The sequence below is a fragment of the Cajanus cajan genome, chromosome 3, assembly GCF_000230855.2.
Source record: "Cajanus cajan strain Asha chromosome 3, NIPB_CcT2T_4, whole genome shotgun sequence".
Taxonomy (NCBI): Eukaryota; Viridiplantae; Streptophyta; class Magnoliopsida; order Fabales; family Fabaceae; genus Cajanus; species Cajanus cajan.
Genome location: NC_138519.1, coordinates 2,116,887 through 2,170,688, shown reverse-complemented (window position 1 = coordinate 2,170,688; position 53,802 = coordinate 2,116,887). Strand labels below are relative to the sequence as shown.

The window sequence follows — 53,802 nt, the reverse complement described above, 5'->3', positions numbered from 1 at the left end:
TTCATTATCTTCACATCTCAATTCACAATTACATCAATCCATCACAATTCACACAAATCTTACAATTAACACTATGTCAAGGCCACACCACAACTGACATAAGTGATACGGGTTAATTGCCTCACTCATCCCACACCATGCCAGGGTCACACCCTCCCTGTAGCATCACTTACCCAGGGGTCATGCCATCCTTAGTCATTGATGTGAGGAACCACAATCACATCACAATCCACACAAATCTTGCAATTAACCCTATGTTAGGGCTGCCATATTCGACATAAGTAATACGTGTTAATTGTCTCACTCATCCCACACCATGCCAGGGTCACGCCCTCCCTGTAGCATCACTTACCCAGAGGTCGTGCCATCCCTGGTCATTAATGTGAGGAACCATAATCATAATCATATTCACATTCATCACATCTCATCTTATAGCTCAATAACATATCACATACACACAACGGATAAGTTCAACAAAGTAAGGGTTTACACACCCCTCAAGCAATTCACATCTAGATCATCAATTCTTATCAAGTAATATAACAATAACATTCATAAATTAATATAATACTCAACCGAATCACCAATTTAATACAATATTAAATCAAATAATAAAACTCTCAATTTTCCAAAACCTAACTCACAGACACTTTTCTATAATTTCGTTCTCTCTCCCAAATCATCATTTTCACAAATTAAATATATATTTCTAATTCTCAACATATACAGAATCTAATGGGATCATCAATTCCTCAAACAGAAATAATTATAAAATTACTCATAATATTAAGGGACTCTTCCTCTACCCAACTCCATCATGTAACTCTACATACAAATAATCTTCTTTTCCCCGTACCTGGATAAACAGTAGATGAAACTACAACAGAAATCACATTGTGTCTCTCAGTCTTCAGAAAGTGTAGAAGGAAAAGAAGAGAGTAAAGAAGAAAAGAAGAGAGCAAAGAAGAAAAGAAGAGAGAAGTGAAAAGTGTGCTTTTGGGAGTGTTAGAGTGCTCTATTTATAGGATCAGATGTCTCTGGAATGGCTCATTCCAAATCCAAAACGGCTCGTTCTGGACCCTTAAATCACGAGTAAAAATCACATCCAGAATGACCCGTTCTCAAACCAGAACGACCTGTTCTGGAGTGCATTTAATACTTACAACGGTAATATTTTGGAATGGCCCGTTTTCAACTCTAGAACGGCCCGTTCTCAATTAGGTGAAAAGGTTATTTTTGAAAACCGGAACGTCCTGTTCTCAACTAAGAATCATAGGCAAATTTAATAGTTTGGAACGGCCCGTTCCTGACTACCAAAAGTAGGTCTATTTAGTAATTTGGAACGGCCCGTTCCGAGCTACTAAACTACCTTAATTGGACTCTTGACCCAGTAAAAATTGGGCTGTTATAGTGTTGATTTGAATTTATAGATGAGTCTTTTTAATTTAAAGATGTACATATATTCTCACATGAGAATGTTGACATATATTCTTTTTAATTTTTTATAAATTCATACGAAAATAATTGAATGACTTATTTTTTAAAAATTTGTCCTTAAAATTATTTTTTTTATTAGTTCAAAGACTCCAGCTCAAAAACTTACTTAAAAAAGTCAGTTTAATGTCATTCAAATCAAAAACACTCTACTATTAATTAAAAATAAATAAAAATCACAACTATTTTATCAAACCAAACATTTATCAATTAAAATGTATGGTCACCAAAATTTTAATTTCTAATAATTTCAATTGATAATAATAAATGTTAGAAAAGAGTGTTTAAAAATTTCTTCTTTACATTTTTCAAAAAAATTTATTTTGTACAACACTTATACGTTTTACATTCTTTGCTCGTATCAAATCAAGAAATAAAAAATAAAAATTTTAGTAGTGTATCTTTGTTTGCTCTTTTTTTTTTCTTTTCATAATACTTAAAAGACAAAATTTTATAAGATTATATTTTTTCATTATGCGTGAGTATATATTAATATACGTGAATATGCATAAGTTATACCTAAGATAATTTTTTTTTTCTTTATATTTTAAACTCTAAATTTTAATAAGAATAGAGTAACTTTTTTAATCATGCAAACCTTGCCATGTAAATTAAAAAATAGACTCGTAATATATTTAAAAATATAATTATTGACTTATTTAAAATTAAATTTATTTAATATTATTAATATAAAATAAGTTTTTTAAATACGTTAATAGAATAAGTCAGACTTTTAAAAATGTCAGATTAAATTTATAAAAAAAATTATATAATAGATACTAAATCAAATTTAAACTTTAATTTTATAAAATAAATTAAATCTATATATTTAAAATCTCACCTCACATGTCTCATTCTCAGATGCCTCATTCTCATCTATGGTCTCAATTCTCTCGCATTCCAACTCTAACAAGGAAATGAAATATTGGAAGAGAGAATTTAAGAATCCGTTGTTCGAATGATGTTAACAATGATATTTCAACAAATATGAGTGTTTATATGTGATTGTCTGACTAGTTAAGCAATTATTTAAAAGGTTCTTCTTGAGAACATTGGAAAACAAGATTTGATTTCATTAGAAATCACTAATTAAGATAAGTACTTTCTTCACTAGTACTCGAAAGCTACTTCTTGTTAATATTTTCCTTAACTAAAAAGGCAAAATAAAATGATAAAAATTGTTAGGGTTTGACAGAAATTATCGGTACTATCTCATATACAATTTTTTGGCAATGCAAATTTAATAATTTCGACCAAACATCAAAAGTCATTTAGGCCTTAAATGCGATAACAATTGCTCTCTTTCCACTGCATGAGTCGACATTGTTTTTGTTGGTTTCTCTACTTCAAATTTTGTTTCGAGTGAACCACACCTATTCGAAATGTATTAAAAAAATTTGACTAGATATTTAGTTTGAAATTGGATTATAAACAAAATGAGTTATATATTTGAGTTAAAAATTAAGTTTAATAAATAAATAAGTTAAATTTAAATTATATAATTCAATTTATTTAATTTATTAATCAACGACATATAAATATAATTTATTTAATCTTAACTTATTAAAATTTAAATGGATCTTTAAATTATAGTTATAAATTAGTAATATATATTTCATACATAGTAACATTTTAGATGGATTAATTTAGGTATTTAGTTTGGAGTAGTATTTTCAGTAGTATATAGTACATATATCATAGATGGTATTTTTGTAATAGGTTGAAGTAATTCTTGTATTATCTTTAATTTCAATTATTTAACTTATAATTTTTTTAATAATATATATATATATATATATATATATATAAAGACATCTTAAAGTTTATGATTATAAATTAAACTTTTTATTATTTTGTGTAAGGTAAACTAATTTTTATTTATGAAAAATTTTGGTTATAATTATATATATATTTTTTTTAGGATTATACAATATAGTTTTGTTAGTGTAAAGTTAACGGAATAAATTTTGTCTTATCTTTCAAAAAAAAAAACTTAAACAATCATTTTAATTATAATCTATTAATAAATGAAAATTTTGAAATATATAAAATTTATAAAAAATTCTCTCTTTCCTATTATTCGAGTTAACAAATTGAACTAAAAGAGTCTAATTTAAATTAGAATTTTTTTTTGTCATATTCAACTTTAGTTGAAACAAACTAGGAAAATTATACGCTTAACTATAGAAAAATATGGGCTCCGGTACCCTTCCAAATAAAATAATAAAAATATATAGAATTATCAAAAGAAATTGAAATAAAATTTAAAGAATTAGAATAATGAAATATATCAATTTTAATAATATAAAATACTAATAAAATTGCAAATTATATTTAGAATACAATATATAAAAAAATTCAAAAGGAGATATATAATATAAGAGAAACATTATGATAAACAGAAAACAAAAATAGATGAAGATGATAAAATAAAAGAAATTCTTTCCCAATTTGAAAAAGATTTTGAAGATGATAAAATAATAAGTGTGTAACAAAAAGAATTGAAAGAATTAATAAAAAAAACTATTAAAAATTTGTAATAAAATAATAAATTTTACATGAAGCTACAAAATTATTAATGCATGTAACTTAGAGAACGGATAAAAGGTGAACATGTACATTGAAGAAATAAAATGAAATATGAAAAAAAAATAATATTTATTAAAACAATTAAAAATAATTGAAGAAGAAAATAATTAGATGCAAGAAAATAGAACAAATGGAAACATATAGAAAATGAAAAAATAGAAATTGAATTTTTTTAAATTAATCAAGCTTATGGATAATAGATATAGAATAAATGTAAAAAAAAAAATTTACAGAATTTTAGATTATTATGTAAATAATTGATGTAAAAATTCTACCGTACTTTTATATATTTAGAGAGCTTTAGAACTTTTCTTGTTTTTTTAAAAATATTTGAACATTTAATTTATAATTGTTTGATTTTTATCATGTTTATATTTTTTATTTTAATATATATTTTCTTTAAATTCTTAATATATATGTATATACACGAAATGTTTGGATTTATAGAATATATATATATATATATATATATATATATATATTAAGAACCATGATAAATTCATATTTTTTTTATACTTATATATAAATTATAGTGAGCAAATTAAATAAAAAAATTACAAATTTTTTCTTAACAAATAGAATTTTGTTGTATTTTTTTAAAAGTTATTTTAATTTCTATAAAATGATTTGAAATGCTTGCATCAATATTTGACAAGAAAATAATATATTAATTATTCAGATTATTTATTAATTAAAAACACATGACTTAATATAAAAAAATTAAAAAGAAAAAAAATCATATTTTGTCATTTTTATTAATATAAAAAATTGATTATATCAAAACATGATGACAAAATTACACCATAACAACTCCAAGAAACTAAGGTTTTGGATGAAGTAAATGTAAATCCAAAGCTTGAAACGAAGTTGGGCAAGGGATGGTTTATTGCAACAAACAATCCGTATAATAGATTGTGTGTAGTGTAGAGTTAGCTCCAAAGTGTTTTATCATTTGTCCACACTCTCCCACCTCACATGTCACATCCTTAATTTCCACCCCATCCTTTACAATTTGACTTAAAACGAATTAAAATGAAAGGATATGGTTGTATATAAGATAATTGACAGAAGAATTAAATGGAGTTTGGAGGTATTGAATGCAGCATGTAATATCTCCACCCACCCACACCTTGACATGTTATAATCATCTCGTAACACACAGGGTCTTCCATTGTTAACTTTAAAATATTGCATGCATGGATGTTGTTCATTGGAAAACTAAAATACACAGGTTATGGAGATAAATTTTTCGGACATGCTTACCACTGTCCTAATATATTATCTGTGCAATATTAAAAGCTCACTTTTTTAATTGAGGTTGCAGAACATAACTCAAACGAGAGAGAGAGAAAAAAAAAAAAAGAGAGAGTAATAAAACACCTACAAATAGAAAATAAAAACCATTAAAAAGATTTTATGTGCAATAAGTTTCTAAAGATTGTCTCTTGATTTTCAAAAATAATTAAAAATTAAAAAAGAATATTAAAATGTAAAAACTACAAAAATATCCGTATGTTTAAAGCAAGGGCATGACCAAATTCATTGATTTGTACTGCGACAGACTCCATTTGTCCATGTACATAAGTAGAAAACTCTCCAACTTTAATAGTCTTTTTGTATGCATATATCATAATTTAATATATAAACCGTTCTTCAAAATGAAACTTTCTTTCTTTTATAATACATGTATATACAATAGAAAAGTAGTACATTTTGAGTAGGAACAAATGTTTAAAGAATTGTATATAAGTGTTGGAGAAAACAGAAAATGATAGCGAGGGCGTGTAGGATTAAAAAGAATTGAAAAAAACGAAAGTTATGTATTCTATTTTCGGTCTGAATTTTGATGATGTGATTATATATGGTGTTACCAAGTGTGTAGGTGGTTTCTCAACTATTGGTAATACACCCAAATTATACTGAATGTCAATATTATGGAAATTATCCGCCACTGCGTTTTGTTAGTACCATGATTTGGTAATGATTTGACATTGGATAATGGATACTATTTTTATTTTTTGTTCTAGTTTTGTTTGTTTGATCCACAGTGGAATCTCTTGGTAAGAGAATACCACACCGTTTTATTTTTTTTTCTCAAAGAAATTGGTTGTGTTACAGTTTTGAATTCATGGACCCATCGGGCTGTCGTCATTAGTAGACAGCTTGCATTTGGTGTTCATTCATTCATTCAGCTTAGAGAATCGTAGCACGGGTTTGAACTACTACTAGCTAGGTAGGACGTAACAACTTACAACGTGTGCTCATGAAGTGTTTATCTAGTATTGTGCAAACTAATTGAAGTGGTGAATTGTATTTTGGCGTTACTTCAGCTGCACTACACATTTGAGAAGATTACATGGTAGTGCATGTGGCGCCACCTCGTTCTTAAACCTCTGGCGTTTACTAGTGCTTTGTAATTTGTATATCCTCAGTTGGATTACCTAGTTTCTTGCCATGCATTCCTCTAGATCTGTGCTAGAGTTGAATAAAACGCATTATTAATATTTTCAACAGGTTGTGGTTACTTGAAATGTAAGATAGGTGTGGGTTGACAATCTCTTTTGGCTTATTGAAATTAAGTACTTGTCAAGCAATCACTAGAATCAAATGCTTGGATCATGCACTAAGAAAGTGCCAAACTCTATTTATTAGTATACGTAGGATATGGAAATCCAATCTATATCAGTATCCTCTGTACCCAGTTGTTCATTCTGGTTTTGTAAATAATGAGAATGAGAATACCACACTCCATACTTTCGGCGTCTATCAAAGTAATAATCAATCAGCTTCAAAGGTAATTCGGATGATCTATTTTTCTTTCCTTATTTCAAGGCTGCACGAGTATTTTCTCTTTGAGCTATGTTCAGTTATTCCTTAATCTGAAACCGCATATATCAAACTTCAAGGTATGTGCGGTTTCTGAACTTTGTCTCTCAGTACTTTCATGTTCTGTAAGAACACGCATGAAAATTTTCAATATTCTCAGTCCTGAAGACAAGGGAATGACAAAACAGAATGCTAACATAAAGTTAAAAAGATGGAGAAGTGTTTACTATTTTATCTTTATACCGGGTGCTCTTGCTCTTCTCCTCTCTGTTGCTGCCATGTCCAAGTTCATCTCCCTCAAATCATTTCTTGGTACTGAATCTTTATACTCCAATCTGAATCCTGAGGTCCCAAATGGCAATCAACAAGAAGTGATGATGATGACTGTGCAAATTGTGATTCAGAAAATTGAAGAGCAACTTGACAAACTGAGGGAAACAAAAGAGGATCCATCATCATCATCCCCATCTGTATTCCAACAAAGTGCATTTCTTGCTGATATATTAGGACTTCTTGAGTCAGCGGTAGCATCTCATGATTCTCAGCAAAATGCTAGTTTCACCACCATTCATCCTCTAGTGAGGAAAAAGAAACAATCTGATGAACCTGCTGATTACTTTCTGCGAGAAGAGATTCGCAAGTACGTCAGGATCAAGCCTAACAGATTAGGAAAACAAAACTTCATGGGGGCAAATGCAAGCTTCACCAGCATAGGACACGCTTGCTTTTCAATGAAGGAAGAGCTAGAAGAATACATGGACTACGATGTTGGTGACATCTGCAATGATGACTGGAAGATAGCTCAAAAGCTCATGGTTCATGGCTGTGATCCTCTACCAAGGAGAAGGTGCTTCTCAAGAGCCCCTAAGTTGTACAACCAACCATTTCCCATCAATGAATCCTTGTGGAAACTCCCTGATGATAGGAATGTCAGATGGAGCCAATACCAGTGCAAGAGCTTTGCTTGTCTCGCCGGCAACGCCACCCGTAAGGGGTTCTTCAAGTGTGCATACTGCTTCAACCTCACCAACCATGAGATGCCAAGATGGGTAAGCCTAGAGGCTGATTCAAACCAGACTTCTGATTTCCTTATATCTGAGGTTCTTGGAGTTAAGCCAGAAGAGATCAGAATAGGATTGGACTTCAGTGTTGGAACTGGAACTTTTGCTGCTAGGATGAGGGAATTCAATGTGACAATAGTTTCAGCCACTATCAATTTTGGGGCACCCTTTAGTGAAATGATAGCTCTTAGAGGACTTGTTCCTCTATACTTGACTATAAACCAAAGGCTTCCATTTTTTGACAACACCCTGGATTTGATTCACACAACAAGGTTTCTGGATGGGTGGATTGACTTTGTGCTCCTTGAGTTTATATTGTATGATTGGGATAGAGTTTTGAGGCCAGGGGGGTTGCTTTGGATTGACAGCTTTTTCTGCTTGAAGGAAGATTTGTATGATTACTTGCAGGCCTTCAAAATGCTGAGATATAAGCAGCACAAATGGGTGGTTGTTCCAAAGCTTGATAAGGATGATCAGGAAATGTTCTTTTCTGCTGTTTTAGAGAAGCCTCCTAGGCCATTCAGGTGATCTTCCATTGTAGTTTTGTCTTCTTGCCTGTGTAATTCCCATCATTCTTTAGGTTAATCTTTGAGACACTTTAGTTTTGAATATTGCACATTTGTCTTGTGTATTGCGACCATAAGTTTTAAAAAATGACTGTTTTATATAAGAGTTAATCACCTATACATTATTGATGTAAATTTTTTTTTATATTAGTAATTAATAATATTTTTTAATAGTGTCATATCAGTTACTTTTAATGAAATAAAAATAAAATAAAATAATTTAAAAGATGATTAGTTATTAGTGTAAAAAATTTTACACTGATAATATATAGATGATTAACTCTTAATATAATATAAGTCAACAAGGAGCTTCCTAATGTAATATACTTCAAATCTTTTTTTCCTCCCATACTCCATGGTATATTGTTTATGATGATCTCCAATATTTTAAAGTAAATTCTAAGTGTATAATCTTCATTCTCGCATTAAAAGCAATTCATTCATGTACTTTGCTACCATACTTCCATAATACAAGATTTTCATTGACGTCTCTGGTTAGTGCCATAATCCATACAAATCTTCAGGTCTTTCAAACTATGTCTGTGTGATATTCACATCAGATACGAATTTATATTGGACAATTCCCATATATTTTGATTACTTTAGTTAAACTTTATAGTTTTTATATTTATATTAAAAATATCATAATACTCAAATTAAAGTTGTAATAAATTATTATATATATTTTTATAACAAATTATTATTATTACTACTATTGTTATTATATATAATGATTCATATTTGCTTTTCAAATATCAATTCTCTTTTAATTTAAAATTTACATTTTATGTTGTTTTTATATTATAATTATATTGTATTTTACAGTTTTTAAAATTTATATATTAATCCCATGCCATATTTCATAATAAACATATATTTTTAACTGATCATAGGCATTTTATATATCATATACTTCAAACAAAACTTTATGAGTTGATGTAATAGACATATCGTGTTCACATATAATAAAGATCAAAGACCAAAAACAACAAAGGAGTAAAATTTCAAGGACCATGATTAATTAACATTTAGTTTAGCGACTAAAATAAAAATTTAGAAAAGATTAGGCACTATCAACGAATTTAGCCCATGAATGAGCCCAAATCCTCTATGCCATGTAACGGATCTAACCTGCTTGTCTACCAATATTTGTTATCTATGCATCCAACTCATCATATGTTCCAATAAAGCAAAATTACAAGTAATAATAACACAGTAAAAGTTTAACAACCATGACCGATCAACATTTAAATCAAGAACTAAAAGATTTTAAGATTAAAAGTAAAAATTTAGAAGAAAAAAAATTAAAAACTAAAATATATTTAATTATTTTCTTTTTCTAAACTAAACAAGTCCTAAAAATCTATGAAAATAATTTCTTTTATATTTTCCTTTTTTAATGCATGCTTATATTTGATATTTGATTTGATCTTGGATGGTGTTGTCGCAAGTTTAATATCCTTTCTCACTCGATTCAAATTATTAATCCTTAGTTTAGCAAAGATATGATTCTTCATATCTTTCATGTTTATTACTAGCAGTACAAATATTAATTTTTTAATAATTATATAAATATATATTTGAAAAAATAATTATTAAACTAAATTAATGTACACATGTATGATTCTTTTTTTTCCTTTTTGTGACATTATATATATATATATATATATATATTTAAAATTTAAAATTTTAATAATATTAAATAAATTATATTTTACCATATAAATTAAAAAAATAACTCTCAATATATTTAAAAATAAATTTATTAAATTTTAAAATTAAATTTATTAGTTTAATTAATATTATTAATATAAAATAATTTTTTAAATAAGTTAATAAATTAGATAAAGTTTCAAAAAAGATCAGATCATGTTTATAAAAAAAATCTATAATAAATTATGAAATAAATTTAAACTTTAATTTTGTAAAACAGATCCAATTTATATATTTAAAATCTCACCTAACTTGATTTATTATATTTTTACTTGTGATTATACTGCACAATGTTGAGATTAAGGAGTCAATAATAAACATAGAATACATATGTTTATTTTTCATGTTTATTAGTAGTGGTCAAATAGTAATTTTTAAATAATTATATAAATATATATTTGAAAAAATAATTATTAAACTAAATTAATAGACACCTGTATGATCAATCAATAAACTAAATTAACATTTGCCGTTCAAAAAAAAAAATCAATAAATAATAGAATATATTTAACATTTGTGTTTTGCATAAAGGTGGAGCCGTCCATGAGCCAAAGTGAGTCATGTGTCCGAATGAGTAGGTGCCACTTGTCCCACAACTTTTAATATTGTCGGTCACCACTCACTACTTTTCTAAAAAGCATCCACCGCCATCACTCACTCACTATTTCTCTGACATACGGTGTCTTCTTTTCTTTGATATGACCACCCACAAAGAGACTAATAAATTTCTATACAACTTCCACAATTTTAATTATTCTATTCATTGTTTTATTTATTATTTTTAGTTTTTAAAATATTTTTATCTTAATAATTAAAAACAGAAAAATGATATATGCCTATATAAGATATTTTCTAATCATAAATTATTATATATAATAAATTTATTTACTTTAATAATATCAATTATGATATGTTATTAATTAATAGTGTAAAAGCTTATAATATTTTCAATAAGAGTTATGTAACAAATGCTACCTATAATTTTGAACTGTAAAATTAAAAAAAAAATTATTTATAAATAACTCATGAATTGGTTAATATATATATATATATATATATATATATATATATATATATAATGAATATGATGTATTGAAAAGATAAAGATATTAGTTGTGAATTAATCACTTCACTTTTTAAAAGTAATTCTAATATATTAAATACAAATATTTATTTTATGTAAAAATGTTTTTATGAGTTTTTCTTCAATTATAAGATTTATAAAAAAAATTATTATTTTTTATTTAATTCAATTTTTATTTATTTATAAATTAAATATTAATGTTTTAAAATAAATTATTAATAAATAATTTTTTTTATGATAATAGAAATTAATTATCATTAATTTCAGATATAATTTATAATTTTTAAGATTAATCATATATATTCATTTTAAATAAAATTTATATATTTAAATATAATATTTATTTATATATATAATTATTATAAATTTTAATTATATATAATAAATATGTTTGTGTATTTCACATATTAAAATATTAGTTTATATTAAAGTGATAAATTAGTGAATTGCTTAAAATCAAGATAATATGTATAGGTTCATTTAATAAAATAAAATAAGTTTTTTATACCACAAGTATTAGAGATACTTTTGTACATTATATTTATTGCCTATTATAAATTAATTATTTTTAGTAATATATTTATTAACTTTACTATTTATTTAATTAATATTTAAATATTTTTTGTTACAATTAATATTGCAGTATATACTTATAAACTAAGATATTTACGAAGAGAAAATAATTTTACTTTCGAAATTAATATATCTATTTTTTATTAAACTTATACATTACTTTAAATAACAAGTTAAATGAGATAGAAAAGTAATTTATCATTATTTAAATTAAATATATATATATATATATAACAAAAAATTTAACATAATAATTCATGCGGTTTAATAAGGTAGTTTTTATTTTAATTAAATTTTTACTTAAATAATCAGTATTAGCTTATAATAATACAAAGTTTGATCTTAGCAAAGTCTAAAAGTATTAAAAATAGTACTACCTACTCCACATATTTTTATCCCTTAATTAATATATACTACTGCAACATAAAAATAAATAAATTATGATTTGGACAGGAAGTAAACTTTATAGTGTGTATCACCTTTTGGCTTTTGAACAGAAAACGGAGTCACATCCAACGGCGTGAGAAAACCTCAACAGCATCAAATCAAATCTCAAACGGCGTCATCTCCGCTTCACTCTCTCTCGTACTCGTGCCAGATTCAAATGTCTCCCGAGCCTGAGCTTCGGAGCCCGAACCTCGTATTGCACAACACTATATAAGGGGACACACCGAGCGCTTTGCACGCTACTCCTTACCCTCATCACGAGCCGAAAAGCTCGAATCCCTGCAACAGCGCTTCCGCATTCGGAGATTTAGGGTTTTCAAAGACAATGGCGGACGAAGCGGAGCACGCGCCGGCCCCGTCGAGTGGCGAATCTCTGCTCGATAAGATCGCCGAGAAGCTCCACGGCCACGATTCTTCCTCCGATTCCGATTCAGATTCCGGCAAAAAGGACACGTCATCATCGATTAAGGACAAGGTATTCCGCCTCTTCGGGAGAGAGAAACCCGTTCACTCCATCCTCGGCGGCGGAAAACGTAAGAATTTATCTCTCTCTTTGTGGACACTGTTTAGTTTACTTGTGGTTTCGTTAGATCTGTGATAGTTCTCTATATATATGATTCACTGATTGGTGTTAAGTGGATTTTAAATGATGCCGCGTTTTGTTAAATTGAAAATGCTGGAAATCTCTGTTTTATTTATTTGTTAGGAAATAGAGTTAAGGTTTTTGAAGGGTTCGATGTCAATGCTGGAAAAGTAGGTTTTGAATGCTAGTTTGTTTTTCGGAAATAGAATTCGAGTTCCCTTGAGTTTGACATTGGATTTCAAATCATTCAGTGTCCAATATTTTGTATTGGATAAAAAGATCAATTTGTGTAGTTCTCTAGTAGGATTTTTCTATGCGATTATTTATCGGTTGAATCTTATTTATGTTTGGCACTCCCATCAATCAGCCAATAGACTTATCATGTAGATCGAAGGTATATATGAAATGAGAAATTGTGGAAAGACATGATTCTTGTTTTGAGCACCTGAAGACTTCTATATTGTATTTTACTTAAACATTCTCTTGTTTATTGGTTCTTAATGTACTTCTTGAGATGTAATGTAAGGCTTAATCTTTAATTGCAGCTGCTGATGTGCTATTGTGGAGGAACAAGAAGATATCTGGTGGTGTACTTGGTGGAGCCACTGCTGTGTGGATCTTTTTTGAGTTGCTTGAGTACCACCTGCTTACTCTAGTCTGTCACATTTTGATTCTATTGCTTGCGGTTTTGTTTTTGTGGGCCAATGCTCATACCTTTATTCACAAGTAAGACTCTGGCTCTTCTTAATCTATTGAACCAAGGCATAGGCCATGTTTTTATCTAACCAATATGCATGTCATATCAAATTATGTTGCAGGGCACCGCCACACATCCCACTTGTTCAGGTTCCTGAAGAACCATTTCGCCAAGTTACATCTGCATTGATAATTGAACTCAACCGCGGATTAGCTGCCTTGCGTGCAATTGGTTCCGGAAGAGATTTGAAGACATTCCTCATTGTATATATCCTGCAAACTTCTAATTTAATTCATGCACACTATATGTTCCTTTTTTACTTGTAATCTTCATGAAATGTGTAGGCTAAATGCCGTCACTTAAACATCCCAAGATGTTGACTTAGGATTGACATAGGTTGGACTATGAATTGCGGTACCCATGATTCCTAATTTAGTGTTGGTTTAGCTTTCAGTAAGAAATGCTATACTTGAACTTCCCAAGATGTTGACTTGGGATTAACATAGGTTGGACTATAGTAAGAACTGAATTATTGTTGTCGTGTCATTATATTTTGCTGAGCTTTCTGATTTTGATGTTATGATAGGTCATTGTTGGAACGTGGATTCTATCAATTGTGGGGAGCTGGTGCAATTTCTTGACCTTGTTCTACATTGGTAAGAATAATTTATTCTCGTTTTATATGTAATTTTTTAGAAGCTACGAATATGAACTATGAAATTATACTGATTTGCATAATCTATGTTTGCAGCTTTTGTATTGTTGCACACGGTTCCTGTGTTGTATGACAAGTATGAGGACAAGATAGACCCTCTAGCAGAGAAGGCGCTCATTGAGTTTAAAAAGCAGTATGCTGTGTTTGATGCAAAGGTGTTGAGTAAGATACCAAAAGGCCCCTTGAAAGGCAAGAAGATAGCTTAGTGTCGAAGTATTTGTACTCTCAAAACCAGAAAGGGGGCTCCACTAGAGTCTTTTTTATTTGCTAGAGCCTCTTTTTTTCAAACCATATACCGAGCCATGTTTTGGAATTTCTTTTAGGCGGCAGGTATGGTACTAATGGGTTTTTACTTCAAGATGTAGCTTTTAATTTTGCTACAAGCATGTCGATTTTGCTGATCACAATGTTTGTTGGACTTGTACCCGTTCGATCATTATTGTAAGCAAAAAAATATTTATGGTGATTGTCAACGTTTTATTTATTTCCTAAAAATATCTGGCGTTATTATTTTGCGTTGCGGTGTGATTGATGTTATTCTAAAAAACTTAATTTCGTATTATAAATTATTTTTTAATTATTTATGGAATATAACTTCTACATATTTTTATTATATTTATATTTATAGTCTTTTGAATTTAAACGTTAAATGAATTATATAAATTTTATACAGGTGGATCTAATATTATAATTTTTTAAATAAGTCGAAAATTAATTCAAAATTATTTTACAAAATTTAAAATTGAAAATAATTATTTTAAAATAATTAAATTGATTTAAATATAAAATATAAATAATTAAAATTAATTAAAAATAAGATAAAGGATTAAAAATATAATTTAAACTTGAATTCAATGGATTGATATGTTGAGGGGGAATTAAAAGAAATATTAAATCATTAATCTAACGACGTTTTGAGATAAATTACCATTATAAATTTCTTTCTTATATTCCGAAAGAAAATAAATTGGCAAGGCATTGTAAGTAATATGCTTATTTTGAGGATTAAATCCGTTTTGGATAAAATTAGCCGAGTTAGCAGTACTTTTTTAGTGTTTCCGTTTCTTTTTATGTTTTAACATTCTTTTTTCCATAACAAATGTAATATCCGTATACAAAAGATGTTTTTTATTAACCATTTTTCATCTACACATTTATTGAACATGCTCCAAAATCTTTTTAATTGCTCATTTATAATCTTTGGTTATGGAAATGAATCGAGAAGAACTTCCGAATTCATGGGAAGGAAGCTTAATTGGGTTGAAACAAAATTTTTATTTTATGATTGATTATTGACTAAAATTGAATTTTAAAAAAAAATAGATCACTCAAATTTCAATATTTTTATGCGACAATAATAAAGTCTAACGAATTTTTTTAGATTATATGGGATAATAAAAAAGGGGGAAAGAAGGGCTTAAAAAAAACAAGATAAAAAAAATTATATCCTTTAGCAATTAAAAAAAATAACTAATTCTTTTTAATCAATATTATTTTCTTTAATAACCACTTACCTTTTTATTTATTTTTTTAAATAAATATTATTAAGACACAAATTATTAACCACTTTTGAACTATAACTATCAGCTGTTGGCTTATTCTTAGTATTATTAGTTAGCTCTAAACCTAACCCATTAAGCTTAAAAATCTGATACTTAAGAAAAAGAATAAAAAAAATTAACTGATATATTCAAAATTATTGGTAACATACACAAATTACCTATATCCGTATATTTAGACAAAAATTTTGGGACGGGCGGATATGGCTCTCCCCGTTCCTAAAAATAGTTACACCATCGCAAAATTTTGGTACTAGATCAGCTGTGTATTTTAAATTTAAAAATGTGGATCTCGAAATTATACAATAATCTTGGAAAGCTGTGAAAAAATGTTTGAGAAAGATTGCCAAAGGAAACTGACAAATTAAATGAAGCAAATGACAGGGAATAGATTAAATACTGGTGGAAAAAAATTATGCAAAATAATTTAAATTGCATTTACACGAAAGTATATTATTTTAGGTGTCCTTAAAAACTGTAAAAATCACCTTAATTACAGAAAAAGAAAGTAATATAGTATTGATATAGCCTAAACATTTATCAGTCATCAAATAACCTTTTCATCCAAAAGTTAGACTAAATTATTAGAGATAAATTAATGCACTACTTTATAATTTTATTGTAAAATAATTATTCTCTCACATTTAAACAAAATCATCTGAAGATTACTTACTACTATTATTATTATTATTATTATTATTATTATTATTATTATTATTATCATCAAAGATTATAGAAAATAACCCTGCATATATGGAAATTTGGTAATTACCACAAAATGATACAAAAAAAAAGGCACGAAAAATTAATGGTGTTGACAAGTTTATGTATGATAAAAGTTTGCGTTAACTAAAATCTCATGAATTCTGAATTCTTTAGAATGATTTCATGATAAAAGACAATAGAAACCAATATCTAGAGACTACGAAAGCGCGCATAGCTTACAAACCCTAAACCCTAAAGTGGCTATATTTAAATCGATTTCAATTAGATACAGCTTATCCTGTCATTGGTTTTTCCAACGGCAATTGATACCAAATCTGTAACATCCCAAAATTTTATTTTTATGTATTGGGATTATTAAAAGGTTTATCATATTTTTATTTAAGTATTTTACTATTTACGTATTTACTATTCATGTATTTTACTATTCATGTATACATTTTTCACTATTCATAAATACGTATTTACGTACTTGGGTAGGTGATGCTTCAAGGACGAGCGTACCCCTGGTATGGTGTGAGTAAGGGAGGCAATTAACCTGTATCACTGGTGTCAGATGTGGCGAGGTCTTGGCATAGTGTTAATTGTATTTCTCATCCCACACCATGCTAGGGTCACGCCTTCCCTGTAGCACCACTTATACAGAGCCGTGCTATCCTAGTCATCGATGTGAGACATCACAATCACAATCAATATCTCAATCATATAACATCTCATCCTATTATTCAAATTTATAACACGTATATAATTTCATACAACAAATAAACTTAACAAAGTAGAGTTTACATATCCCTCAAGCATATTACATCCATATCATTCATTTAATAATCAATAATACAGCAATTCCCTTCATTAATAGAATAACAGTAAAATCCCTAATTATTCCAAATTATAAGTTAATAGGAGGCTCAGCCTTCCATTCAGATAAATTCAACATTATAAACTATTAGGAGGCTTGGCCGTCCATTCACATAAATTCCAAATTATAAATTAATAGGAGGCTTGGCCGTCCATTCACATAAATCAAACGTTATTCTAAGAAATTCTACCCAATACCCTCATGTATTCTACATATAAATAATCCTCTTTTCCCCCGTACCTGATTAAATAGAAATTTTAGTAGAACCTCCTCTTCTTTCTATTAAACCAGGACCGGAACTAAAGCAGAACCTCCCCTCTTTCTTTCTCTCTTTCTCTCTCTCCTTTCTCTCTTCCAGAATTTCCTTATCTCAAGTTATGAATTTCTTTCAGCCCCTAGCCCCTATTTATAGAAATTCTGAAATTACTATGCACTATGCACTATTCATTAAAATAATATTATAAATTACTATGCACTATTCATTATTATATTCAAATTTATTTAAAAATTTGAACCCGCGTCCCTCGCAGCCGTCAGTTACTGTGCACGTGCACAGTAAAACACTATTTACAAATACGTAAATACGTATTTATGAATAGTGAAAAATGTATACGTGAATAGTAAAATACATGAATAGTAAAATACGTAAATAGTAAAATACTTAAATAAAAATATGATAAACCTTTTAATAATCCCAATACATAAAAATAAAATTTTGGGATGTTACAAAATCTGGTCACAATCATTTTCTTCAACTATGTACATAAAATATAAAATATATATTTTAAAATCGTTATTTTTCTTGCATCGAAAAACTATAACAAAATTTGCTAAATACCAATATTAGGACGGCTCATTAACAAAATTTGCTAAATACCAATAGGATCATATCAATTATGCATGAACAGTAAAACATTTCATTGGTAAAAAAACATGCATCACAACATAGAGAATATATTATAGCTGCAAACTGCTTCAAGTATAAAATTGTACTATATATATACATTAAAGAAATGGGAACGATATATGACATCTACATGAGGATAATTTTCCAAAATTATATACGCGAAATCAAAAGAGAAGCCGAAGACAATGGAAAGAAAAAACTTTGGAAGATCCCCGTCCCCCCTTAAGTGAAAAAAAGGCACTCATTTTAAATGTGAAAGAATTAATTGAACAAGATCGCATACCTATAATTTAACAAACAATGATATATACCTTTTGTTTAACTGCGACTCCACTGTATATTTAGTATCTCGGAAGAGGGTTTGAACTACTATTTTTACCATCAGATGATGTAAGAGGAACTGTTGAGAACTCGGAATCAAAATGTTCAGAATGGTGAAAATAGCCACGAGAGAGAGGACTGATGTTTTGATTAGTTTGAGTAATTTGAAAAGCAGATGGTGTTCCAGCGTCAAACCTCCGATTGGAAAATGGTGGAGTAGCGGACATAGTATTTGGACTTTCATCGTCCATGGCTTTACCTGTATTTCCTGATGATTCTTTCTTCTCTCTTTCTTCTGTTTCCTTAAGAAGAAAATCAACCCATAGATCTGCAAAAGACTGCACGAAGAAATGTAAATAGAACTTAGAAAGCATCTGCTAGCATAAAAAATGGAAGATTGCATAAGGTTTGACTGCATGTAAATAGTAAGACACAACTAGTAGGATCAAAGATCGACACAATTTTCTAAAACACAAGGTTGATAGCATATGGTTCATTAGGGAAAAAAAATCATTCGTAGATAATAATCCATATTCCATAGAATCATATAAATCTATTCCCTCAATTTTCTCATCAATGGTTCTGTTCTGTTCAAAAACAGCCATATGTACCCCAAAGGAGAAAAAGTCATACTAGATGAGAAGAAATCACCTGGTTATCAGATCCTGAATTTGCAGCTGCTTCAGGCGAACTTCCTCCCAAGATGCCTCCAACAAGGCGACCAGGCAGCGCAAGAACTCCACGAACAACACCTTTACCTGCAGCACCTTGTTGTGCAACACCTATCCTTTGCTTTTCCTCATCAGAGAATCCCAGCATGCGAACCATAAGATCCAAAACCTGTACCCAAATGTAACAGACACCAAGCCTAAAATCAATTTAAACATAACATCCCACTAATCAGATAAAATAACACCGGCACACAGCCAGCATCAGCAGTACAAGTTAAGGAAAGAAAACAAAACAAGCGGCAACTATACAAATGCAAGTGCAGAATATAATTTCATAACCTTTTCCAGTTCATATTTCATAGGTTAAAACATTACCAATATTGCATTCATATGTCTAATCATTTTTCTCACATATGTCCTAATGGATTTACTGTACGTGTTTGTATTAGTTTATTTCTGAGAGAAGAAAAGCTTTTTTCAACTGCTCCGAGAGAACTTAAGAAAAAGGTGATTATTTCCTCTGATTTCAGTCAGCTGAACCAAACATGGGACTTGGTTAAAATGCTAACCATATTTCAGAAATTTGGTGTACTAAATCTGACTGAGTACATGAATTGGTGCTCTCTGCAACCCCCTATGGTATCCATACACATGACATGAATTATGACAATTTTGTGCATAATAAAGGATATGGAGTTCCATTCCAGATCCAGTCCAGCACAATACATTTTGAAAAAAACAAACAATTATAAGATTTTCATACCTCTCGGCTGTGATTTCTCTGAAAATAAGTTACAAGTAATTTTATCACAATGCGCCTGCAGCCAATTCAATTTAGATTAGTATGATAATTTACTATCTCACATAATAACAGAAATTATCCCAAGTCTAAATTCAGCCAAAATTCTTATTTAGAAGATCCCAACATTAACTGTATAGGAAATTAAGGAGAAGAAGAGAGTAAAGAAATTCCCCATCCAGGAAAGTCATCAGTTTATTAGAATTCACATGGTCGAGTGGATATTGGAGGAAAAACATACGAGGAACACAAACAGGCTAACCTATCAACAAGATAGTCTGAATCCACCGACATTCTATTCAACCGTGTCATACTCTGCTCAACAGCACGCCTCAATTTGGCATTGTCGTCCTCAAGCTTGCTTACCCTACTTCTCCATTCAGTTTGCACCTTCTCAGATAGTGAAAGCTTGGCTAAAAGCTCTTCTTTTTCATTCCTTGATTCATCTTCTCTGTGATCTGCTTCCTGGTAAAAGCAATAGGCATTCAATCTACAACTTACTAAATTAGGCATGCCATGAAGTAACTTACTAGACCAATATACTTGAGCAAAATTTTTGGGAAAAATGTGAGAGATAAGACTGAATGCGAAGAGTTTTAACTTAAGTAATGAAAATTTTCTTTTACCCTTTTGCATTCCAAAACTCCCAAAGTTACTAAATTAACAGTGTTTTCCAAAAAACTACTTCTGCGACATCACTAAGATTAATTCTACCTAATTCCTACATTTTACCAATGACATTTTGCCACATAAGATGACAACACTAATAGAGTTAGCCTTCATGAAAATATTGTATTAATCTAACAACTTAGATGACTAATTGGGAATAAAAATTAATTAATCAATGAATTTGAAAACTAATAAACAATTTAAAAGATTAAAGGGTGTTTTTTAACCAAAATGATTCTGTTTGAAAATTTAAGAGTAAATATATTAAAACATGATTAAGATTAAGTCCAAACTATATTGGAAAAGATAGAGAAACAATTCTATGGGCTTTCTATATCTTAAAAAAATTGATTGACATGTCAACATAAATGTAATAACTTATATGTATATAAAATTAAAAATATATTCAAGTATTATTACAAATAAATAACACAAACTTAAGCCATACACTTATTAAACTTTAAAATGTGCCTTTACTCTTTAGGTAAGACTTCACAAGATTTTATATCTATATTAATTTATATTGCAATAAAATTAATTTCAACTAATTGTTCTCTTTTAAATATTTTGATTGTTTTTTAATGCTACTAAATGAAGTATGTACTAAATATTTTTTATTACAAATTTAAAGCCCTTGTAATAATGTAATGTACTGGTAACCTAACTAGCATAAAGTAGTAACAAGAGCACATTCAGGTGACCCATATAATATTGTATTTAGAGACAGAAAGAGACTTACTTTCAAAAGTTGAGAAAGCTTAGCTGTTTCTTCTCTTGCATGGGCCAACTCCCCTTCTAAATGCTCCTAAATGAATACAAATATAGTGCATGTAAGCCACATCAACATAACTATAGACACAAGCATCAAAAAATACTGATATAAAAATGTAAGAAGGAACTGTACTGAAAAAAATGAAAGGGCAAGGACAAGTATTAACAGCCCAACTATCGTATGTTACTTTATGAATAATAAAGAAAAGAAACAGTGATATGTCTTTGTACCTTGGCTTCAATTTCAGCATAGTACTGTCCTAAAGCTGTCTGTAGATTTAAAAGTTCGATATTTTTAGCATCTATAGTGCTCATACAGTTTGTAAGCTTCTTGTTCAGGTCATTAATGGCTTCTCTAGATTTCAGAATTTCACTGTTATTTCCCATCTTCAGTTCCTCTTGACTTGTAAGTGCTTGCTTCAGTGTTCTCTCAAGATGTGATACTTGAGCCCTTAAATAATTATTGCTATCACGCAGCTCTTCAATGATTTTAGTGTCTTCATCCATTTTATCTGATTCCTCAGATTCCTAGATAAATCAGTAAGGAAAACATTGATGTCACAGAAACATGTATATACTAAATCTATCCAGGACAAATGCACATGAAAATCATCCACACTCAGAAAATTATGGAAAAAAAACGAGCATTCCAGTAGAGAGGATAACAAAATAGATGAAACTCAATGTCAGACAAAATTAAAATACAAATAGTAGGTCAACAAATCCAACAAAAGTACAGAATGACAACTAAACCATGACCAAAGCTTGTTTTATTAGGAAAACAAAAATGTAGTTAAACAAAGTATCATTGCAATGAATGTTTGCATTGTTAAGATGTCATTAGGATCACTTAAAACATGCTTCATACAGCATATTATTACTGAAAAGAAAATGTTAAAAGATAAATCAGACATCATTAATTAACAAGAGTCCAATTCAATTCAGATATAATTACTGTGTTTCAGTGTAATAATATAATGGAAAATCATATACTACTAAGGTTCATAATAAAAGAGCGCCAGAGAAGCAATTGAAAGAATTGAATGATTATTTTAACAGAATGCATGAGAAGCAAGGGAAAATGAATGATTTGTGTAACATTTCCTGCAAGGCAATCAAGGGGAGTCCGAAGGGAAAGTGAACCCATATGGCTATCAGAAAGGAGTTGGGGAGAAGAGAGGCAGGAAAAGAAGTAGAGGGTGGTGAGGGAGAGTGCTGAGTCTCTCACATACCCTAGGTTAACTTTTTATAGTTTCAGTCTTCTTTATCATTCATTGTAAGGGGATAATACAGTAGATTTACCCCAATTAGGAGTTTTGATTCAGTTTCTAATAACATCGTATAATAAACTATTGTCATGATGTCATCTGTGTTTGGTCAGTTAGCAAGGGTACAAGATGGTCAAATTTAACATGGAAAAAAAAATATATATATATATATATATATATATATATATACATACATATATATATAGAGAGAGAGGGGGGGAATCCACTGACTCCAAGGTAAGTTTTGGTAAACTTATTTTATTCAATAACTCATGTTCTACATTAAATTTCAATGATCTAACCATTAAATTAAAAGTTCTTAATGTATAGATTAAGTTTACAATTTTTAAAGAATTTGAAAATTATTTGATACTTCGTTTCATTAATTCAAATTAACGAATAATCATAAAAATATTTTATATATTGATTTGAATCTATATAATAAAATATCATATATTTTCAAAAAAAAATTTAAATTTGTGAACTTGATATATACATTAAGAACTTACTCGGTTACTCCTGATATAGAAATTTGATGTAAAATATGAATTATTGAGTGAAGTAAGTTTACAAAAACTTACTTTTAAAGTAAGTGAATCCCTCTTCATATATATATATATATATAATGAGATATGAAAAAATGAAAATGAACACAACTAAGTCATTTTTTGTCTCTTGAATGTCTTTCTTTCATCATTGGTTCCACTTTAGAAAATAAAGATAAAGAACTAAAGTAAAAAGAATGAAACCTTTTGTAGTAAATGTTGTTTGAGGCGGCCCAATTCCTGGACAGCTTTGTCCCTGTCCCTCTGTGTTTCCTTCAAATCTTTACTTAGCTTCTGTAAGGATCTTTCCATTTCTTCTTTTTCTGGAAAACTTTTGGAGTGATCTGGCATCTGTTACCAAAAGCCAATGGCCCAATCCCCAAAAAGGAAAGAAAATAATTATTAGCAAGGAGCCAAATGCATAAACTGTAAAGTGCATATTGTTATGAAGTTTTAGCTCACATCACCAACATTGCTTGAATCCATTTTCTGAATATGTGAAGCATCGGGCATCATTTTATCAGGGAAAGACTTCCTGCTATTTTCGAGAGCAGACTCAATTTCATTCTTTTCCATCTAATAACAAGGGGAATAGACTCATTCATTAGAGTGCATTTAAGAAGCAAAATAATATAAAAGCATCATTATCAATTTTTTAAGCAAAAAAATAGTAGAAACGTTTTATGGTGCAGTCAAATATGGTTATGCATAAATATACCAACCTTAAGAGTGGTGTTTTCCTTCTCTAAGGTTTTGATAAGTCTTTTTAAGCTATCAACAGCCTCCCCTGCTTCATTTTCTCGTCTTGTCAACTCAAATTGCAGATGCTTTATTTCTGATACTTTCTCATTCAATTCAGAATATATTTTGCTCATCTCCTTCGAAGTCTTCAAAGCAATAACATATGTGCGAGTTAGATAACTAAAAAATATAACCTAGCCCATTCAATTAAAAAATTGTAAGATTCCTTGAAATTATCCCTATTGCTCAATGATGCAATGGAAGGGGCTAGAAACAGTGTACAAAATTACTTATCAGTTTAAAAAGTGGGGAAATTAGAATATGCATTAACACTGTCAAGCAGTTTTATACAGTTATCTAATCACAACTCATTATATATGATAAATTTGTTGACTTTTACAATAACTACCTTAATGTCATACTGATAGTGATTTCTAATATGTTAACAGTGTAAAACTTTTTCCACTGATAGTACATAACTATTAAACCCCAAAAAAGTATTATCTTAAGAAACAAAGAAAAGAAGATTTTGAGGAATTCGTTAAAGTAGTCCCTGTTCTCTTTTAGTTTATGTCAATTTATTTGCTATTCAAAGACAAAATAGAAGAATTTCAATTTGGGTTGCTATCTGAATTCACAAAAGCAAGGCATTTTTGTTGTCTATTTTTTTGGTAGAAGGCAGATTTATATATGCCATTGATCCATCTATTGATAGTTCAATTCTGAACCACTTTGTTTTGTTTCCATCAAAATCTATTTAAAATTTTAAATACTATAACATTCTCTTAAAAAATGTATAGTTTAGTATTTAGTGAGTGCATTTATTTTAGTATGTTATCTTGGTAAAGACGTGGTTTTTTCACATCAGATGAGAAGCAACTAAAATAAGCTTCCACATTTTTTTACATAAAATTGGTGCAATTCCTCTCATGAAAACAGGAATCCAAACTTGCAATATAAATCTTCTAAAAGTAAAATAATGAAGGCAACAATTTGCAAAGATATTTTGAAAAGGCTGAAATTTTTATTGAGATGCTTTTAATTGATAGTTCTCTAACATCACAGCATGTCTCATCTGTCAGGCCCCATAAAATAGCTAGCCCAGTCCAACTCAGCCATGGGCCATGGGTATGGAAGACATATGATAGGAGAAATAAAAAATATTAGTAGAAGGGGTAAAAGGGTAATTTATGCAAGGAGGGAACGTGGAGTTAGTTACGTTTTGGGTGGATTCTCATTTTAGAGGGAGGAGGAAAGAGAAGGGGGGAGTTTTTGGGTATTCCGTTAGTAGTGGGTCAGGAGCTGTGCTATGTGGGTATTGCAGATTCTATCTCTGTAATACATTTCGTTTTCAATAATACAGTATCTTCCAATTTTATTTCTTGGTCTCTGACAATTGGTCCGACCTGCCGGATCCGTTGCCTGAGTCATCAACGAAAGAGTTTATGCCCAAAGGACGTGGAGGAACCTCAGCAGCGATGGACGGTCGTGTAAGCTTGTTGGAGGTCACGGTGCAGAATTTGGCGGAGAACCAGGTGAAAGCCCAATCGGAGTTGCAGAGTCTAATGAATAAGATGATGGAGGAGATGAGGCAAATGGAAGTTCGTTTGTCACGAGGCTCAGGTGGGAATGTTTCGAATGTTGGGTCGTCGGGTTCGAGTGAAAGTGGGTCGCATAATCAAAGTCCCTTGGAGTTGCAAATATTATCCGAATTTCGATCAGCTGTGAAGAAGGTGGAGCTTCCGAGTTTCGATGGCAGTGACCCCGGTGCATGGATATCAAGAGCAGAGACGTATTTTGAAATTCAGGAAACTCGACCTGAGTTGAAGGTGCGTTTGGCTAAGATTTGTATGGAGGGATCCACTGTGCATTGGTTCAATCTTTGGTTTGACAGTGAATCTGAACCATCTTGGGAGGGTCTTAAAGTAGCATTACTGCGGAGGTTCGGAGGAGCGTTCGTTGAGAATCCTTTTGAGAGTCTTGCAGAGTTACAACAAGAGGGAACAGTGACCTCTTATATTGAGGAATTTGAGTACTTAACTTCTCAAGTCCCTAAGATGCCAGAGCAACAATTTATGGCCTATTTCATGCATGGTCTTCGAGCAAAAATTAGGAGGAAGGTCAGAATACATAAACCTGACAACAGGGTGAGAATGATGGAGCTTGCAAGGGCGATTGAGGCTGATTTGCTCGAGGAAACTCACTTAAAACCCTTATATAAGAGGGTTTTGGGGGTAGTTGATGGGAGTCAAAATCGTACTCTGTTTTCTCGTGGTGGAACAGAGTATTCTGCAATGTTAAAATCTGGAGGAAACTTAGGTGGTCAGCAAAGGAGGGAATTTCGTCATGATGAATCAAAGAATAAAGGCTCTAGTGTAAGCAACACAAGTACCGGAGAGAGGCGATTTGGTGGTGGTAGGGATCGTGGGGTGCGTCACTTATCTTATGGAGAATTAATGGAAAGGAAACAAAAAGGGTTATGTTTTAAATGTGGTCAAAACTTTCACCCAATGCATCAATGTCCTGAGCGTCAACTGAAATTAATTATTGTGGATGAGGAGCAGTTAGAAGGTGGGGAACATGAAGTATTGGCCTTAGAAATGGAGGAGCAGCCACCAGAGGAGCTCACTTGTTCGCTCCTTAGTAGCTGTAATGTAGAAAAGAGGACTGATTTTCAACCTAAAACCATGAAGATCAAGGGGATGGTTAAAGGCGTTCCTGTGATCATTTTAATTAATAGTGGAGCTTCACATAATTTTGTTTCTTCAAGGGTGGTGGATTCTTTGGGGTTGGATTATGGGCAGACTACAATTGCAAAAGTAACACTGGGGGATGGTAACAAAAAAAATGTGCAAGGACGTTGTAATGGAGTATTGGTGGAATTGGATGAGTTGCAGATAATCATTGACTCTTATGTTTTTGATGTAGGGGATGTGGATTTGATTTTAGGTGTGGAGTGGTTGGCTACTTTAGGAAAAGTAACTACTGATTGGAAGAAACAAATTATGGAATTTAATTATGAGGGGAAGAAGATACAATTGAAGGGAGAAGTCAATCTTGGGAGAGTATTTGAGTCTTTGTTTTGCTTTCTAAATCAGGAGGTACAAGAGATAAATGGGGTGATGTGGCCTAGTAATATTCAAAAGGCAAAAGGATGTGAAGGTGAAGGATTGACGGATGAGCAGGAGGGAAGGCTGCAACGTATTTTGCAAAATTTTTCAGAAGTGTTTTTAGAGCCTAAAGGCTTACCTCCTAAGAGGACCAAAGAGCATGTGATTGTTTTGAAGCAAGGGGCTGAACCTGTGAATGTGAGACCATATCAATATCCACATTATCAAAAAGAAGAAATAGAAAGGCAAGTGGATGAATTATTGAAGTTTGGAGTCATTAGGCCTAGCACAAGTGCCTATTCAAGCCCGGTGATATTGGTAAGAAAAAAAGACCATACTTGGAGAATGTGTGTTGACTATAGGGCTCTTAATAAAGAGACTATACCTGACAAGTATCCTATACCAGTCATAGAGGAATTGCTTGATGAATTGAATGGAGCTTCTTATTTCTCTAAGCTGGATCTAAAGTCAGGGTATCATCAAATCCGGGTAAGAGAAGAAGATATTCCTAAAACTGCTTTTAGAACTCATAATGGCCATTATGAATATCTTGTGATGTCTTTTGGGTTAATGAATGCACCAGCAACCTTTCAATCCTTGATGAATGATGTGTTCAGGCATTGTTTAAGGAAGTTTGTTTTGGTGTTTTTTGATGATATATTAGTGTATAGCAGAGATTGGGGGTCTCATATCCAACATTTGGAGCATGTGCTGTCTTGTTTAAAAGAACATGGCTTGGTAGCGAATAAAAAGAAATGTCATTTTGGCAGGAAGACAGTAGAATATTTAGGCCATGTAATTTCGGAGGATGGAGTTGCAATGGACCCGGAAAAGGTGAGAAGTGTTTTGGAGTGGCCCGTTCCAAAAGGGGTAAAAGGTGTTAGGGGTTTCTTGGGATTGACCGGGTATTACAGAAAGTTCATTAAAGATTATGGCAAAATTGCTAAACCTCTAACAGATTTAACAAGGAAGGAAGGATTTCATTGGGGGGAACAAGCTCAAACGGCTTTTGAGAGGCTAAAGAAGGCTATGACAGAGGCACCAGTTTTGAGGCTACCAGATTTCACAAAAGAATTTGTGATAGAATGTGATGCTGCAGGAAGAGGGTTGGGTGCTGTTTTGATGCAAGAGGGTCGACCCGTGGCCTATTTTAGTAAATCTCTTTCTGAAGGAAATTTGGCAAAATCGGCTTACCACAAAGAGCTCATGGCACTAGCTTTGTCAATTCAACATTGGAGACTGTATCTTTTAGGGAGACATTTTAAGGTTTTTTCTGATCAAAGGAGTTTGAAACAATTGTTGGGGCAGAGAATTTCTACCCCTGATCAACAATGTTGGCTCACTAAATTGTTGGGCTATGATTTTGAGGTGATTTATAAGCCTGGTCCTCAAAATAAAGCTGCAGATGCTTTGTCTAGGAGTAAGGAAGAAGTGGAATTACAAGTTCTGGTTTCTAAACCAGAATGGTTGGACTCAAGTATGGTGCAAGAAGAAATTCATCATGATTCTTACTTGCAAGGGGTAGTTTCAGATTTGCACAAAGACCCCACATCTAGGCCTGGATTTTCTATAAAACATGATATTCTTTTCTATTATGGCAGGTTGGTCATTTCAGCAAATTCTTCTTGGATTCCAATTCTCTTACATGAGTTTCATAGCACACCTACGGGTGGTCATTCTGGCTACTATAGGACATATAGAAGATTGGCTGAAAATGTTTATTGGTGTGGCATGAAGAAGAGAGTTCAAGATTTTGTTAAAGAGTGTGACATTTGCCAACGACAGAAATACCAAGCTCAATGTCCATCTGGGTTACTGCAACCATTAGATATCCCAGAACAAATTTGGGAAGATGTAAGCATTGATTTTATTACTGCTCTCCCTAAGTCCAAGGGACTTGATACCATACTAGTTGTGGTGGATCGACTCTCTAAATATGCTCATTTTCTTTCCCTTCGACATCCATTTACAGCTAAAACAGTGGCTGATTTGTTTGTGAAGGAAGTGGTAAAATTGCATGGGATTCCCAAGTCTATAGTCAGTGACAGGGATCCCCTTTTTCTAAGTCATTTTTGGACTCAATTATTCAAATCCCAAGGCACCAAGCTTAGGATGAGTTCTTCTTATCATCCAGAAACTGATGGCCAAACAGAGATTATTAACAAGTGTTTGGAAACTTATCTCAGGTGTTTTTGCTCTGAACAGCCTAAGACTTGGGTCAATTGGTTGCACTGGGCAGAATGGTGGTATAACACCACTTTTCATGTCACGACAGGGGTCAGTCCTTTTCAAGCAGTATATGGCAGGAAACCTCCTACATTGGTGCAGTATGTTACGGGTGAAACCAAAGTAGAATCAGTTGAGAAGGAGCTTATTGATAGGGATGAGGCACTTAGACAGTTACGGTATCATCTACAGCGAGCTCAAGGACATATCAAGAAGTATGCAGATAGGAAAAGGAGTCATCACTCCTATGAAGTGGGAGATTGGGTTTTTCTCAAGCTAAGACCACACAAACAACAAAGTTTGGCACAAAGAATTAATCCTAAATTGGCTGCTCGGTTCTATGGGCCTTACCAAATTGAGAAGAAGATAGGGGCGGTAGCATATCAGTTAAAGCTTCCTTCACATTCCAAAATTCATCCCATTTTTCATATTTCTCAACTCAAGAAAGCTGTTGGCAACTACCAAGAGACCGTGGACTTACCTGCAGGTTTGGAAGCGGAAGTGTTTGAGAACATTACACCTGAGCAGATTTTGGCAGTTCAACAAAGACAGAAGAATGGGGTTCTTGTTCCATACTGGTTGGTCAAGTGGTGTGGGAAACCTGTTGAGGAGGCAACTTGGGAAGAAGCATTTACTATTACCAATCAATTTCCTGATGTACGCCTTGAGGACAAGGCTATTGTTGAAGGAGAGGGCAATGTCAGGCCCCATAAAATAGCTAGCCCAGTCCAACTCAGCCATGGGCCATGGGTATGGAAGACATATAATAGGAGAAATAAAAAATATTAGTAGAAGGGGTAAAAGGGGAATTTATGCAAGGAGGGAACGTGGAGTTAGTTACGTTTTGGGTGGATTCTCATTTTAGAGGGAGGAGGAAAGAGAAGGGGGGAGTTTTTGGGTATTCCGTTAGTAGTGGGTCAGGAGCTGTGCTCTGTGGGTATTGCAGATTCTATCTCTGTAATACATTTCGTTTTCAATAATACAGTATCTTCCAATTTTATTTCTTGGTCTCTGACATCATCACTGTAAGGACAATATTGATAGCAGTAAGACAATGATAGAAGTATCAAACCCAAAATATGTCACAGAATACATAACAATGAATGTAACATTCATTCCATATATACATCTACTGCTTCATTCCCATAACTCTCTTAAGTTCAAAATTACACTCCTTCAAATAATATTAAACATAATCAGTTTGTTATCCCAAAAAACTCCTGATATAGATGATGCTTTCTTAAGTGTGATCAGGGAAATATATTGCAGCCATGATCATGAAAATATATATCTACCACAATATAACTCACCTTGTCTTGTTCCAACTTTAATATGTTAAGCTCCTCCTGGAAAGACTTGTTCAATCTCTGTTCCTCTGACATTAAAGAAAGAGTGAGAATGTTTTGAAACTTCTATTTACATGTTAAGATACAATATAGACATCCCTAAAGCAAAATAAAAATACCTTGGAATTTTAGCTGAATGTTCACCAATTGATCCCGTTCTTGCTCTAGTTCTAACTTCAGTTTTTGTATATCTGGGGAATGTTGTACAGCTACTGTGGTATTTCCATCAACCAAATCTGCAAGCTCCTAGAAGGCATTCATACATCAGTTGTCATGTTCACTCATCACTAAAAATAAAAACATAAGGCAATTCAAAATTTGATATATCAAAATGCCCATGAAAATAATAGTTTTGATTTATAAAGACAGAAAACAAATTTTAAGTTATGTCCATTTGGGGGGTGGGGGGAAGGAAGGAGCACTTCATGCTGAAGACACCTTGAAAATCAAAACAGACATATAATCACTCAATAAACTAATATATCAAATTCCAATATAGACAAAGAATATCATAAACAAACAACACCTAGTAATCAAACTTCTTATGCTGATGGACTAGTTAAGAACAATCAGAAATTAAAGGTGTCATTACCTTATGATTTCCTTGTAAATTTGAATGTTTGAATTCCATCTCACTTTGAATAGCATCAGTTTCCAATGCAGACATGGCTCCATTATTTATAGCATACCGATTTTTCCGTTGCATGTTGAACTTATGTTGTCCATTGGGTGATCGATCCCTACTTCCCTGCACAAATATTTAGAAGTAATCACCATGAATTCTTAGATATCTATCAAGATCAAAGGCATATAGCCAAATACTATTAGCCACATTATAACATAATAAATAGTCTTCCCATACTTGGGAAGGAACAAGACACATATCACAAGCTTAATGACACACTCCAGATCACTAGATAGATCCACAAGTTCCCCACACTAGATAACCTAAAACAAGATAATTATGATAATTAAGGAAATCAGTATTCCTCTACATGAAGAATAAATGCATGACCAGGTTTTATATTCTTTTTTTCAAATACTCACTAGTCATTACTTGCATTCATCTGAACATTAAAGTGGACAAATAAGTCATATAAAATAGCTTAAAATAAAAGAGAAAAACCATCAGTTGAGAAGAGCTTTCTAATACCCTGATTTTCATTTTGAAATAAAATAAAATAAATTCCTTAGAAACTGTTGGCTCTGAAAGCATAAAGCCACAAAGAAAATCCTATCTCAGATTTACATCTCTAGATGGAGACTCAAGCTTTACACTGAGGCACCACAAAAGATCGTAAGGACAACACAGTCATTTTCCCACCTTCCCCCTTTGAAACAAACATTTAAAAGAAAAATTTTGGAGGGCATTTAGGTAAGCTCAGTTCCCATTAAATAAGCAATAGAGCTTATCTTAAAGCAGCCAATTATCTCAGATAAGAAATGAATGCTAGTGTGTAGGAACTTTGGAAAACAAACAGAACCAAAATGTTATAGCAACATAAAAGCATTTTAATATGGATTGCTGCATTCTATTAATCCTTTTCTTTGATCATATTGAATATTATACTATTGTCCATTTGTCAAGGCCCAAAAACCAAACTTGAATCAAAATTGCAACATCAGAATGCAAATAGCACTACCAGTCAAACATCCTCATTGCTAATTAAATTTTACATGGACATGATAAAATACCAGAAAGCAAATACAATGAAGGACCTTCAGCACAGGTTGACATACATTAAACTTGCCATAATAGTTTCAATTAGAATATGGAAATAACTTAACTGTGTAAGTCCCATTTGTAGATGCTCCAGAACCTTCAAGTCTTGAAACATGCAGAGCAGCATTTGTAGCCTCCAAATTCTGCTTTAGTGAACCATTTTCTTTATTTAATTTAACAATCTGATCCTGAAAAGGAAATGATTGGATGGTTAATTTATTAAAGTCCATTAATGAAAACAATGAATTAATAGTTAAGATAAATTGATATTCGACTATTAATGAAACTTCTCTTAGAGAGGCCATGCAATGAAGAAAAAATTCTATTATGTACTAAAGAAAATTAAAAGTCCTCTTGTTTTGGGGCAGATGGGAAAAGATCAGAGCTTTACTTTGAAAAGCACAAAAATCCATTGCCATTGAGATCAATTTATTTTATACCGACCACGATAAGGTCCATAAAGATTTTTATCATGAACCACCTATCCCAAAAGCTTAAGCTGTTAGGTGAATGCATGCGAATGATTTGATATTTAGCTCTCCCTCTCATGCAAGAGCCTTTGAGCTTGACACATGAAAAATGCACAAAACACAAGTCCAACCTTGTGCAGAAATTTAACATTTTGTTCACTAGGAAGGTGGGGACAAGTATTGAACTGTAGACCAAACGGTCATAGAGGCTCTAATACTATGCCATAAACCAACTATCACTAAAGTTTAATCTTTTGGGTAACAGTACATTACTTGTTTTATATCTGACAATTTCAAAACACAAAAGTTACATAAAACTAACAATAGTTCTTCAAAAAGGTTAAGAAGATACCCCAATTAAACAAAATAAACTCAATCAATAAACAGAAAATACAAGTTTATGCATTAAAAGATTGGTTCAGCAGAATCTGAAATAATTGCACAATTATGTAGCTTCTACAAGTGAAACAGGAGATAACAAAAATCTACAGGTTACATGTACATTAATTACATATATTCTGGAAAGTAATGGCCAACCTCTTTTTCTTTTAACAGAGCTGCATAATTAACTGACAATGCTTTAATTTCCGCCTCGGATGCTTGAAGTTTCTTGATTTCTGCTTTGTATTGCTCTATCTACAAGAAGTAAAAGAAACATTGAAATGACATTTTTTTTCTTTTGGGTTACAAAATACATCTTATTTAACCATAACTCTACTAATGTAAGGGGATTCCAGGGGCAAAAACAAGTAATAGACAATTAGAAATTTAGTACAGTACAATTTCAAGCACTGATAACAAATTTCCACTAATTAACCTACTGCTAATTTATGTGAAATTGGCGATAACAATTAAATTTGAAGCAATAGGTACCCATTTAACCCCAACCTGACTTTGGAAAAAAGTTCTTTAATTGGGTTTGAGATTCCCAGCTTTTATAGCCTCCAACATGTCATTGATCGGAAAAGCCTGCTTTTCTGCTTTGCAAAAACAAGGTCGGGTTTGGATTCGGGGATATAAACACCTACCCTGCCCCCAGACTCTTCCCACACAAAATAGTGAAATAATTTAAATTAATAGTAATTAATTACTAAAGTTGAAATTACACAATTTACTGTCAATACAATTTAGTTCTGAAGTTTCTTATATTTAAGATTCTTGCTATTTATTAATTTTTATAAATTATTAGAATTAAAATATAGTTAATAACTTGACATGTTATTTATTTTTGAAAAGGGAGATGAGGGTGCCCAACCTCAATGGAGATGAGATTAAGTTAAATATTTCATCTCTGCCTCTCCTAAACCTGAACCTGTCCTATCCTTAGTGAGTGCGGGGAGAGTCAAACCCATTCTGACCGACTCATTTGTGCCTATGCTTATGTGAAAGAATGGCAAGTTGACTATGTTATGGATAGATGGAAAAATCCTAAAAAGTTGGAAAGAAGAACAACAAAAACCTTATCCCACCAGGTGATGTTGGTTACATTGATCATACGACGTTATTTTGTTCAGTTAAAACCCAAAGCTTCGGAAATATTACTTACAGTAAAGATGAATACGGTATTGTACTTTCAATTAAAAAAAAAAACATTTTAAAATAAGGGAACATTATACATTTGACGTATAGACAACTTAACAGGCATAATCCATCTAAACACAAGTTGGTTTCATAGTAGCTTGGACATTAAGTTAACCTATTTTTTAAAATAATTGTGGAGAAAATAGTCAAAATTAGTCCTTATAAATACAGTGTCCGACATATTAGTTTTAAACGATGAAAATTGCATCCATTCTGTCCCTCAAATTAGTCACTGAGATTCATAATGTGGTGCGGTGAACAAGTTTGACCGAAGAAACTCATATTCAACAACCTAAAGATTAATTTCCCGATTCAGGAACTAATATGACACAGTTATGAGAAATTATTCTATGGTTAGGACCACTATGTGTCTATGATTCCAACCAATTTTTCAATGTATGAGAAATAATTAATTAAACTTGACTATTTGTTACATGGAGATTGACCGACTATATGATAATTTCTTATACACTATACTTTGAGTTTTTATTTTTTCTTTAAATGTTCCTCTGAAATAACATGATGTAATAAAACTAAAACCCAAAACCTACTTCATTGCAGCACCAGATACGAGCGCATTAGGTTCCCAAGCTGATAAAAATTCAGCTACAGGTCAATAGTTAAGCACTTCACTCGATAAACAAAATAAATAAATAATATAAAAAATCGACGGCATTAAACAAGTAAGAGAGAGATTGACCTGAGAAGGAGAGGCATGATCGATGCCGTTAGCGAGCGGCGAGCCAATCCCGGATTTGGAATGGGCGGAGGCGTGGGAAGTCCGGCGATCGGAGACGGCGGAGTTGTCGGCGTCGGTAGGGCTTCCGGCAGCGTAGGCGCGGAGAATTTCGTCGTGGTCGTCATCATGAACATCGAGGGCGACCTTGTTGAGGTTCTCCTTCAAATTGGCAATGGTGCCCCACATGATTCGAATCCCCCGAAAATAGCAGCGAAGGAATGAATATATACAGATGCAATTGTTGTTTTTTTTTTAATATTTTTTTTAAAATTTTGGGGGAAAATGAGAGGGACTGAATCTGTGAAAGTAGGCACTGTAATGTAATGTAATGTGCAATTCCTGGTAGATCTCAGATGCGGGAGAAAGAAAGAAAACTCCCTGATTCTGTTCGGACGAAGGTTACGTGTGTTATTTTAATATTTATTTTATGACACGTTGTGTTTGTGTGAGACGTGTAGACCTGCTGCATTCGTTATTAAGTTGAGTTTTATGGCACCATACGTATCCTCCATCGGTTACAGTTCGTATTATATATGACTTTTAAATACATAATTACTTAATATATTTTCTATCTAAATATGTCTTCACCCTTCAAAAAAAAATCTAAAAATGTCTTCAAGTTTAAGTTTAATCTTAGTGTCAAATACAAAAATAAATTAGAAATCGAACTTTATCAAATTAACAAACACAATGAACACGTCTCTCGAATTTAATAAAGTCTGTAAAATTCTAGCATATCGAGTCAATTTTAGACTTAAAAATGCGTCACATGTTTCTTTGTTCTATAAAAATTTCTATCAAGTCATTGTTGTCTATTTTAAAATCTCTAACCACCAGTCTCATTACATTTTTCTTTAAACTAAGTTTTGATATAAAAAAAATGGGTCAGTTTGTGTAAATTTAAAAGAATATTATCAAAAAGAAATTTAAACTTCTTAAAAAAAAAGCAATTGTTTATAAAATAGAAATTTATTTCTTTAAAAGAAAAGGAAAAATTGTTTTATTCTAATGTTAGTACAAGTAGGTTAAATTTAATAAGAGCATGTGAGTTGAAATAAATTAAATTAGGCCAAGTTTTATTCAAGGTTAAAACTTCGTTATTGTAACACTATGTATATTCTTAAAATTATTGTTGATATTATTGATTTAATGTGTTGTGATGATTTATTGTTTAAATGTTGAGAAACTCTTAAAATTTAGGAATTTTCAGGTAGTTGTTTAGGAATTTTTATGAATAGAAGTCAAGTTTAGCTTGTAAGGAAAGATATATAAAATTTCTTTTAAAACTTGGACTTTATAAGTTCATTTCTTAAAAGAACTTAGAGAAATAATTTAAAGGAAAGGGCTTTGGAGTTTGAGAGAACCTTTTCTTCCCTAAACCCCTCTTTAGAGTGAGTGCTTTCAAAAATCTCAATTATAGGAGTGGTTTTGTGAATCAAAGCATAGAAGGATGAGAATTGAAAGGTGGTGGTTTCATGTGAAGTTCAGGAAGCTTAGTTTCTTCTTCTTTTTATCTAATTCTTGTGAATTTAAAAATAAGGGAAGTTAGAACTTGATTCCCTATTGATTGATGAAGTTGACTGTCATTTGATTTCATTAAATTTGTGGATGCATTGTTAATCTTGAGGTGTAATTTGTGTGTGGTTAGTTTTGAAGCATATTATGGTGAATTTGATGATTCTAATCATTTGGTGATTGCATGTTGTTATTCTAGTTGGAATTGGGTTGTTTGATATGAGTAGATGTGAAATGATGCAAATGCATGTATAGATTTCTAATTTTCAGTTGAAGAGAACAAAAATTGTGATTCTACCAAGTGTATAAATCACCATCACATTGGATGCAATTCAAAGCGCCAAGTGTGATACATATCAGAGGCTCTATACCTCACTAACAACGAACCTAAGATTGGTAGCATCAAGTGTGAGTTAGAGGAGAACTCTCTAACGTAGTTACGCCAATCGTGGGTTGAATGACATCAAGCATGGATGTCTTTGGAGCTCTTTGACCTAGTGATGTTGGGTCCCAATTGAGTGACACAAAGCATGATCAACACAAAAGACTTCTACCTAAACAATGTCGAATGTCAGTTTTATGATGTCGGATGTGAGTCAAACAGAGGCTCTCTACCTAAGACGAGACAAGGCATGGGTAGATTAGCATAGGGCACAAGCGAGTTAGAGGCCTTCTACCTTAATGACGTCAAGTGTGGGGAAATGGTGTCAAGCGTGGGTTGCCTAATTAAAATATGTTGAATTATTAACTAAGTGTTGAACATGTATATGTTGTTGAAACTCCAGCATGATGTATGTTATCATATGATACTAGTTCTTTATACATTGATCTAGGATAATGTATATTGATGAATTAATTGTTGAAAAGTTATAAATTGAGTCTTTGGTTGAAATGTTGATACAAATGTGTTAAAAATGCGCAAGACATTAAGTTGATTGACTTAGGACTAGATAAGAGGTTATTTTAAAATTGAATATCCATTGTGAGGATTGTGTTGTGATATTTTACGAGTCTAGTTGTTGAAAAACCTTTTTTTTTAAATGTTGACTCTTGAAGTGGATAATTGAGTCTTCGCTAGGACATTATATTAGTTGATGCGATATGGAGACAAGATCGAGTCATATTATCCATAAGCGACCATAATATAGGGTCAAGTTGAGCTATACTAATTATAAAATGACTAAATGTTGATCCATATGATGGCCAAGTTGAGTCATAAGTGTACAAAGCGACCAAATATAGTAAAGTAAAATGTGGGGGGGTTAACATCCCTAACTAAGTACTAGAAAATGCGTAATATTTTGAGGATAGTCGACAAGCCAATCCTATAAGGGGCTTAGTTATGAATGTTAAGGTTGTGGTTGACTCACGCCTAAATTATTTTACCTTGATAGAAATACTAGATTTTCCTAATTTAAGTGACAAAGTCAAAGAAATCATGTTGTTGTGAATTTTATTCAAATTAGTTGTTGATATAGCTAGTGTAAAAAGATCATATTGTTAGTTGGTTTGGTATGATTAAATCACTTAAATTGTTCACCTACGTTATAAGAAATCTCTTTGTTGAATGTATGATGACGCATATAGTTATGTTGTGCATGTGATGTGTTGATGTGTTATGTTGTTCACATGGTATGTTGACTCATTGATGACTTGCCTAGTTGTATTGAAAGTTGAACATGTTGTGAAGTAGTGGTTGTGTATTGTTAAGTTTATTACATTTTGTGTTGATAAATGTTAGTATCCATATGTCATGTTGATCTAATGATGGTTGTACGATTTTGTTCTAAGTAGAAAACTTGTGTTGTATATTTGGGTGGCAAATGGACAATGGTTGGTGTTGCTGAGTTTTTTAATAAGTAGTATAGTAGTCAATTATTCTATACTTATTGATTATTTTGAATTATTAACTTATCTTTGCATATTTTCTCGTGGTTGAACTACAATAATCATACTTAATATGAGAGCATGACAATGATAGGCTAGAAAATGAGTACCTTTGAGGTCATGTTGGCAAATAGTAGTATAAATATTGTTTTTAGGCTACTCTTGGGCAGCTAATTGATAGATGTTTTATTGACAAATAAAATTTTCATACTTTCAATTAGGGTTATTGTAGATATGTGTATATACATATATGTATGTACAAGTTTTTAGATGTAGTTTCGAGGAGGAGCTTTTATGTTTTCAATATTTATTTCCTATGCATATGTATATATTGTTACATGTATATTTAGGAGCTACGTGTATGTTAATCTTAGTAATTTGATTATGTTTTTTTGTTATTAATTGTTGAACCATAACATGTAGTGATCCAACGAATTGTTACAGTTATAATTTTATAACTTAAGTTTTAAGAGTATTCACAAGTTAGATAGATTCATATTTTCAGTGAAATTAAGTTCAAATCAAATTGGTCCGATTAAAATCATTATGATTTGATTCACGTTATTGAATTAAAAGAAAAAAATTATCAATAATTATTAGGTTTTAATCTTGTATTACTAATTATTTATATAAAATTTCAAGTTTATACTAATGTAAAAGAGACAATTTAATAAACTCGTTAGGTAAATTCAAAAAGTAAACCAATTATAATTAATTTGATTTGATTTAGATCATCGAATTCATTAAGTTAATATAATTTGATGATTACTTCAATGAGTCTAACCCATTATTAGTTTGTTGCAAATTGATTTTTTAATATGACATTAACTTTCATTTTTTTGTTCAGTAGAAAAATTTTAAAAAAAAAGTAAAATACAAGAAACAAGAAAAAACAACAACAATTAAGGTCCAATGTCGTGTCAAAAAATCATCAGACCTAAAACAAATTTTAAAGTTGAGTTTTTTTTTTGTCTAAGAATATAGTCTATATAATGTTTTAAAATTGACAACCAAATATTTATTTTGGACATGATTTTTTTATCAGTAAAATTATTAATTAAGATTTGATAATTAAGTTATTTAAGAATTTCATTTTATAAGTATTTATTTAATTATTACAAGTAATTCAACATTTATACTTTTTAATTATTTGTAAGAGTTTAATTCTCAATTTAAACATAAAGTCGTCATCAAAAATATTATTTTATTCTTATAGAAATTGACCTAATGAAAAAGAGTTATATTTCCTTACTTAAAAAAATGGTTCACATGATATATATAATTGATACTAAATTAAATATATATAAAGTTTGAATTTTAATTTTTTTTATTATAATAAAATTTGTAAGTATTGTTAATAATATTTTATAAGCCTGACATGAATTATAACAAACAAAAAATTCAATATAGTTTGACAATTTTCTAATACCTTCAGTATAAGAAAAAAATAAAGGTCATTAATATAAAATTAATAATCATTTGAACTTAAATTTATTCCAAAGCTATTTTTTTTAATTCATTTTCCTATAGTTATTAATTTTAGGGATTCAAATAACTAAATTTAAAGTAACTTTATATTTTTATTTTTTTCAATAAGTTGTGAATGAAAAATAAATTAATTTGATATGTACACAAAATAATCAAATTTAAAAACAATTAATATTTAATTAAATATATAAATTTAGCACTTTCATTTTTATTAAAATATTTATTTTATAATTCATACTATTCTAATATAATTTAATTTTTGTATTTATTTTAATATGTTTTTTTGTTTCAATTTACAATAAATATAAACTATTTTTTCCTATCACATTTTAAATAAGTAAGAAAAGTTTTCAAATAATTTACAATAATAATATTTATGCATGTACATATTTTTAAATTATATAATTTTATTAATAAATTAATTATAAATGATAAAATAAAATTTATTATTTAAGAAATAAAATTAAAAATATAAAAAGATAAACTTAAATTATGGAGATAAATTTTGTGAACATATATCTCAAATACCATATATTTATTGATAGAGACACTCTCTTCTCTATAATTATGTTGATTACTATATGTCAATCATATGAGAGTAGTTGGCGAATCTTAAAGAGGATGACAACATATGGATGTTACTCATAAATAGATTGTTTAACAAGTTAAATTGTAGATAGTAAGTTAGATTCACAAATAAGGTTGTGAAAACCTTTGTTCCAAGTGATGTGAAGACCATGGCATAGGTCAAAGAGTATTGCATTAAGATTTGTAGTTATGTCATATGATCTTGAAAAACCTGGGGCCATTGACCTAGGTGACCTCAAATGATGTCTGCAAACTCTTATCTACTAAAGTTTTCTTGTCTTTTATATAAGTATGATGTAACACATTAAAAATTATTTATTTTATCAAAAAAAATGTTTCATAATTTTTTAGTAACAAGAAAAAAAATTATAATTAAAAATAAAATAAAATAATTTTTTAATAAACAAGATTTAAATGATGAGTATTGAGTAAGTATTTTTAATTTTTAACTAAATTAATATATTTAATTTATACATATTAGTTAGATTAAGATACTTCATGACTTTATTAAAGATAAAATAAAATAAATTAAATAATTATATTATAATTAATTTATTAATTTTAATAAAAATATTTTTTTTAAAATAAAATAAAAGAATATAATAAAGAATAAAATATAAAAACAAAAATAATTAGTAAAAGAAGTATTCTCAAAATTTTGAAACATTACTTTTTTAGACCAATTAAAAAGGCCCAATATGTTTTGGGTCTATACCGAAAAGCTCTCTATAAAAGGAGCTGGGACTGTGACCGTTTCTCACTCGTATTGAATTTTAGGGTTGCAGTTTCCGCCGCTTATTCATCCATGGTCTCTTCTTCAATTCGTTTCGTATAATAATCACGATGCGATGAAGAGAAACAGAGGAATTTCATCGATTGCGGATCATTTCGCAACATGATTTCTCACACTCTTATGGTTCGTATTCGCTGAGCATCGTCACAGCTCCTTTTTCCGTTTTTATAAAAGAAAGCGAAAATTCGTCTTCCTTTTTATGTTTTTTGGGGTTTTAAATTGAATCGAAGGTCCTATGGAGGAGGCGCTTTAAATCAGTGCGTCATTCTTCAAGTTTGCCTTCGAAGATTGAATCGAGATCTCATCTTAACTCTCAAAGTGTTCTTGCGTTTCGCTTGGATCTACTTTTGACAACGGTTCTCTCACATTATTATTATTATTATTCTAATTATTATTATTTATGCGAAGGTCCCAGCAGGGAGGCGAGTTACTCTTATTGTTGAGGCCTCTCTAACAATGAAATTTGATACCCTTCGCAGAGTTATTTGCCGAATCGTAAGATGTCCAGATTTTTCATTTTTGGTGCATCTGGAACCCTCGGCTATATTTTATATCTTCCAAATTATATGGTTTACATTGAATATCATTTTTTAAAATTAAATATTAAATATTATTGGATCATCAATTGAACATCCCATAATCCTGTTTTTAATCATCTAGAAGTATAGAATCGTAGTCTCATCAAATTCTATCATTTCATCACTTACACTGGTATATATACATATAAATTTCATACCATCGCCTCAACTAGATTCCATAGTCATGATAAATATGAGGTTTGCTTAACACTCCAAGTGAACAAGAGGTCATTTGGTTATGTTTCCTCTTTTTCCTATCCTTTTATTTGTTTTTACCCAAAGACATTTTTTTGGTTTTTCTCTTTTTTTTATTCTATTTGTTCATTATTTTTCATTTATATTTTTTTTTATGTTTAACTTTCATTCAGTATGATAATTTATAAAATAATTGGATACAAAAAAAAATTGAATTAAATGCACAATCAGTTGGCCATCATTGTTCAATTAAGAAAATGAGCTTATAAACTAATTGTGCAATAGATTTTTTTTGAAATGCGAAAATAGAATGTTGCAACTTGCAAAATTATAAGTTCATCTAAAACTGAATTTAAGCCTTGATTTTATATTGAAAAAAATTATTTGACATCAAATATAATGAGACGTCTCACTTGTTTCTGAAAGAGGAAAATGTATAAAAAGGAAAATAAAAGAAAATATATTGTCAATGAATCATTACAAAAATATAAAATAAAAAGACCCTCGATAATGGATGATAGGTCTATTGTGTTTTAAATCCAGCATTTAAATAAACTCGTCTTATTGTTTCTTACAAAATGAATATGGTTAATTACTTAATTTAACTTCTTCCATGAAGCTTAGTCTGGATTGATAAAAAAATATATTGACAAATACTGTAGAAGGCACTGTAATCACTAAAAAAATCACAAAAAAAAAGTGTAAAGAGGCTGTGTTTCCATGTATTTTTGAAAGAAAAAAAAAGATAAAATCTTTAAGGGGAAGATGAGTTATATTAAGTAGTTAGCAATGGGAAAGTTTGAGTACTTCTAAGGATAGAAAGAAACAAGCTAATAATATACAATAATGTTAAAACACAGGGTATGATTGGTTAATTTTGGACGATTTCAGGTGGAACCGTTTTTTTCTTTTTCATGGGTTCCCGAACCTGATCAACTGATGGGAAGATAAAATATACAGCACAAAACAATCACAAAAATGGACTTTCGCAATTGGCTTGCAAGCAATGCAACTAGTTGTGATTTGTGATGTTTTAACTTTTAAGACATTATATAGAAAGCTAGAAATGAAGTAATTTTCTTGCATAATTCTTGTCTATCTTGTTCACTCTAAATCAAAACCATCTTCATACTGAAACTTTTAAGTTAAATCATCGCCAACCTATTGAAGTTTGTGGTCATCTCCACCAACCAATGTCTTCAAGCTCAACACAATTGGGTGGTCGCTTGGAAATCCCGGTACTTCTGAATTTGGAGATATAATGGTCATAGATGAACTTGGCCAATAGAAAAGGAACTATTCAGATTCCTGTGGTTATATTATGAACATTCATCTGAACTTTTGGCTATGTGTCTACAAATTGCTAGGAATTTGGGAATTAGACACATTATATTTGTATCCGAGTCTGATTCCGAAACTTCGTTGGAGCTAATTCAGAACGAAAAAAAAAAAGAGAAAAGAAACGCCATCTTTTTTTTTCATCATGATGAAACTTTGATAAGCAAGATTCTCATTTCAAGTACTATAACTGACTGGAACATTTCTTTCCAAGTTTGGGGCTCTTGTCCACTTCCTCTTCGTTCCTTGTCTTGCTGATACCTTAGAGATTATCTACGAGAGTCTGATTTTGGTTTATTTTTGCTTTTGTTTATTTTTTTCACACTGATCAAATGAAACTGAAAGCTGAAGAGAAAGAGATATTCAATACCACTGCATGTCTGATAAACCCTTATCTTTCATAGCCTTCAAATGGTGCGTTTGCTGCTTCCATATATAAGTCACCCAGTGTACGATTATTAGTGCAAAATATTTTTCTTCTGGAAAAGAGGATATGTAGATTAAAAAAAAAAAGTAACAAAAAGGCAAGAGACAAAATCACACCATAGGCACGTACTAGAAGATTATTTTAAAGGCAGCACAATGCACACACTACCATTACAGACTAGTTTTTTCTTATCAGTAATTGTGGACAGCATAAAGCTGCACTTGGCTGATCTCTATCCATCGTATATCTGAACATGTCTTCTACCAAACACTAAAGTCCTCTAATGCAAAAACAACCCTGAAATATGGGCAAACTCTGACTGGTAACTTAGGTAGATTCTTCTTGGGTCTTTGCATCCCCAACAAGTCAATAGTAAACAAAATCATTGGCCAAACAGGGTAACTAAGCATACCGTGGCAAATGCTTGCAATACATGAGCTTATGCCTAGAAAAGTTACTGGTTGAACTGAAACTCGTCTACTGAATTCAATAATTTACTACCAAGTCTACAATATGTTAATGGAAAGCTTTCACAAATAAAAATAATATATTATATATATATATATATATATATAACCACGATATTGATATGAAATATTCACCACCAGAAAGAATAATTAATCTATATTGGAAATTGCGAGCGCATACTAAATAATATTATGTATACTTCCTGATTTTTATTCCATCAAACAGACTTCCCTTATTTAGTATTTTGCACAAACAGATTGAACTCCTGCAAAAAATTTTAGACAATTATATGTTGGCAGTACTCTCTAACTCTTCTTACATTTTCTCCTATTAGATGAAACTCACGCAAATCCTACTACATATGCGGGTCCCATTTGCCAAACTAGTGAGTAGTGAGAACAAGTACGTTGCTAGCATTTCTCAATTCTCATAGTTAAAATAACAATATCTAGGGAGGTCAATGCAATATAAAAACCAAGAGGGTGTGCTTTTTAAGGTTTCATAAACTTTCAGAGATTCAACGTAATTTACACAATATATATGTCAGAATCTATTCAAAACAACTTTACAATTACTTTAGAATCCTTAATCTCCTACTGATCATAGTTTCTTCTGTTAGAATCACAGTGGAATCCTTACTGCATTGCTGTCAACTATCTAGTAAAATTGTGTGATGTAAACATAAATAGGGAAAGAAATTTTAGAACTACAAACTCTTGGTAGCTTCCTATATAATAATGCATGGTTATTAAATTTTAGAAAGACTGGAATAATCATATTAGAAATGCAGTGAACAGCTCTCTGATCTCTCTGCTTCTTTCATCTCTTTCCCTATTCTATTTGTTCTTTATCCCTCTTCCCCTCTTTCTTGCTGTTTCTTTCTCTTTCCCACCTAAATTCTATATTAAATTGCTATTGTATTGTTCATGATACACTTGCAATCATGTACATATAGCATAAGAATCAGATTTTGTTTTTCTCATTGGCACGAGATAACATCAATACCAATCAGCCAGTGTTCAACAACTCATTCTAAAATCTAAAATGCATTTCCACTTTCCAAATTCCAAATGTTAAAAAAAGAATTATCTAAAGCTAAAATTCTATATAAAATCCATTCATGCATGGGATCTGAAGAACAGAATATCAAATTATAAGCATTACAATTTTGCACCTAACATGATGGAAAATGATATTTCATAACAAGAAGATCATAATATATCTTCATACACAAACACACACAATCTCAACCCCCTACCCCACCCCCACCCCAAAAAAAATAAAATAAATAATATTTAACAAAGGTCTAATTGCCTGATAGTAATTTGATGATTTCATTTCTTTTTCTAATTACTAGTGGGAAATCATATGTTGTGAGAAGCTAGCATCTTCTTTTCCGATAACATCACTGCAAATCATAATGATAGAATCTAAATCAAATGACCAAAACAATAAGGAATTCACTCAAATCGTGTATCATCATCATTCTCTTTTCAAATGACAATTGTTACAATATTGAAACAAAATCCTCATGTTCAACAAATCTAAATTACACCATTCGATTCATCACTGTATTCTAACGAATAGAAAGTACCATTCTGGTTCAACAATCAAAACTGATACATCCATTCCTCAAACACAAAAAGGGCCAAACATCCTAGTTGTCCCTCAAGTCTCACCCTTCAACTTCTGCCGGCGTCTTCGCCACAATTGACAACGCATGAAGTCCAGCATCTAACTCCTCCTGCAACAATCCATAAATAAGCCTATGCCTCTTAACCAAACTCTTCCCTTCAAACTCCCTAGACACCACTCTAACGTTAAAATGCGTCTCACCATCACCCCCTCTAACCCCAGCATGCCCCGCATGCTGATAAGACACATCCTCAACCTCCAACTCCACAGGCTCAAGCTCCCTCTCCAACTTCTCCCTTATCCTCTTCCCCCTCCCCCCCAATTCTACATCACCCTCATCACCACGTGTCTCAAAGTCACCATTTTTAGAACTTCCCCCACCACTCTCACTCTCAACAACCCCATTAAACTCAGACTCAATTGAGTTCAATTCACCTCCACCAGAATCACCACCACCCTTTTCAGCTTCAACATATAACATAAGAGCCTTTCTCTGCATCAACTTAAGCATGTTCAAAAACCCGTTATTTCTAGAAGGGGTTAAGCTCTGCTGCAACCCTAAAAGCGTAACGAAATCGGGTGTGACCCGAATGATCTCGTTAACGGGTCGACCCGAGAAGCCCTGAACGAGCAACGCGGCGAGGCCCTTGGTGAGGACGGAGTCGGAGTCAGCTTCGTAGACGACGTTGCGGTTCGGGTCGAGGTAGGCTCGGACCCAGACCTGGGAGACGCAGCCTTGGACCTTGTTGTCGTTGGTTTTGAACCTTGTGTCGAGGGGTTTGAGGTTCTTGCCGTAGAAGAGGAGTTGTTCGTATTTGGCTTTGGGTTCGGGGACGGATTGGAAGAGGTGCACGATTTCTTGGAGCTTCGGAGGGAGGTCTTCGATGGGTTGAAGAGATGATGGTGGTGGAGATGGTGATGATGATGATGATGGGGTTGGTGGAAGCCTCTGGAACGTTATGGGTTTGAAGAAAAGGAAGGATTTTGAGGGTGTTGGGTGGAGAGTTGGGGTTTTGAAGTTGTGGAGGGAGAGAGGGATTCTGGTTGTGAATAAGCGAAAGGAGGATGAGGAAATGGAATTGGTAGCCATCATTGAAGAAGAAGTTAGTTAGAGCTATTGCAACTGTACCAGAGAATGAGAATGTGTGTGTGAGAGAGAGAGAAGATTCTTTTTTTCTTGGCTCTTTCAGTGGACTTGATTTCTTTTCGGCCCAAAAGGTTCCGAACTTGTGAACTTGGGCCTCGCCCGTTCATGTTTCATTTAAGTGAAAAGTTTCTTATTTTATTTTGGATTTGCATCTGTTGAAGATGAGCATGTACGATAAGATAAGATTAGTTATTTTTGTACTAACTACTTCAATGTATTTGATTTAAGAAAAAGAGCGAAAAGAATGGAAAGGGAAGGAAAAGAAATAAGTAGAAAGTGGGATGATTTTGCATCCTTTTGTTTTGTTTTGTTTGGTTGCATGGGAAGTGAAAGGAGAAAAAATATGTAAATAAAATCACATTCACATCTCTATTAAGAAAGAATATGAAAGAAGGGAAGTCGTTTTTAATTTAAAATCTTCGTTAAGAACGTTACTTTACAAGGACCTGTTCGGTTCTTTTCTTTGTAGGAGTTGATACTAAATTTTTAGGACTTCTATGCTCGTTCTGTTTGTTGCCGGGTGTTGTTCACAGATCACTAATGGTGTGCCAAGAGTTGTTGCTTTGTTGGATAGGTAAAAGTAGTTACTCATTGGCGTGGGGTGAATTAGCAGGAAATCAGACAGCGATGGACATTAACAAATAAAGGGGACATGAAGCTGACAGGTTAGATGGTCTAACATTCCTAAATTTACTTGCATAGTCTATCTTTGTTAGCACGTGATGTGGATATTCATTCTGGCATTGTTAGAACCTCACTACAAACAATATGATTTTCATTTTCATGCATCAGTGGAAAGAGTCATCCAATGCATCAAAATTACTTAAAAGATCGCTCCCTTGGAAGCTAACAAAGATAAACGATTATTTTTTCAAAGTATACTCAACCAAACATGCAATTACTCATTTGAATCTTAAAAAAAAAAAAAAAAAAAAAAAAAGTCTTTCACATTAATACTAATCAATTTGAAGTTTAAAATTGACTCTACAGGTCAATTTATTCCTTGAAATCATTAAAATAGCCAATTTGATTCTTGTTATTGAAGACCAATATGAATAATAATTATCAAAAGTAAAGACTAAATTGATTGATAATTCCCAAAAAAACAATTTTTTTTTCAATATCAGGGCCCAAATTGACTAAGAATTAAATTAAATACTGGATTTATCTTTTTGTTAGGTTAACTTCAAAGACCAAATTAACTAGTAGTACTAATTTGTAATTCCATGGACTAAATGTTTTATTCTAATAATTTGTGTAAGAATCAGAAGTAACGAAATGTTGTATAGCAAATGATTACCATCCAGGCGTTGCCCTAATGATACAAAGAAGATTAGAAGTCCTATTATTTTAACATTTACTTTTACTTTTACACCATTAGTTTAACATTTACTGATCACAGAAGATCACACTATTTACAGTCCAACATAATGTTTTCTATTTACAGTTACGAGCAAGAGCTCAAATCCAATTTCTCACGTTTAATCAAATGTTAAACAGGGAGAGATGCGACTTGTGAGAACTGAGAAACAAGGATTAAAATGTATATGAATATGGCATCAGGGCACAATTTGCTTTTATATAAATCTATAGATGGAGTAAGACATAAGAGATACGTAGCAATTAAATTATATACAGGGCTTTTAAAACTCAACTAGTTACAGTAGCCAGCAATGACCCTAAAAGTTATAACTGCTGCCAACAGAGTTGAGCACCATATAACCAAGTCTGACAACACCTTTTTTCTCACAGCTTTATGTGACAAGCAAGATAAAATATATCTAGCTCCATGTTTTGTTTACCATACTATGCACAATTTACACCAAAACTTTTTGAAGAACCTGAGCAAATTACATTCTCTTAGGAGGTGAAGATATTTCAAAATAGGTTGGTCTTGCAGTCGAGGGGCAGCCAAGAGATTGAATTAATTCTTCCACACCCAGCACTTTGAACCGAGGAGGTGAATTCAGAGCAATGTTGTCAACCCGGTGCTCAAAAATCTTGCCTTGCCTGTCAAGTTTATACTCAGAAGTTCCATCAAACCTACCACGACTTTCCCATAGAACTCGTGGGATCCCATGAACAGTCCAGCGCACCATAATGACGTTCTCAACAGGCTGCCATACAGTACTTATGTCCACCCACAAAGCTTTGAAAAACATCTTGCCATGAAATCGTAGTGCCCAGAAGATTGATTTGTAATTCTCAATACCAACGAATGTGTTCATAGGATCCTTAAACACAATATCATCCCTGAAAAAAGAGGGATATTATAGTCAGCAAATTTAGAATAACAGAGGAAAGAAGACATATATTGTGAACTTAATTATTTCAAAGAGGACAATCGTGTGAACTTAATTATTTCATAGGACCTTTTAATATTCGCATTACTGAAAAAGCACATTTGATTATATATATATATATATATATATATAAATGTGTGTGTACGTGTGTGTCCGAAGAGAAAGACCCTCAAGAAGTACCTTTTGCCCCTACTGCAATCTTCAAAATATAGACTGCTAAAATATGTGTGACACTCATTTGAGCTATAGTATTAGGCCTGGAAGGAGACCATGTAAGTCGCAACAACTTACTGATCCTGATTGTAATCAAATGTCTTTGCAAAAAAGTTAAATATAACTAATAGACCTTATCCATGGATGAGAACAATCCCCTGCTTAATTTTACTGATAGATAGTATAAAGTTGTCAATCCTTGAGGGATATACGTTCGGGGGAAAAATGGTTCACGACAGAAGCTTCTCTCTAAATTTATTGATTCAATTAAAAGATTAACAGTGTCTCTTGTTGTTTTGTTTAGTCAAATAACCTTCTTGATTATATTAATGCGAAGGACTTGAGTCGAGAGTTGCTTAAACAAGTGCAACTAACTACCTTGGTATAAAATTGTGACCGAAGTCATGATCTAGTTAGTAGCAACCAATTACAACACCAACATACTCAACCAGACACCATAAATGTACCTAAAATATGACACTTAAACACCTTCCATTTTGATAACGAAGAAAGGGATGTATAGCCATAATTAAAGAGCATGTATCACTACAGTTATAATTGCTAGGGAAGTCGTAGTTATCAAAAAGCTCATAACTACCAACATCAGAACAGGCTTCATTGGCAATTTTTTCTTGACTTATACACCTACTATAAGTTATCATGTAAATTACACGCAACCGATGCACATTCTATGATATTTAAACTTAAAGATTAAGATAGAGAAGTCTAAGGGCATACTGTGCAAGAGCAGTATCTTTTTGTGATAAGTGAGATCAGTAAATCTTGATCATCCGATCTTGTATGAATAGTAAAGATTGCATGACCATTTAAAAAACTCATACAACTTCTAAAGACAATGTTCTCAAATCTCACTCTATAACAATCAAGCCTGTAAACCGTTAACGAATTAAAAATATCCTAAAAATGTAACTTTTAACATTAGAGTTTAATCTTCATGCACTATCAGTGATTTTACACTGTCAACCAATCATAAATCCTCTTAGGAATGACTTTTAAAGAAGTTATTATGAAAGTGAACACGCTTTATCATACATGAGAATCCTTGATTAGATGACAATATAAGAAAATCTCTGAGTATTATTTCTAATAAAATTCTCAAGTAATTAATACAAAAGTCAATAATCTTACCATACATAGCAATATATGATTAGATGACATGAAACTTTTGTTGTGTACAAAGGCCTTACTAGGGTTAGAACTCAAGAGTTCATTACTCCAACTCTCCCACCACTAGGGTGAAGACATGTTACTACATCCTAATTAAATCCTAAAGTAAAATACAACAACAGCATGTGATCCTAGTAAGTAATAATTGTGCCATAACCACAGCTTATGAGATTGGTAGGGAAAAAAAATCACACACCATCCACACAAATCCTTACAAAAGCATCACTAACTTTACACACTCTCCTTCTACACTCAACACCCATCAGGAAAATCACGAAACAGAGGCAGCAAAATCCGAACCTGTAGATGTCAAAGCTAAGTTCCCTGTAGAAGAGATCAGGGAATTCTTCCCTCAAACTTCGGATAGCATACCCAACATTAACATAGTAATTCTGCTTCTCTTCTTCCTCCTCTTTGCTCTGCTTCGACCCTCGCTTCACTGGAACCGAAAACTGACCGTACGGATTCACAACCGCAAAGTCTTTCACTTTGCAAGAAATTCTGACCCCACGCTTTGGCCCAATCGCTTTGGCCTTTGTGTGGGGTCTGAAGCTGTGGAGTTTGGGAAGGTTAGGGTTAGGGTTATGGGCAATTTGGGGTGCAACGGACACTTCCGGGGAGTGGATTAGAAGGGCCATGGAAATGTTTCGATATTTTCTTTTGTCTCACGGAACTGTGAATTCCGGAAAATCTAACGACAAATTTTCATTTTCCAAGAAATTTCTGATAGGAAAGGAGATTACGATGTGGATAATTGAAGTTATTGAGTTATTATGAAGTGGAAGAAGAAAATATGTGATTGGTTGGGTTTTTACTAATATTTAAAATATATATTAATATATAATTTTTAAATTTTTATACCACTAATTATTATTATTTTTATTTTTTTATTTTTTCTTCGAATCAAAGACTAACTAAAATAATAACGATAATTTATAGACAAAATAAGTCTTCATTAATAATTTTTTTATATTGTTTTGGTACTTTTTCTTAAATGAAAAAGATTTGTTCAGAACCTTTTTGGAGGAGAAAAGTAGAAAAAGTGGATAAAGATAATGAGAAAAACTAAAGGAAGAAAAAAGAAAGGGGGAGTGGGGACAACGAAATAACGTGATAATTAGTGAAAAAAGACTAATGATATGGGGTCCTTGACTTTAACTGATGCCATGATCTTTATCTATTAGTTTCATTTTTCGATCTTTCTTATCTAAAAAGGGATTTTTTTTTCCCATAATTTTGTGAAGTTTCATTGTTGTTGTATTTTTCTTATGATTTTTTTATTAAAATAATTATAATTGTTAAATAATGTTAATCGGATTGAAGTTCATCTGCATATGAAAAAAAATTGATTCATTATTAATTAAAAATTAAAATATTTTGTTTAAGAAGAATAAGTATGTAAATGATGAGTTGAGATATATTTTACACTTTAGAATATGTTTAATTATAAGTTTAAGAGAATTTTTTAGAACCGGTAAGCAATGTTTCTTGTTTTTTGAAATTACTTGATAGAAACAGCTTATTGGATCAATATTATTGATGAAAACTCCTATTAGAACAAAAAATGTAATATAAGTTATTAAAAAATAGAGATATTTATAAATAACTTTCATTAAAATAAAATTTATGAGTCAATGATACCTATTTAAAGATTGTAGATGCCCTAAAACAATAAGAGAAAAAATAAGACAGATAAATGTGTGGAGGAAAAGACAATGAAAAAACAAAAGTATGATAAAATTTGTTTGTGTGGATTTGATCCGGGATACGAGGGATACTCACCATACTTCAGTTGGCACGGTGTTGTATTCCTGATTTTTATTTTTATTTTTAGTATCGCAACAAACCTTCTTTCTTACGTGCAGATCTTCAGGTGTCGGGTTTTTGATTTCATTGCGTGGTAATTAAGGATTCAGTTAGGTAATCCGTACCAAATGAAAATGAAAGACGACCTAAATCTACTTCCAGGCCTTGCTTTTGTTGCTTTTAAATCTTTGTCTTATCTTCATATACCTTCTATATATAGAGATTAACACTTTCCTTTTTTTTATAAAAATAAATAAATACAAATTGCGTCTATATCCAGTAACCATGTAACTTAGATGTGACCAATTTTCTCATCATGAAGAGAATTATCTTTAGCAGATGTTATACGTAGTTTCAAAAAGGAAAAAAAATGCGTTAGTAATTACATTAGACATTTGTACGATTTTTTATATGCAATAACATGATAAAAATAAAATTAGCATCCAAATTAGTAAGTTTTTGGGAACATAAATATTATGTATACATATATATTTTTTAATCAAATAATGCATATTTATTTGTGTATATTATTTCTTATTTAATAACATTTCGTTAAATATATATAAAAAAAAACATTAGGTGTTATTAGGTGGAGAATGCAAGTTGCAACAATTATGTAACAAGGACAGAGGTAACCTACCAATACACACTGTCATAATTTAACGGACGATGCTTGTTTTTTTTTTTATTCTTGATGTATCTATTGTGGATAGTAGTGATTAATTTTTTCGCTACGTTGGAAATACCTAAAAAAAATGGATTTGATATTATATCAAGAGTGTGAAAATATGAAAATTGGGAAGAAATTTGAAAGAACAAATAAATAACTATTTTTTTTCTTGATATGATAAATAATT

General features: G+C 31.4%; 5 protein-coding genes and 1 non-coding gene across 7 annotated transcripts; 3 read left to right on the top strand and 3 right to left on the bottom strand.

The window, feature by feature from the left end:
- Positions 1-4,998: 4,998 nt before the first annotated feature.
- On the top strand, positions 4,999-8,654 carry LOC109802775 (S-adenosyl-L-methionine-dependent methyltransferases superfamily protein). Its single transcript, XM_020364174.3, has one exon. It carries the CDS (start codon positions 7,047-7,049, stop codon positions 8,496-8,498), a length of 1,452 nt encoding a protein of 483 aa, XP_020219763.1. The 5' UTR covers positions 4,999-7,046; the 3' UTR covers positions 8,499-8,654.
- Positions 8,655-12,578: 3,924 nt separating this feature from the next.
- On the top strand, positions 12,579-14,843 carry LOC109795985 (reticulon-like protein B5). The gene is made up of 5 exons (XM_020355575.2): positions 12,579-12,886; positions 13,482-13,662; positions 13,755-13,896; positions 14,220-14,289; positions 14,385-14,843. The coding sequence occupies exons 1-5, from the start codon at positions 12,679-12,681 to the stop codon at positions 14,552-14,554; spliced, it is 771 nt and encodes a 256-aa protein (XP_020211164.2). The 5' UTR covers positions 12,579-12,678; the 3' UTR covers positions 14,555-14,843.
- A 3,580-nt stretch (positions 14,844-18,423) lies between these two features.
- On the bottom strand, positions 18,424-35,806 carry LOC109809050 (golgin candidate 3). 2 transcript variants are annotated; one of them, XM_083070142.1, is made up of 15 exons: positions 35,338-35,806; positions 33,594-33,692; positions 32,652-32,774; positions 31,456-31,611; positions 30,983-31,109; positions 30,828-30,892; positions 24,163-24,327; positions 23,912-24,016; positions 23,645-23,791; positions 21,859-22,155; positions 21,596-21,661; positions 20,450-20,652; positions 20,152-20,206; positions 19,369-19,557; positions 18,424-19,055 (listed from the first exon to the last, which is right to left on the bottom strand). In XM_083070142.1, exons 1-15 carry the CDS (start codon positions 35,560-35,562, stop codon positions 18,738-18,740), a joined length of 2,340 nt encoding a protein of 779 aa, XP_082926268.1. In that variant the 5' UTR covers positions 35,563-35,806; the 3' UTR covers positions 18,424-18,737. The 2 variants fall into 2 exon arrangements, with proteins under 2 accessions (XP_082926268.1, XP_020228041.2); XM_020372452.3 differs by having other exon boundaries at positions 23,903-24,016; positions 35,338-35,804.
- A 6,241-nt stretch (positions 35,807-42,047) lies between these two features.
- Positions 42,048-42,198, top strand: LOC114916229 (small nucleolar RNA snoR145). Its single transcript, XR_003804614.1, has one exon. It is a non-coding gene; the product is annotated as a small nucleolar RNA snoR145 (small nucleolar RNA).
- A 3,895-nt stretch (positions 42,199-46,093) lies between these two features.
- On the bottom strand, positions 46,094-47,455 carry CPSUFE (chloroplast sulfur E). Its single transcript, XM_020357832.3, has one exon. The coding sequence runs from the start codon at positions 47,379-47,381 to the stop codon at positions 46,329-46,331; it is 1,053 nt and encodes a 350-aa protein (XP_020213421.1). The 5' UTR covers positions 47,382-47,455; the 3' UTR covers positions 46,094-46,328.
- A 1,524-nt stretch (positions 47,456-48,979) lies between these two features.
- LOC109798113 (DUF2358 family protein (DUF2358)) lies at positions 48,980-51,881 on the bottom strand. The gene is made up of 2 exons (XM_020358370.3): positions 51,440-51,881; positions 48,980-49,688 (listed from the first exon to the last, which is right to left on the bottom strand). The coding sequence occupies exons 1-2, from the start codon at positions 51,775-51,777 to the stop codon at positions 49,286-49,288; spliced, it is 741 nt and encodes a 246-aa protein (XP_020213959.1). The 5' UTR covers positions 51,778-51,881; the 3' UTR covers positions 48,980-49,285.
- Between the last annotated feature and the right edge of the window lie 1,921 nt (positions 51,882-53,802).

Bases quoted from the DNA above. Each gene is read 5' to 3' on its own strand.
- LOC109802775 (XM_020364174.3), top strand. From the start codon at position 7,047: ATGAAAATTTTCAATATTCTCAGTCCTGAAGACAAGGGAATGACAAAA.
- LOC109795985 (XM_020355575.2), top strand. From the start codon at position 12,679: ATGGCGGACGAAGCGGAGCACGCGCCGGCCCCGTCGAGTGGCGAATCT. The intron at 12,887-13,481 runs GTAAGAATTTAT...CTTTAATTGCAG, and splicing joins CATCCTCGGCGGCGGAAAAC to CTGCTGATGTGCTATTGTGG. The intron at 13,663-13,754 runs GTAAGACTCTGG...ATTATGTTGCAG, and splicing joins GCTCATACCTTTATTCACAA to GGCACCGCCACACATCCCAC.
- LOC109809050 (XM_020372452.3), bottom strand. From the start codon at position 35,562: ATGTGGGGCACCATTGCCAATTTGAAGGAGAACCTCAACAAGGTCGCC. The intron at 20,653-21,595 runs GTAAGTCTCTTT...TGCTTTTACCAG, and splicing joins AGCTTTCTCAACTTTTGAAA to GAAGCAGATCACAGAGAAGA. The intron at 20,207-20,449 runs GTTAGCCTGTTT...AATTGGCTGCAG, and splicing joins TCAGACTATCTTGTTGATAG to GCGCATTGTGATAAAATTAC.
- CPSUFE (XM_020357832.3), bottom strand. From the start codon at position 47,381: ATGATGGCTACCAATTCCATTTCCTCATCCTCCTTTCGCTTATTCACA.
- LOC109798113 (XM_020358370.3), bottom strand. From the start codon at position 51,777: ATGGCCCTTCTAATCCACTCCCCGGAAGTGTCCGTTGCACCCCAAATT. The intron at 49,689-51,439 runs GTTCGGATTTTG...CTCTTTTTTCAG, and splicing joins CTTAGCTTTGACATCTACAG to GGATGATATTGTGTTTAAGG.